General features: G+C 41.2%; 3 protein-coding genes and 2 non-coding genes across 5 annotated transcripts; 4 read left to right on the plus strand and 1 right to left on the minus strand.

The window, feature by feature from the left end:
• Nucleotides 1-30857: 30857 nt before the first annotated feature.
• rpl12 (ribosomal protein L12) lies at nucleotides 30858-35759 on the plus strand. Its single transcript, XM_038270654.1, has 6 exons — nucleotides 30858-31019; nucleotides 32290-32363; nucleotides 32581-32679; nucleotides 33532-33613; nucleotides 33694-33780; nucleotides 35610-35759. The coding sequence occupies exons 1-6, from the start codon at nucleotides 30983-30985 to the stop codon at nucleotides 35726-35728; spliced, it is 498 nt and encodes a 165-aa protein (XP_038126582.1). The 5' UTR covers nucleotides 30858-30982; the 3' UTR covers nucleotides 35729-35759.
• On the plus strand, nucleotides 32398-32524 carry LOC119773613. The gene has a single exon (XR_005279436.1). It is a non-coding gene; the product is annotated as a small nucleolar RNA SNORA65 (small nucleolar RNA).
• Nucleotides 33808-33934, plus strand: LOC119773614. The gene has a single exon (XR_005279437.1). It is a non-coding gene; the product is annotated as a small nucleolar RNA SNORA65 (small nucleolar RNA).
• Nucleotides 35760-40026: 4267 nt separating the features above from the next.
• Nucleotides 40027-46837, minus strand: pole3 (polymerase (DNA directed), epsilon 3 (p17 subunit)). The gene is made up of 4 exons (XM_038270661.1): nucleotides 46737-46837; nucleotides 42954-43039; nucleotides 42752-42870; nucleotides 40027-40484 (listed from the first exon to the last, which is right to left on the minus strand). The coding sequence occupies exons 1-4, from the start codon at nucleotides 46800-46802 to the stop codon at nucleotides 40315-40317; spliced, it is 441 nt and encodes a 146-aa protein (XP_038126589.1). The 5' UTR covers nucleotides 46803-46837; the 3' UTR covers nucleotides 40027-40314.
• A 7035-nt stretch (nucleotides 46838-53872) lies between these two features.
• Nucleotides 53873-60711, plus strand: kmt5b (lysine methyltransferase 5B). Its single transcript, XM_038270660.1, has 10 exons — nucleotides 53873-54283; nucleotides 55910-56160; nucleotides 56244-56391; nucleotides 56480-56645; nucleotides 56733-56842; nucleotides 56943-57109; nucleotides 57198-57217; nucleotides 57288-57424; nucleotides 57658-57857; nucleotides 57936-60711. The coding sequence occupies exons 2-10, from the start codon at nucleotides 55998-56000 to the stop codon at nucleotides 59399-59401; spliced, it is 2577 nt and encodes an 858-aa protein (XP_038126588.1). The 5' UTR covers nucleotides 53873-54283; nucleotides 55910-55997; the 3' UTR covers nucleotides 59402-60711.
• The last annotated feature ends 1639 nt before the right edge of the window (nucleotides 60712-62350 follow it).

The following is a 62350-nucleotide window of genomic DNA, read 5'->3' on the forward strand; positions in this document are numbered from 1 at the left end:
AAAGTCGTAAAATTACGAGAATAAAGTTGTAAAGAATAAAGTCGTAAAAATTGCTAGAATAAACATGTAACATTGCGAATATAATGTCGTAAAATTACAAGAAAAAATTCATAAAAATTACAAGAATAAAGTCGTAACATTATGAGAATAAAGTCGTAAAATTACAAGAATAAATTCATACCAATTACGAGAATAAAGTCGTAAAATTACGAGAATAAAGTCTTAACTTTATGAGAATAAAGTTGTAAAATTACTAAAATAAAGTCTTAACATTATGAGAATAAAGTAAAATTATAAGAATAAATTCATAAAAATTACAAGAATAAAGTCATAACATTACGAGTATAATGTCATAAAATTACGAGAATAAAGTGGTAACATTATGAGAATAAAGTTGTAAAATTACGAGAATAAAGTCGTAAAATTACGAGAATAAAGTTTTAAAAAAATTACGAGGATAAAGTCGTAAAATTACGAGAATAAAGTTGTTAAGAATAAAGTCGTAAAAATTGCTAGAATAAACATGTAACATTGCGAATATAATGTCGTAAAATTACAAGAAAAAATTCATAAAAATTACAAGAATAAAGTCGTAACATTATGAGAATAAAGTCGTAAAATTACAAGAATAAATTCATAACAATTACGAGAATAAAGTCGTAAAATTACGAGAATAAAGTCTTAACTTTATGAGAATAAAGTTGTAAAATTACGAGAATAAAGTCTTAACATTATGAGAATAAAGTAAAATTACAAGAATAAATTCATAAAAATTACAAGAATAAAGTCGTAACATTACGAGCATAATGTCATAAAATTACGAGAATAAAGTGGTAACATTATGAGAATAAAGTTGTAAAATTACGAGAATAAAGTCGTAAAATTACGAGAATAAAGTTTTAAAAAAATTACGAGGATAAAGTCGTAAAATTACGAGAATAAAGTTGTTAAGAATAAAGTCGTAAAAATTGCTAGAATAAACATGTAACATTGCGAATATAATGTCGTAAAATTACAAGAAAAAATTCATAAAAATTACAAGAATAAAGTCGTAACATTATGAGAATAAAGTCGTAAAATTACAAGAATAAATTCATAACAATTACGAGAATAAAGTCGTAAAATTACGAGAATAAAGTCTTAACTTTATGAGAATAAAGTTGTAAAATTACGAGAATAAAGTCTTAACATTATGAGAATAAAGTAAAATTACAAGAATAAATTCATAAAAATTACAAGAATAAAGTCGTAACATTACGAGCATAATGTCATAAAATTACGAGAATAAAGTGGTAACATTATGAGAATAAAGTTGTAAAATTACGAGAATAAAGTCGTAAAATTACGAGAATAAAGTCGTAAAGAATAAAGTCGTAAAAATTGGTAGAATAAACACGTAACATTGCGAATATAATGTCGTAAAATTACAAGAAAAAAATTCATAAAAATTACAAGAATAAAGTTGTAACATTACGACTACAATGTCATAAAATTACGAGAATAAAGTGGTAACATTATGAGAATAAAGCCGGAAAATTACAAGGATACATTTGCAAAAATTACGAGAATAAAGTTGTAAAAATTGCGAGAATAAACATGTAACATTACGAATATAATTCCGTAAAATTATGAGAATAAAGTCTTAAAATTACGAGAATAAAGTCGTAACATTACAAGAATAGAGTTGTGAAAATTCTGAGAATAAAGTTGTAAAATTGCGAGAATAAGAAAAAGTCACAACGAGAATAGTCCTACAATTAGGAGAATAAAGTCATAATACAATACCCTATTTTAGAAAGAAAGCTTGGAGCTCCGCCCAGCAGATGATGGCCGACCAGCTCCACCAATCAGCAACCTGAGTCCACGTTGACATCCTGACCAATTTGATGCTGCTGCTAAAAGATTTCCTGATTTGTCAAACCAGAACCAAAGTATAACTTCACATGATGCTCCACATTCCCCACTTTAGGAAGAAAGTGCTTCTTGTAAGAGTTATCATAAACTACAACTTGTTTTTTGTAAATTTTACTACTTTATTCTCGTAATTTTCCAACTTTATTCTAGTAATTTTATGACTATTCTCGTTGTCAGTTTGTTCCCGTAATGTTACGACTTTATTTTCGTAATTTCAATACTTTATTCTTGTAATGTAGCGACTTTATTCTCGTAATTTTCCGACTTTATTCTCGTGATTTTATGACTATTCTCGTTGTCACTTTATTCTCGTAATGTTACGACTTTATTCTCGTAATGTTACGACTTTATTCTTGAAATAGAAGAAAAAAATCTCTTGCCTCGCCCTAATACTGCGTTGTACTGTACATATCAAACTCTTCTCAGCGATGTAGGAGTTTTAGAAATCATTTCACATAGAGGCTAATTATGATCAAACAATATATAATCATTAACAATAGTTAAGCTCTAGTTAAGCTGTTTTATTGCGATGCCAGTACACAACAAACTTTCATAACCACCTCACTTCAAAAGCGAAATGCAGTAAAACTTTTTTTTTTTTTCTAAAGCTTAAGTCAAGTAAATGTTACTGGGAAAATTGAAGTAGATAGTTCCCACCTCTGCTCAGACATTCAGTGAAAATTCAAGAAAATACAGAATCCAAAGTTTAATTTTTCACATCTGAGTTTAATCCAGAACCCTGCAGCCCTCAAGAGTTCCGTCAAGTTTACAGTTCGATTTTTTATTTGAATCTGAGTGAGTTCTGCAGGAAGGAAATTATTCCGCTTTTAGATATTAGTATTTTCTTCCCGAGCAAGCATGGGTTCTCTCTGAGTTATCCAATGACAGGTTGTGCCTATGTAGGCTAATCATCAAATATGTTTATCTTTCAAATTTCATGATGCATTTCATCCATTTGCATTTGATCATAACTCTCCACAAAACCACAGAGCAACGTCTGCCTGAGTAGTGAAAGCCTGGATGACAAAGTCTGTGCCGCTCAATGTTCAATCACTAAGAGGATTAATAAACCAAAAGACAGAAACCAGAACCTCTGTATGCCCATCTGCAGCGTGCAAAATAAGGCGTGCACCGTGATGTCATGGATGAATCGCATCACTGCTTTACAAGAAGCAGGTGGTTATTTCAGGGCAAATTGAATAAGCAGAACATAAGAAGAAGGGGACATCTGAGCTGTTTCACTACGAGAGCAGCGGAGGAACCACGCCTCCGACTCAGTCCAGTTCCGATTCCAGTTTATCTGTGCTGTCATAAGGGAACAATATGGTACTGAATCCTTCTAATTGAAACATTAAAATTACAGTGGAGCTGCTCTTCTGGACTAAAGGCTTATGATACTGTAGTTACATGAATTGAAAGTTCATAAATCATAATCAACTTTATTGACCAAGTTTGTGGATACAAATCAAAAATTACCATCCAAAATAGAGGCGATGGGTTGTGTTTGCAAACCCAAACTGTTTGGACCACTGAGTAAAATACATGGCCCATGTCATAATAATCAATAATAAAGCTTTATGACAAAGAGCTTCATTCATTTATCTTTAGGCACCAATCAGAAGGAAATGGGGTCTAGAAGAACCCTTTCTATGGATTCTCAGGATCTATATCCCATCATAATTTATCAAACCTCAGCTGAGGTCGATTCCTTTCAAAATGACTTTTAATTAAATTTTTGTTTGGTGATATTTGGATTCCTTAGAGCCCCTGAAGTCTGAGATAGATCTTTGTAAATTATCAACATTAATACTTGCACCTTTAATCAGTCATGTTCCTTTATTTTCTTTTGTCTTTGCCTTGAATCATGATATATAACAGTTTATTTTCTTCCTAACGTGATTTATGGTTGCAGTTCAGCAAAAGCCTGTTAACCCATCATCATCATGTGTGCTGAAATTTAAACCATGCAACACACTGGCCCTCGAGAATATGCGTGGCGGATTTTAACCCCCAGATTCCACATACTCCGTCTCTGCTCCGCTCCGCCCCGCTCACCTACGTCGTGCGTAGTACTTGTCAGTCATGTTAATCAATAAGAACTTTTCCACATCCACCACTACTTCTCCGAACGTCACCGTCCATGTACGTGTTCACTGTCCTTCACCGTCAAAATATGCAGGCGGTCAAGATCCACAATTGCAATCTCACCAAACACGAAAAAGAACGGCGAGAAGATCCAGTTTGTCTAATTAGAATATAGTAATGACAGCTCGGTAACTACTAATTAGAGCAAAACTTGCAAAATTGTACGCGACGGTAGACAATGCCCAGATCGCGTCACAGGGAGGAGGGAAAGGAGGCCTCTGATTGGTCAATTCTACATCCCCTCTACACTATGCATATTTCCTGTTTGGTACCTAATGGCAGAAACTCTGGCGGTAGTGCCGTCCACAATGTCTGGCACACCTCAGACACTATGCCAGACACCATAAAGGACGCTCGTTTATGGCTCTTTTCTGCAGTTTTTGGTTTGCAACCGAAGCCAAATCACGCAGAGCCACGGCAGGTCTTTCAGGAACACTCACGGTGAACTGTATGTCTTCCGGCTTTGGATGAGGGGTTGTAGACGGCGGACAAGCTCGTCAAACTGACAATCAGACGGCCACAATCCTAGCTAATTCGTGATTGTCCCTCTTGTGTTGCGGCGTGGAATAACATATGGCAGACCACGCTTTAAAATTTGCTTAATAAAGCAAAAATATCTGCGTTATTCCTGTGATAAGCTCACTGCGACACACTGCTGTGGGAGGATAACCAGCCCTTAAGAGTGGAGGTCCAGCAGGAAAGTAAACCCCTTTTAAAAGTTTTCTTCCCCATTCACAGTAAAGCACTCTGTGTTGATCGGCTTCCTAAAACCACAGGAAAGGATTAAAGCTTGAGAAAAAAATGTTTATGAAACTAGAAAGTCTATCATTTATTTGAAAACACACGGCCAAATAATTATTCATCTTAAATCAGATTTTCTAACTTAACTTACCTTATGAGACGACACACCTTCTGTCAGGTTCTCAGGCTTGTGTCCAGGTGGGAGGATGAAGACCACCCAACCTGTCTACCTCAGGCTTGTTAACTCCGTGTTGAGACCTGAGGGAGTTCACCCTCTCATGAGATGAGTTATGACGAAAAAATCTCTGATCTCCCAAACTGATTGAATTTCAGGGATTACATGATAATCCTGGGCAGGAAAGAGGCAGATGGAGGGGAAACCTCAGCAGCGGTTCACAGCCTGTTTATCTTCCTGAGAGATAAAGATTTATTGGACCTTATAGATCTACAGCGCAATTATGCTTTTCATGACATCACTCCACAGATTGTTAGAATTTGTGGGTTTGGAATCTGAACTGAAATGCAGACCAGAGATTCAATAATAATAATTGAACTTTATTAATCTCACACAAATTTACCGCTGCATGTAACCCATCCCCTTGGGGAGCAGTGGGCTGCCACTGTGCGGCAGCTGGGGAGCAGTGTGGGGTTAAGGGTCTAGCACAGGGACCCAGAGTGGCAGACCGTGGGAGATAGGGATAGCATGTTGAAAAGTTTGATAATGAAATTAGCAAACATATGGAAGAAGCACAAGTAGAACATAACATGAAGTATGTGAGGATAATAAATGAGCTTCATCATCGACAGAGGAGCAGAGAATGAAAATTACTGCAGGTGAGTTTATGGAGCAGCTGAAGCAGAATGAAAGCAGGGCGCCTTAAGGAAGAACACTAATTCAATGAAATGGGGCAGAACTCGGACAAAATAAACGCCTAATTAAGAAGAAAAATCATGATGCGTTCTGACCAATTATGTTTTGCCCATCAAAAGGTGCCCATCGCTCAGCTCGGATGATTAGAATGTCATGATTTTAGCCAAAGATCTGACCCACATGCAGAAAACCAAACAAAGAGACCAGGGGAAGGTTTAATATGAGTTGGTAGAGAGGAGTCCAGTGCTGCTCTGAACACTGGCAAACCGGGACTGAAAAGTGAAGGGGAAGATTCTGCGGTTAGTTCAGGCTCAGTGGGAAATTTGTGTCTTTGATTTGAAAAAGGGAACAAAGGCAACAGGATTCCCGTTTCCTGAAAAAGGTGTCTTTCTTTGAATCCAGTCGGTGTGGGTTGTTCCAGTAATAGACCTGCTCGTTGGAGGGCGGACAGAGTTTAACCAGGTTGAGGTGTTTACTTGAGGAATGGAGGAGCTGACTGCCACTTAGATTTCCTGTGGTACTTGAACCGTTTCTTGTGGAGATGAATCCCTTGCTCAGTGTGAAGCTCAAACAATCCCTTGGGGAAAAGTAGATCCAAATCTCCAGTTTGAATCCCCAGCTCAGTTTAAAGCTCAGACGATCCTTCCAGGGAGAGAAGGTCCAAACATCCAGTTTGCAGGATGACTTCCTGCCGAGAGGCAAAGACAAAAAACAACAAGGTTAAAACTCAAGTTGACAAAAACTCAGTTTGACTCAGCAAAACTCAGCCTGGCTAGAGTACCCAAAACTGGCAAACACTCTGCCGTCGAAGTAGTGGCAGTCAGCAGCTTAAGAGTCGTCCGGTAATGAGGCAACCATCCGCAGGTGTGTGAGAAGGCCAACGAGAACCAGGCGCCACCTGGTGGTGGAGGAAAACAAACAAAATACACAACCCACACAGACTGGATTCCTAACATCCAATCATGATCTTTTAGACACATTTGAGCAAAAGGGTGGATAATAATCCAAATCTACAAATAACAGAGCATGAAAACAGACTAACAAAAAGGGAAAGAAATAATATTTCAACAACTTTTCTAGGAATGATAAACAGAGAAAACGATGTTAATAGATTAGTGCATAAACAACAAGGTAATGAAGAAAACTCATCCTATGGATCCTGATTAAAGACCCCCCCATCATGTTTTACTTCCTGCTGCCTCTTCATTTCCTGACGCTGCTGAAGGTTACCATGGTTCACAAGGATCTCTCTGACAGAAGAAATTAAACCAAACTCCCAAGGAATCGCTCTTCTCTCTCGCTCGCCTGGGGACCCGTGCGGCGGGGCAACGGATGGTTCACCCTGAACTCAACACAAACATCCCCTTTCCAACACTTGTTAATTAACTCCCGCCTCAATCCCAGCCTTATCAGGTCTCATGTGGCCGGCTTATAAAGGCTGCCCTTGCTGCAGAGAGCTTCTGAATTGTGTTTCATTAATGTGGCGTGTTGGTGTGAGCTGAGCCTCATTAAGCATTCAGGCTTTGTTGTGTTGTCCTCTCACAGTGTCCTGTTTCTCAACTTGGAGTACAAGCATTCAGATGTCGGAAATACTCCCACACGAATCAAATTATACAGCTCAGGTGCTCTGTTACTCTTATTGATTAGCTGCCCTTTCTGCTGCAGGCTCAGCTTGCAGGTTTGTTGATGATGGAGAACATCTTTCCGACAACAGAGCTGCAGCAACGTGGCTAAACAGGACTTTAAGTTCACTCCGATTCAAAGAAGAGCTCAATAAAATCTTGATCCCATATTAGCAGCTTCTCAGCTATTACTGCTGTAACTGAATGGAGGCCTGAGGAGCCAGAAGGACCACAAAGGCAAGGCCTGACCTTTAAGATTTACTGCTTCACCATCTTCAGTTCTTTAAGCTTCTTAATGCTGGACGACTAAACAGAGTGATGACAGATGACTATTACACTTTAGCAGGAGCTAGTATTTATATTTTTATGACAGGGCCAATGGAAGGATTGAGATTATATAAGCTACCCTTATGAGGAAATGCATTATTGTACTTTTTCTGCATTAGCATGTTGGATGTATGCTTTTTATTAGTGTTTGAATAAACTGCAAAGGTGCTCTATTCAATGGAAGAAAAAGTTGTGTGTTAAACAGGGGCGAAGCTAGATGGGGGGCCAGGGGTGGCCATTGCCACCCTTAGCTAATCATTGGCCACCCCTGTGGCCACCCCTACCATTTTTTCCTCTAATACAGACGGTGGCAGCAGAAATAATGGATTATTCAAGTAGAATATTAAAAATATTAAAAATCTTCATATATTAACAATTACTTGACAACAAAAACACTGTGGTTAATTATGCACATCAATATACTAACATTAAAGATGATAAATAAAGAATTCATGCTCTTTTCAGAACTAGATTTTGTCTTATTGTCATGATCTGGCCTGTTTGCTCCTCCTTAATTAGTAATTCCTTTCACCTGTCGTTTTCCCTCCCTGCCTCAATTATCATTTATTCCTCTCACCTGTTTCCCCTGGTTTATATTCAGTTCAGCCTGAGCATTCAGTGCCAGATCATTACTTGTCTTTTTGTTAGTCAGTCCATTCAGTTTTTGCCTGGGTTCATGTCCTGGATCCTGGCAGCCAGTGGAAAGAGGGTTTTTGTGTTTGTCTCGTCTCCTGATCGTCCACTGTTCCTCCTCCGCGGAGTCCTCTGGGTTTTTCCTCTATATGTGGGGAGGTTCGGTTTTTATCAAAGTAAGCCTGGCTCCAAGGTGGAGACCAGTTTAAAGGTCCTGCATCAAGTTCTGGTTCCACGTCCTGTCTCGGCTACCCTCTTCCACTGAGCCTGCCCAGCTGCACCTGATCCTGTCTGCTCCTGACCAGGTGGTCACGCTTTCGGACCCTGTCAGACTCTGCTCCCTCCTGGGAGCTTGTGGATGCCTGGAAGTCTGAATCCTGCCTCCTGTTTCTGTTCCTGCCTGATCTGGATCCTGTTCCGTTCTGTTCCTGTCCGTTCTGGATCCCTGACCAGGATCGGCTTCCAGCATGTCCTCTGGGCACTGCAGCACTTGGGGACATTCTAGGACTGGACTGTTAAACCAGGTAAGTGGCCAACTCAGATAATCATCATCTGTCGGATGATCGTGGTCACTTACCTGTGTTTCTCCTGCAGAGTGTCTGTGATTGGGCGGTGCCCCACTCCCATCCTGCAGTGTCTGCGAGCCACAGCTCTACTTTAGTTTTTGATTTATTTAATAAACCTTTTGAACTTTCCTACTGACTTAGACTTAGACTTAGACTTGACTTTATTAATCCCTTGGGATTACTCCCTTCGGGAAATTGTATTTCCAGTAGTAGGAGAAAAAAAACAAAATTGCACATACAAGAAAATAGAGGATGTTTAGGCACAGTATATACAATAGAAAAATAAAATCAATTAAATAAGATGTAGGAAGATGTATTGGGGGATGAGGATAGACAAATAAATACAGAGGGCTATAGCAAAACAATGACTTAAATTAACAGTTATGTAGTGTATTGCACTTGGATGGTTGAGGAAAGAGAGTGTCCAGATTATAAAAACCACAGCGAGTAACTACAACTCCTTCACTTCTGTTCTCTTAACTCTATTTCCTGTTATAGAGCCTGATGGCATGAGGGACAAAGGAGTTCCTGAGTCTGTTGGTCCTACATTTGGGAAGGAGCAGCCTCCCACTGAACAGGCTCCTTTGGTTGCTGATGACGGTGTGCAGGGGATGACTGACATTGTCAATAATGTCCAGCAGTTTGTCCAGTGTCCTCCTCTCTGCCACCGTCACCAGTGAGTCCAGTTTCATGCCGACCACAGTTTCATGACTGTCTCTCCTTGAATACTGGGTCCTTCTGTCCCCGTTTCCTGACACTTATGGGGTAAAGAGAAAATGATGTGTCTCTGCACGTCATCTAGGAGTCTTCAGTGAAATCATACATAGAATACTATTTTAATACAAACTTAATAAATAATCAATTTATGTAAATATTAGTAACTTCAAATATAAATTTTAAGCAGAATGATTAATGATAAAAGTAGTTAAGTAATGACAATGGAAAAGATGTTCACCCCAGAATTCAAACCTGAGACAATTCTATCCATTTTTATCTAGAAAGCACATATGTTCAAATATATGCATCTGTTTGTGTCACAGTCTTGGTTCTGTTATGTTTTTCTTTTGAGTATTCAGTTATACTTTGCTCCATGTTTTAGTGGTTTAATTATTTTTTTGTTGTCTTCTCTGGTTATTTTTCAGTTTTCAGGTTTTTATTTGTTGCCCTCTGCTGCCCTCTTGTGTTCTCCTCTTTCCCTAGCTCCTTTCCTGTCTGCTCTGTCCACACCTGCTCCCAATCTGCTCGTTAGTCCTCTCTTTGTTTCAGTCTCCCATAAATACACTCGTTATGCAGTTCCTCAGTGCTGGTTCCTCGTCAAACTTTCTCCAACTCTTTCTCTGAGTCTTACTTGTCGTTATTGTTTTCCCCCTGATGTCTCCATGGTTTCTGGTTTGTTTAACTTTGCTTTCATGTTTTGATTTTTGGACTTTTGGATTCCTGCCTCTGTTGTTTGAAAACACTTCCATTAAATCTACAAGAAACTCACCTCTGCCTCCCTGTCTCTGCATTTGGGTCCTCAAACCACATCCAAATTCTGACAGTTTGTTTGGAAAGGCTTTAGGAAAGGATAGTTTGTCTTTATTTAGAAAATGTGGATGTTTTGCTCATTAATTTTCCTGTTGGAACAGTGTCGATTGACCGTGAGGTTCTGGCGCCTTTCAACTTTTGGCCACCCCTCAGTGTACATTGGTTATTGCCTGGCCACCCTTATAAAAATGTTCTGGCTGCGTCACTGGTTTAAAATTGCCAAATCAATGTAAAGAACACAGTTTAAGCAGAACTAGGGCTCCTTTGTGCGTTTAACTTGAAAAGCTCCCCACCATTCATTGAAGATGTGTCACAGGTGGAAGAAATCCATGAAACTCGCTATCTTGCTGCAGTCAGTAAATGTTAGCTACAGAATCAAATTCAGAACTAGTCGATGCCGGCCGAGCAGATAAATAAATAGCTTTCTTTGGACAGAATGAACATCCATTTGGACCTCCTCCATGCTAATCAAAGCAAGCAGGAGAACTGCAGGTTTTCAAAACAGCAGCTTTCATGGCTGCTGAAGTAGATGCAAGAGAAGTAAACTGACTTTAAATGTTTTCACACGTTTTGTCCTTGTTTGGTGTTTCTGACTCCCGTCACCTCCATTTATCTCTGACAGCCTCAGTGGAACAAGCCCTTCCCATCATGCATCTCTCCCCTGAAGATAAGAGCTCTCTATTCGGAAATCTTCTAAGCTTCGCTTTGAGCAAGGCTCTGCTCTGACTTTCTGATGCTGGAGGCTTGAACCGATGGTTCAGGCAGTGAAAGGAAAAACAGTGAGTAGGTAATCATGAGCTGTTTTCGTTTTGTTAGAACATTTCAAGTTGATTGCCCTGAATTTTCAGCATCTGAGGGAAGATTGAGGTGAAGCTATGGATGAATAACTCTTTTATCCACATCAGCCCCTCAAAACCCACTGGGTAGCTGCTGACCCGTTTTAAAGCGTTTAGAACTTCTAACTCAGAATGTATGAAAATTACAACGGTAAAATGTCAAAAAAAAAAAAAAAATACAGAGGTTTCAAAGTTCACACATTTGTTACTTAAGTAGAAGTATAGATACTGCATTTTAAAAACACTCTGGTAAAAGTTGAAGTATCAACTTGACCTCTTTACTCAAGTAAAAGTGAAAAAGTATGAGCTCCAAAAACTACTTAAAGTATAAAAGTATAAAGTAACCTTTAAAAAAAACAGCCAGATGCCACTATATGAAATAAAAGCTCAATTTTTTGACTATTTTGAAAAATTCTTTGAGATAGGGCCAAGGATGAGGGAGGTCTTGTTGGTCTCCGTCTCCCGAAACGCTCTCGCCTGTGTCCGACCTTTGCGTGGGTCTGTCTCCGACCCACATTGTAGCATGGCATAGACAATTCACGTTAGCAGTTTGAAGAACACCTGCTTGCTTCTGATGATTTCCTTTAGCTAACCAATGAGTGTTTGCGTTATATGACTCATCCAATGACACTACTTTTCACTAGATGTGGATGGAGCCAAGGATCTGCATTGGATGGAGCACATGACGGGAATAAAGATTTAGAAACATTAAACCGAAGCCAAGAGTAACAAGTAACGTTTGTTTTAAAAATGTAAGGAATAGAAAGTACAGATACAGATAAAATGTAATTAGTAGAAGTCAGAAGTTGGAAGAAAAATAAGTAATGGAGTAAAGTATATTTGCATAAAAAGTACAGTAAAGAAGTATTTGTACTTTGTCATTTTGACACCTCTGCCAATATAGAAATGTTAGACATCTTTGGAAAGCTTAGATTCTCCACACTTCAACCGCCTAGTTCATTTTTGGGGGGGATTTTTTTTGTTTGTTTTTTAACAGTGTCCTGTCTGGCAATGTGGAAATAAGAATAATTGTCTTGATGCCAAAAAGAGCCCAACAGATTTTACTTTCACAAGTGGAGCAGTACGGCTATCGCCATTGTCATGATCCTGGCACTGGTGGCTGGCCTGATTGCTCATTCCACTCACCTGTTTAACTCTGCCCGGTTTCTCATTACTGCTTATCTGATCTGCCTGTTTTCAGCTCCTATATATGCTGTGTGTTTTCCAGCTACCAGAGCCAGAATATTCAAGCTGTTTTGTGTGAGTAACTCTAGCTTTCTGTTTGTTTTTCTGAGTATCTGATTGTGACCTGTTTCTGCCCTGTGGATCCCGAGTTTTGCTTTGCCCTAGTTTGCTCTTTAATCTGTTCTGTTCTGGACTGATTCCTGGATTCGGCTGGCTCACCAAACTTGGACTGTTTTTCTGACATCGGCTTGGATTCCCCTTCTGCACCTCATCGGCTTTCTGATCTTCTGGTCTGTGAACTTGGTTCTGCTACGACTTCGGGTTTGGACATTTCCTTCAGGACTCTGTTGCCCCTCGGCCACGGCTGGCTTCAGCTCCACTCAGAAACAGGATCCGGTTTATCCGTCCCAGCTGACAAGCAGCCATACTGAGTGTTCAATAAGGTCTAGTTTTGAACTATCCAGATCTGTCTGTTTTTGAATATTGGGTCCAAGGTTTTGAACTCACTACAGCTATAGTGTTACGCTTGATCTATGCATATAAATTGCTTTATTATAATTCATGCATGGAGTATTACAGATTATAGGGACACTGCATTTTAAATAGAACAGAAAAAAGGAGAAAAGACATAAGAAAGAGAAGATTAAAGGGTGATAACGGTAAAAAAAAAAACTTCAGTCTGCTTCATTACCTCCAAAAAGATGTAAAAAGAACAGCACAACCAACAGACATGTTACAAGATATACAATAAAGTAACACCATGATACCATCGCTGAAGTAAAAGTTGTATTAGTACCTAGTTAATTTTATGGACACAGCGAGCACCAAATCACAACTAACACAGATATAGCAGCTTGTCAAAATGTAAACACGACAAAGCAGCCACAACAAGCAAGCATGTCTTTAATACTGCTGTTCAAAAAAGACCTATCATTTTCGAGAATAAAAAAAGCAACTTTGAGTCGTGTTTGAATTGATGCAGCTTAGGCTGTGTTTTACTCACCCAATTTTCATGTATATATTCAGAAACTGAAAGATGTTAGTTTTCAAATAGCTATAACACATGTAAATTGGGCTTACAGTTCCTAAGTTATTTGCTTTTCCCTTTGGGTATGCAAAATAGGCGAGAATTTCCCAAAATGAGGTGGATGTTAATTAAACCATTTGGATTATTTATCTCTTTAATTAGTTCTTTAAAATGTCAATTCTTAAAAATTAGCTCATATGGGAATGAAGCAATCAGCTGGATTCCTGTTTGCTCTCATCTCGCTTAAATGAGCATATTTTTGGTAAAGTTCAGACAAACTTCAGTGGGGATTTCTTCTGCTAAATACACACGTAATAATTTTAGTATTGAGCCTCTTTTTTAGGCAGAGGACTGGTGCAGAGCAGCGTCCATTTCACAAATCCCTGCAAAGGTTTGTTTGCACATCATACCTTCGTAAACAGGACGATAGACGTCGAATAGCAAATGAAAATGTACGTATTATTTTAAAGCTTTTGCAGAAAATCTTAAACAAAAGTTTTCTGTTTGATCCTGGAGTCATAGATGAATTAAATATGAACTGGAGATTGTTCTGATAATTGTATTCAGAACGATGGACAGAGTTATTGGGAGGACTGGGAGGAAATAATCAGATTGAGCTGAAAGGAAGCAAAAGACAAAGAGACAGAAATATCCAAGACTCAGATAAAACGAATGAATGGAATCTGTATGCCGTGCAGATAACAGTAGGAGTGTCAGGAAGATAAAGTAAGACTTTTCAGGGACTAAATGTAAGAATACTTCCTTTCTGACCAACCAAGGTCACCTGTCCTACCTAAGGAACTGTTGAAAATAGGAAACTTTTCATTCTTTCTGACAGTCTGACCCTTCAAAACGTCACCAAACACCTTTATTCCAGCACAAATCAGTGACTCAGACAGAGATCCTGCAGATTCAAATGCTTCAATCACCTCCACAGCGTGTCCTCTGGTCCAGCAAACACCTGATGAGGACCCACTGATTGGAGCAGAGACCCTTCAGAAAGACGCAGCGCCGACTCTTCAGCCCTGCACAAGCATGCATTGTAGAAACTTAAAGGTGACATTCAAACTGTAGACTTTAAGACTCATTTACTCAGCTGTCCCAAATAAAATACAGCATAACTGATTGACTTTAGCAGTCCTTTTGACATGTGGTGAAAAAGTGACTGTACATACAACCCTAATCGCAGCATCCAACGGTCAAACATGTCGGTGGCCGCATTATGTTGTGGCAATCCTTTCCTTCAGCAAGGCCAGTCATCAATACTTAATAATGTATCAGAATGACCTAGTCAAAGTCCTGACCCAAATCTAGCTGAGAATCTTTTGGGAAACTAAGTGGAGTTTATCAGATGCTCTCCATCTAATTTAGAGTTTAAACGTGTTTTGGCTCTTTTTTTTCTGCTGATCTTGATTATTAATAGCCTCTGGAGACTCTACGATAAAGAAAATTTGGAGCCGTTCACCAAACGAACGCCCAATCAGCGTTGGCTTTGAGGCAGGTTGAGGTGTGACGCAACAAGAAGCGCAACAGTTCAGTCTAAAGAACATGGTGGCTTCAGCCGATGAAACTAGCGTTAGCGTGGCTATCGAGCAAGCTTTATCGGAATTACAGAGTATTTCTCAGAGGAAAAGATGTTTTTGCTCTTCTCCCGACTGGTTTCGACAAGAGTAGCCTGGCTTGTGGTTGTGTTTTTGTCGTCGGATATGCGGAGCAAATCCATCTGGCGGAGTCAGGTTAGATTATTATGCAACTTCATTTCAATTCAAAAATATGTTATTAATCCCAAAAGGAAAATTAGATGTGTCAGTAATTCATAAGAATTATTTCGTTCAGTTGTTGTAGGTGCTGATGCTGTAGGCAGGAAGGATTTTCTGTAGAGGTCTGTCTTGCACCAAACCTGGAGAAGGTTCTGACTGAAGACACTCTGTTGTTGTTTAAAATCTCCTGAAGAGGATGCTCACTAATGCCTATCATCCTTTTCACTTTATGCAGAGTCCTTCTCTGGGAAATCATCAGTTCCCAGAACAGAGCCGGCCTTCTTTATCAGCTGGTTGAGCTTCTTTCCCCACCATGGACTGGTCTCCCTGCTGCCCTCTGGGAAGAATCTTTGCAGCATTCGATGCAGATCCAGCAGATTCCGGAACAGCTTCTTTCCCACCGCCATCAGACAGCTGAACTGTGGAAAAATCTCCAAATCATGCCGCAGACTCTGCATCAAACTGATAACAGCAAACCAAAATAATGCATATTTGTACCAGATATTTTAATGCTATGAACTTCCATATCATGGCTTTTTGTGCACAAGTTTTTTTTCTCCCACTGTTTATATTTGATTACTGCTGCACTTTATGGAATGGAAATGTTAATTTACTGTCTGGAGAGCCGTACTAAACGAAATTTAGTTCTGTATACACTTTTTGTATACAAAATGGAATGAAAGTCTTTCATGATGGAGGCAGAGATCAGACTCTCCACAGCAGACTGATAGCAGATCTGCAGCATCTGAAGGACCTAAGCTTCGTCTAGAAGTCCAGTCTGCTCTGTCCCTTCTTGGAGACGGCTTCACAGGTGTGTCTCTAGTCTAGTTTGTTGTCCAGGTGAACACAAAGGGATTTCTACTCCTCCACCACCTCTACCGTTTCTCCCAGGATGTTAAAGGAATAGTACACCCAAAACATGATTAGCCTTCATTTTCTACTCACCGGATGCGCACTTTCATCCGGTTTGGTCTGCCGCGGTTTCCGTAGCATCGTGAACTCGCTTTTAGGAAATCCTATACACTACTGTTTATGCTCTAAAAACATTCTAAATGACTTCGTTTCCAGTAAATTATGGACGCTACCCACTCAGGACACTTGGAATACATTGGACGAGCAGTATGGAGGAATATTGACACGTTTTTTGTGGACTTTTATGGACCTTTCTGCCTCGGGCGCCATAGACCTCCATTATTTGAATGTCAGCAGACAGCAAGAAGCCTCCCAGATCTCCAGATGCATTTGAGATATCAAAAAAGTACTCCAGAGTGTTGTTCAGCATGGGGGGGAGTAGAAAATGAAGGCTAATCATGTTTTGGGTGTACTATTCCTTTAACAGGATTCAACTTGTTCCTGTTTCTTCTGACATTCAGGATCAGTTGATTGTTTCCACACCATGCCAAAAAGCTTGTCAGAGTTCTAGAAATTGTACAAATTCTACATAAATTAAAGAAAATCTCAACAAACTAAAAAGTGTGCAGCTCATCCTGACTTTAGGCTGAGATCTGATCTCTCAGACGTTCTGATGACCCGTCTCATCCCAACTTCCTGCCAGTGCCCCCCCACCCCCACCCCACCCCCCCACCCCCGTTCCAACATAGACAGAGACAAACTAGCAGACGCACTCAGCCTGACGCCTCATCTGTTCAGGTCTGGAGAACTGATTGGATTTCCTCTCCTCCGTCGCCTACTTGACCTTTTTCCAATCAGCAATAACAATTTTCTCTCACTGACGTTCTGCGTCTCGCTCTGAGGGCCCCTCGCCTGGGGACACTGCTCTTTGTGTCTGCTAACAGCTTTCAGTGGAGGAGAACAAATCGTCTTTAAACTCAGCTGTAGTGTGAGTCAAACTGGGTTTGTAGGAACTAAAATCTCTGCTTCATTTACTGCAAAAGAAAGTCCAGATTGAAGCCATTTAACGTCTCATTTTTTGTCAAAAGCTGAATTCCTTCTTTTTTTCTTAGCTCTGAGAACTCCTCTTCGCTCCAGCAGCTTCATTTAACCCCAGAGCAGAAACTCAGAGTCTGAAATCATAAGAAGAAACAAAGAAATAAATCTGGTGGTTTATGAATATCTGGATTTAAAGCAGCGACGAGCTTGTCAGCATCAAAATGCATCATATATTGGATATTAAAAACTAACCTTCTGTATGAATAAACTGAAGGAAATGAGGTGAAGCCCATTCAAATTCACAATTTATTTCTTCTCTTTCATATATTTAGAATTAAAATACACATAAAACTCTCTGATCCCAGTGATGTGTAAAATAATTCCTTGGTCTCTGAGGACAGCAGCTTTCCTTTCTGCTTGGAAAACTGCCACCATGACCCATGAATTTAAGACAGTTGTCTGACAGCTGTATGAAAAAGCAATAAATAAAGCATTTCCAAACAGATCATTAAGCATTTAGATCTATAGATTGTTCTACATCCACAAAGCAAAAGAGGCTTATCCAAAACAGCAAAGATGATCATTTTCATTTAGTTTACCTGAGTAAATTTAATTGACTTTTTTAGACCAAAATAAAAAAACATAATAACGATAATTTCACAGTTCACATTTAGATTTAAGGAAAAGGTTTTGAACATCAATCTGTTTTCTCTTGCAAAGGTTCTCCTGTTCTGAATGGTTCAGAACAGGAGAAATGTCACTCCAGAGAAATGGTCTATGTCTTTTTGTGATTCTCCATTTCCATGGCAGGCAGTCAGGCTACCCTCAGTTCTGCGTTCTCCCTCACCATCATTCAAGCTTTATTCTTGAGATGAATTTATCGTTCTCTCCGATGTTTCTGCTAGGAGGTCCGTTTCCACATCTCCGATCTAAATGTGCAAACAATGGCAATGCACAACTCGCCGTGCAGTACGTGATTCAGGTCAGCGTTCTTAAAGCAGACTCCATCACCATGACCATCAGTGAGTGTATAGTTATACATATATATATATATATATTAGGGATGGAACAGGTTTTTGAAAACCATCCGAACCGTTCGGTTCGACTGTCTCGGTTCGATTTGCGTGTGTTTCGTTCGGTTCATGCGCTGCTCCTTTTTCTCATAGGTGAAGCGTTTACACTCCAGAGCAGAAGGTGGCGGCACTGCGACCAAAGCCAACCACCAGTAGTAAACAAGAAGAAGAAGCGAAGCAGCGTACATGTAGCCGGGTGTAGCAGCGGAAAAAAATCAGTTGTTGTGGAGAATTGTGTGGGTATGGCGAGTGGGAAAGAACAGGCGTTGGAAGACGCACCAGCAGCACTTTATAGGTCTGCTGTATGGGACCACTCTGCATTTAGAGTGACCTACGATGACGGCGGAAAGAAAGTGGTGGATAAAAGTGCAACAGTGTGCAAGCATTGTGCAACACGTTTTGTTTATGCTAACAGCAACATGTCATGCTAAGCCCAAAATCCCTCATACTCCGTCAGCGCTCCGCCCCGCTGCGCTCCAGACCGGCTGCTCAAAGCAAAGCCTACAGCCTCCACTGTGGCTCCCGTCCGCTCCCCTCTGAGTCCCTTGGAGATGTTAGAGAGCATGCGCCAGATTATTAAATTCAAAGCAGAAAAACATACGGAAATGAACCAGGAACATCTGCCATGAGTATGGGCTGGAAGTCCCAAGGTAGTTGAGAATGACCGAGCTAAGATCCTATGGGACTTCAAGATCCAGACTGACAAACAGGTGATGGCTAACCAACCAGACATCGTGTTGATCGACAAACAGCAGAAGAAGGCAGTAGTGATAGATGTGGCAATCCCAAGCGACAGCAACATCAAGAAGAAAGAACACGAGAAGCTTGAGAAATACCAAGGACTGAAGGAGGAGCTAGAAAAGATGTGGAAAGTAAGAGCAGCAGTGGTGCCAGTGGTAATTGGAGCACTGGGGGCTGTGACCCCCAAACTGGGAGAGTGGCTACAGCAGATTCCAGGTAAAACATCAGAGGTCCCTGTCCAGAAGAGCGCAGTCCTAGGAACAGCTAAGATACTGCGCAGAACCCTCAAACTCCCAGGCCTCTGGTAGAGGACCCCAGCTTGAGGATGACACATACCACCCCACGAGGGGTGAGAAAACAGTTTTTTTTCTTTTTTTTTTTATAGAAGAGTTATATGTGTATATATTTATAGTATCTTGTGTGGTTTGTTGTATATATATATATAAAAATGTTTGCATCTGGAGAGTGTAACAAAAGTAATTTCCTTCTGGGATTATTAAAGTATTTCTGATTCTGATTCTGAACAGCAGCCACGCCAGGTAGCGTTGCCACCCTGCTCCGACCCAAACCCGTGAGATTTTCCGAACATAGCGCGCCCAGATAGCATTGTCTATCTGTGACATGTTATCAGTCTGCACATTACCACACAGTGGGGTTGATCGTTGGGTAGAACGGAGAGTCAGAACACCAGCTCCACAGCTGCCTCTTCTCTCCTTCCCACGGCTCACTTCACATACTAAATGGGCTCAAAAACATAACTAATGGGATTTAAATGGTCAAGTTTCTTTCATCTTCCATCATAGGAAAATGTTTTTAAGTGTTTTACAGTGTGCGGTATAGCTGGTTTTAACAATGTATTCAATTCCTAGCTACAGAGCCAACCAACCCTGTGACATCACCGCTTAGAGTACTGCAACATGGCGGCGCCGCCTCTAAACAATTTTAAATAATGCAATATTTTTTCTTTCATGCATTTATATTTTTCACTTTGTTAGATAATTACTGATAAAAATCTAAATCTCTGATGACAACCTGCATTATGGCTTTACAGACATTGTGTCTCTGATTGTTTTAGTGTTAAACCTTAATGAGGAAAAGAGTAACCTTCACTATAAACAGATCCAGGACCCTCCAACTTGCATCTGTCTAGACATGAATGCTTTTTAACCTTCTCCACACTGTAAAAGTTTGCTTTCCGACCTGCTTCCAAGATCTAGCTCCTGTTGGACCTACAAAACGAGGAGAATCCCGCTGATTGGCTAGCCTCGTGAGACCATCCTGATCTCGCGAGCTTTCAAGGTTTCACTCGCTAATCAGTCTGGAGACTCTCCGTTAAAGAAAATTTGGAGCCATTCACCAAACGAACGTCCAATCAGCGTTGGCTTTGAGGCGGGTTGAGGTGTGACGCAACGAGAAGCGCGACAGTTCAGTCTAAAGAACATGGCGGCTTCAGCCGATGAAACTAGCGTTAGCGTGGCTATCGAGCAAGTTTTATCGGAATTACAGAGTATTTCTTCACTGAAAGAAGAGCAAAACACTGCTCTGGAGGCTTTTCTCAGAGGAAAAGATGTTTTTGCTCTTCTCCCGACTGGTTTCAGCAAGAGTTTGATCTATCAATTGGCTCCTCTTCGTCGTCGCTCTGTTAGTACATCATATGCTTCGTTGATCTGATTGGTTTATTTTGCCCGTCTTTCACCAACATAGGCCAATCAGCTAACCAGTATTTTCACCCCTTCCCAAAATTACTTCAACGGAAGGTTTCCAGATGGATATGCGGAGCAAATCCATCTGGCGGAGTCAGGTTACTGATTGGCAGCCTAAGATTTGAGATCCAGCAGAAATGGGCTAAGATTCCTCTGGAAAACTCTACTGGGATTGGGTAAGACGCTGGACTCGATGAAGACCTAATGTTCAAACATCGAATTAGTCCTGTTTTCACTCAATATATTCTTGGTCAATATTTTCAGATCTCCCGCTTGTACCTCAAACATGCACACAGATATTCCTTTCAAAATAAAAGCAAAGAGAGCATCCTCTCCTCATTTAATTCCCTGGAAATACGTTTAATTTTACAAGATTCAGTAAAGTGCTTCTTTAATAATAAATTTATTTAATCTACTTTAACTAACATTGATTGGTTGTAAACTCAATCAAACCTGAAGGCTTTAATGACAGCTGAAAAGGACGTGAGGAGAGGTTTGTCTCCTGAACTCACCTCAGCATCACCAGGATTTCCTCACTCTTCAGTTCTGCATGTAACTTTTAAAGATTTTCTTTGCAATTTCCTGTCTTATGAATAATTTAAATCATCCTTCATTTTTTTCCAGAAACAATTTTGAGATAATATTCATGTGTTAGATATGAAATTGCACAAGATTAATTTCCTTATACAGGATCACACAAAGGAAACTGACTTCTTTTTCGCTTTTCCTTCTGCTTTTCAGCATTCCTTATCCTTTCATATAAGGACACTAAGGCTGCATTTGATTACTTCCTGAAGTTGTAGCTGGGAATGGTGTCTACATCCCATCTAAAAAACAATATCTAATTAATCTGAGCCATGGAAGAGAACAGAAACTTTGAACCGATCTGACTCTATGATCTGTAAACTGCCTTGAAATGTGTGGTGAACTGGTTATTATTTATAACGTTGAAGAAAATAGCATACTCAGATTAAAGAAATGTACATGTTTATTGGTGAGTATAAAAACATAACAAGACTAAAGAAAATGTGCAAATGACACCAAGGATGTAGTCATTGTTGTAGGTTTATTGGTAGCAATCATGGCTCTACTAGGAGCTGCTGGGAGGAAGGATCTGTGAAAAGCCTTAGAGCTCCTAAGCTGCTGCTGAAGAAACTCTCTCGCTCGGCAGCAGCTTCATGCATGGAGTGGCTATCGTTGTCCAACAGGGTGTTTTTATTGCAGAGAACTTCATAGAACAGGGTTTTTCTTCTGAGACAGATCAAAAGTTGCAGCAACAAATCCAAAACCCAAACGACTGCCCATTCCTAACGCTTGGATCCGTTCGTCCAGTTCAATTTCAATTTGGCATAGAAAAACATTGATTTCTAAGCCAAAACAAGGCTTTGCTTTTGGTCCATTCTATAAAGCTCCAAACTAACTAACTAACTAAACACTAGTTCTGACAATTTGAATTGAAAAAGCTTCCTGGATGGGAAACGAAACGTTTTTAACTTTTTCAGAATGATTTTTAACCTGGATACTGAGAGTTTTCCCCAGCAAACCTTGGTTAGGGTGAATAGCAACAACAATCTGATGGACTAGGGATTTTATCACAACATATTTATCTACTGACTGAAAAATTATATGTTTTATTTATGTTTCTGCTCAAATGTTATCAGAATTTATTTAAACGTTTTATCTATTTCAATCAGGGGAGCAAAAAAACAGTGGAGGTTTGTTGTTTAGGACCCATCCCACCAAACCTGGCTTAATTTAACAGGTCCACCCACATATTCTCTTATCCTCCTGGTTAATCTCCAGACAATGCTACTGGATTATGGGAGGCTTTTCATCCTAAAAATCAAGTCTGTTCCTACAAAGCTGCAAAAACAAAGGAGATCACATGCTCCTGATAGTTTAGAGTTTAGATCACTCTCTTATATCTAACTTCTCACAACCTTTTAAATGATCTGTCATCACAGGATAAAAACACAGAAACTGGCCTCCTTCATGCGCCATGTTTTCTGGGCTGCAGCAGTTTGCACAAAGAGAGCTGGCTCCTTCCCTCGAGGTCAGATTCTAAAAATGAGCAGCAGCCGAGTTATTCAGAACCACGCCTGACATCTGTGCCTGCTGTCCGTCAGAACCAGCAGCGCTCTGTTTAGATGCCATCCCACTGAGAGGAGCAGATTAAAAAAACAGGATCAGAGTAGAAATTTCCCTCCATGCATCGCCTGATTTCTCTGCCCATGTGAGCGATGTTCCTTCTAAACAGATAATGCTGAGCTTTTTTGATCTTTTTTTTTTCAATATATCCATCATCTATACCATCAAACAGATTATCAAGAGGAGATGTTGTCTCTAAATGCGAAAGGATTTTAGAAACTACACAAAGTCATCGGTTTAGAGTGGGAGTGAGATTCTGACCATCCTCACACATTTTCATCATGCATATTAAACAGGCCGGCAGCGATGATCTCTGCTTCTCACCCACTTACTCCCTCTTCTGTTCTGTAGCTATTCCTGTAGAGCCGCTCTGACTCAAAAAGTCCTGGAGGACTGCAACAGTAAAAACACAGCTTCAACTCAGACCGTGTGCCGATGACACAGACCTGCTAAACCGACCCACAGCTGATTACCAGCTGCAGGGGGAGGCTCATCCTCTCATACAACCATCAGCATCAGGTGGAAACATCACAAAGTGATGGCCAATCAGCATCCAGTAAACTCAACGTTACATAATCGTACAGTGAAGCAGAACAACCACTGCTTTAAAGGTTGGTTTTCACACACATTGATTTCTGCAGAAGCTGCAGCTCTAACAGGTGGATTTAATTTAATAAAAGATTAAGAATGCAGTTAATATTGTTATAGTGATGCAGCAGATAAAATAAAATAACCCAAAACATTATCTCATATTCCCTGAGAATATGAATAACACAGATAGTCTGCTGTGTTATCCATTGTCTGTAGGTGACTGAGCAATTCCTTCTCCTTATGAGTTTGCAGCTGATTACCCTTTTGCCCTTTAAAAACCGACTATAAAGCGAGAGAGATAATGGTTTCTGTGTCATTTGGCGGCATGAGTGCTGACTGAACCTTTTGAAGGCTTCCTTTGTCCGTTGTTTTTGAATGGGCTGAATTTACGGCTGTTTTCCTGTGAGATGGGTTGGTTATCCTCCCACAGCAGTGTGTCGCAGTGAGCTTGTTGCAGATATTTTTTATATATACCCAATATTGAAGTGTGGTCTGTGCTATGTTATTCCACGACACAACGCAAGAGGGACAGGAACTAGTTGTGGGTCTAGATACGGCAGAGGTGGTGAGGAATTGGAAGAAAGCAAGGCAGGAGTTGGTGCGACAACGGAGAGACATGAGGGCGAAAAAGAGCGGGGATCCAGGTGGTAAAAAAGGGTCCCAGCGTTCTCACGCACTTCGCTCTTCTAGCTGGTCCAACTTCAAGAATCGTTTTCCACAATGGCGGTCATACAAACTAAACAAGCCGGTAAGGTACGAAACAGGAAATATGCACCGTGTAGAGCGAATGTAGATTTAACCAATCAGTGGCCTCCTGTCTGCAGCACTGTCTGCGTTCACCTACAGTTTTGGAGAGGTGATGTAGAGTGTCTGTGGAAGGGGCGGGGCTTATATGCGTTAACTGCGACACACACGCAGACGACCTTGTTTCTGAGTATAAATCAGCCATCAGGGTGTGTTTGATTTCAAAGGCTGCATCCTCTAAGGACGCGGTCTACCTGGACTGGATCCTTCGATGGAAGAGTTCTGGCTATGCATTTAAACAGGTCCCGCCTTCCCCAGCTTTCCCCACCCGTGCCCTTTGTCGCCTAGCAACCGTGAAACTTTAAACACAAAGCAGGAAAAGAATGGATACTGATCCTCTCACTGCTGTTTCTTTTTTCTTTTTATTGTAGCGTGAACAAAGGCTACACTCACGAGTCTAAGTTTTCCTTTTGTGATTCCTTTTTAAATGTTAGTTTCTTGCTTAGCAATCAACCCCCCTCTTTTTTTTCCAGGTTCTCATTGTCTTCTAAAATGCTCTTTTTTGTAAATTAACTTTTTTATTAGTGAATTGTCTTGCGATTTCAAGACTCCTTGTTATGCGGCCTACAAATGCGTTTTTTCTTTTTTTCCCGACTGGTGAAAGAAAAGTGAAATGGCGTGCTCAAAGATGACCCTGCACATTTAGAGGATGTTTGGCTCAACCTGCTGCTGTGAAGCAGGATTCTCCACCATGAACAGAATCAACAATAAATCTGGATCCAGGCTCAAAATGAGCTCCTTGATATGTGCTTTAGAATGGCTTAGTCTCCATTCAAACCCAGGTTTAAAGCCTCGCAGGGCAGCCTAAAGCCCACTGCCAACATTAAGACAGAAAAAAGAAAGGAAATAAATGGTCAGTTCAGGTGTTTTATAAAATATGGGAATCAGGAAATTATCTACATACCAAACTGAAAGATTGTTGTTCTCCACTTAAAAACTGTTTAGATTTCAAAATGGAAATTTTTTTATATACATTTATTTAAAAATTCAATGTATAACATGGATGCATAAAAACTCATTTTATTTCAGTGTTAAATTCTGTTTAAAGTAACAGATTATAATTAAAAATGTTTCCAGACCTTTACTGGTTGTTGATTTTCTTTATTCAGAACTCACTGATTTTTAATTAGTTACCCCTGTTCTAGTTGCTTCCATCCACACCTGCTCCCAGTCAGCTCTTTAGTCCAGTCTTTGTTCAGTCTCCCATATACAGGTGCTGGTCATAAAATTAGAATATCATGAAAAAGTAGATTGATTTCAGTAATTCCATTTAAAAAGTGAAACTTGTATATTATATTCATACATTACATACAAACTCATATACAGCCAGAGGCTGGCTGTTCACAGAGCTCAGTGTCCAAGCACATTAATAGAGAGGCGAAGGGAAGGAAAAGATGTGGTCGAAAAAAGTGTACAAGCAAGAGAAATAACCGCACCCTGGAGAGGATTGTGAAACAAAACCCATTCAAAAATGTGGGGGAGATTCACAAAGAGTGGACTGCAGCTGGAGTGAGTGCTTCAAGAACCACCACACACAGACGTATGAAAGACATGGGTTTCTGCTGTCGCATTCCTTGTGTCAAGCCACTCTTGAACCACAGACAGCATCAGAAGCGTCTTGCCTGGGCTAAAGAGAAACAGGACTGGACTGCTGGTGAGTGGTCCAAAGTCATGTTCTCTGATGAAAGTAAATTTTGCATTTCCTTTGGAAATCAAGGTCCCAGAGTCTGGAGGAAAGAAGAGAGGCACTTCATCCACGTTGCTTGAAGTCCAGTGTAAAGTTTCCACAGTCAGTGATGGTTTGGGGTGCCATGTCATCTGCTGGTGTTGGTCCATTGTGTTTTCTGAGGTCCAGGGTCAACGCAGCCACATACCAGGAAGTTTTAGAGCACTTCATGCTTCCTGCAGCTGACCAACTTTTTGGAGATGCAGATTTCATTTTCCAACAGGACTTGGCACCTGCACACAGTGCCAAAGCTACCAGTACCTGGTTGAAGGACCATGGTATCCCTGTTCTTAATTGGCCAGCAAACTCTCCTGACCTTAACCCCATAGAAAATCTATGGGGTATTGTGAAGAAGAAGATGCAATACACCAGACCCAACAATTCAGAAGAGCTAAAAGCCACTATTAGAGCAACCTGGGCTATCATAACACCTGAGCAGTGCCACAGACTGATCGACTCCATGCCACGCCGCATTGCTGCAGTAATACAGGCCAAAGGAGGCCCAACTAAATACTGAGTGCTGTACATGCTCATACTTTTCATGTTCATACTTTTCAGTTGGCCAACATTTCTATAAATCCTTTGTTTTTATTGGTCTTCAGTAATATTCTAATTTTCTGATATGATGAATTTGAGATTTTCATTTGTTGTCATTTGTAATCATCAAAATTAAACAAAATAAACATCTGAAATATATGAGTTTGTATGTAATGTATGAATATAATATACAAGTTTCACTTTTTAAATGGAATTACTGAAATCAATCTACTTTTTCATGATATTCTAATTTTATGACCAGCACCTGTATACTCTCCCTGTGCAGTTCCTCAGTGCTGGTTCCTCGTCTCTTCATGTATGTTTTCCCTGATGTCTCCTAGATTCTGTTTTTTTTTTTTTTTCGTATTTTTTATTCTGGATTTTTGGTTTTCTGCCACAGTTGCTTTATTAAATCTACAAAACTCACCTCTGCATTTGCATCCTCAAAACCTCAACCCAACCATGACAAGAGCTTTGAACGTAGAAAGCATATGTAGAAAAAATGTGAAAGAAAAAAAGGATTGTTGGAGAAAGGAAGATAATAAGGGGAGTGATGCCAGGAATACCTGTGAATGAAGATTTAGAAAAACTTAAAAAGAGCTTTGAGGATATGGAGGTGAATCAGATAAAAAGATTATTGAAAACGATGAATTGGGAAAGAGTTGAAAGTTTATCAGTAATTATAGAATTTAGAGAAAATATACTTCCAGAGAGGATTAAGAAAGGATTCAGTAGCTTTCAAGTTAGGCCCTATATCGCTCCCCCCACTCAGGTGTTAGAAATGTCAAAGGTACGGGCATGTAATGTAGAGGTGATCATAAATATGGGGAATGTGGAGAAAATGTTCAAGATAAATGTTGTAATCGTATGGGGCAACATAGATTGAGTTTTGGGGGGTGTGAAGTAAGAAAGAAAGCCACTGAAGTGGAAAAAATGAAGACGAGCAACAATACCAGTGATGCTGAAGCTGTAAAAAGGATGGAAGGACAGACTGAAAGGAGTTCAGACCCAAATGCAGAAAACCAAACAAAGACCAGGGAAAAGGTTTAACGGGTTTTATTGAAGAGGTTAAACAGAGGGAGAAGTGATGCTCTGAACACTGTTCGACCGGAACTAAAAAGTGAGGGGAAGACACAGCGGTTAGTTCAGGCTCAGTGGGGAATTTGACTCGTGAACTTGGAGAAGAGGATCAGGTTGTCGACTCACGTTTCCAGAGAAGTTGTTGAATCCTTGACTCCTGTCTATGTGCCGTGGTTCCAGTGTTTGTCTGATTCGGTGGAGGGCGGAACAGGTTTACCCAGAATGCGGTTGAAAATTGGTGAACGGAGAAACTGACTGCCACTCAGATTTCCTGCGGTACTTGAACGGGTCGTAGTGTAGAATAATCCCTTTCTCAGTGAGAAGCTCAAACGATCTCTTGGGGAAAGTGGATCCAAACCTCCTGTTTGAACCCCAGCTCAGTTTGAAGCTCAGTTTATCCTTCCAGGGAGAGAAGGTCCGAGAGATCCAGTTAGCAGGACAACTTCCTGCCAAGAGGCAAAGACAAAAACAAAGTTAAACTCAGGTTGACAAAAAAGCTCAGCTTGACTCAGCAAAAAACTCAGCTTGGCTAGAGTACCCGAAACTGGCAAACACTCTGGCATCGAAGTAGTGGCAGTCAGCAGCTTAAGAACACTCCGTTTAACGAGGAAACCATCAGCTGGTGTGTGAGGAGGCGGACCAGAACCAGGCGCCTCCTGCTGGTGGAAGGGAGACAAACACAGAAACACAAACACAAAAACGGAAGTCCTGACAGGATACATTTTTTGGAATTAAATATATTTTATGGGAACATATAAACAAAGGACTGGGAGGAGATGGGAAGTCAGGGACATCAGGAGAGAAAACACTTTGATTATTTTAAAGTAAAACGCACAGAGTTTAATAGCTAATAGGCAAGAATTTAAAGGGTTCATAAAAAATCTTAGGATAAAAACAGACATATGTATACAGGAAACCTGCCTTAAACCTAATTTAGACTTTGTTATTAAAGAATATACTGATCTACGTAGAGATAGAAATGAGATTCAAGGAGGAGGTTGTATGATATTTCTAAAAACTGGAATTCTGTTAGCAAAAGGAGTTCAATTAGAGTATATAGATGTGGAAGTTTGGTATAAGAAGCAAAATATTAAAGTGATATTTTTTTATTGTCCTGGTAAAGGAATCCAGTTTGAAACATTGAATGAAATTGATAATTAATTTAAAGGCAGAGTGTTTGATGTGGTGAGTTTAACGCACATACCTCATTTACTAAAAATGCTATAGTTATTGAAGAATTAATGGAGAATAAAAGTCTTGTATGTCTGAATGATGGAAGGGTACAAGAGTTAATACAAAAACAGGGAAACAGAGAATCGGTAATAGATCTTACAATATTTTCAAATTCGTTTGCAGGTGTAATTTAATGGCAAATAATTAACAAAATAACAATAGAAAGTGACCATTATCCCATAGTAACAGAAATAAACTTGGATATTGAAAAGTATGATATGGTGGGTTTAAAGAAATGTTGTTTTAATAGTGCTTATTGGGAAAAGTTTAGATTTATAAGTGAGCAGGAATTGGGAAAAATGAATTTGATCATGGAAGTTGATCATTTAAATTTCTATGTTTGTGATTCTATTTTACAGGCTGCTAATGAATCCATAAAGAAGAGAGAAGCCTGACATCTCATATATATTATAAAATATATGAGATGTCAGGCTCTTGTGAGAAAAACTATAAAGAATACAAAAAAGGAGAAACAGAGATTAATAAAATACGGTCAATGATAAGAAGGATGAATATGGTTACCCTGTCATGAGTGATGAATAGCAGCTAAGGATGAAGATAAGGTAGAAATTATTGCAAAGACTTTTATTAAAATATAAAAGCTCAGATAATATTACTCTGGAAGGAAAAAGGGGGAGAGAAATGAAAATATTAGAAAATATGCAGATATTAGATCAGATAGAATAGCACTTAGGAATATATATATACAGGGTTAATTAGATCAGTGATAGATTATGGAAGCTTTGTTTATAATTCAGCAGCAAGAACAAATCCACAAAATCGTATTCAGTACCGTGAATTGAAACTATGTAGAGGAGCAATTATAACTACTACAACGGCTGCATTATTGGTAGAAATTGGAGAAATGCCACTTGCATTTAGAAGAGAGCAATTAACATTAAATTGTTGGGCTAATTTAAAAGGTCATAGAAAGGATAATCCAACTCTTCAGGTAATAAAACCCTGTTGGGAAAAAGAAGCAAAATACTTAGTTTTGGTTGGACTGTGCAGGAAAAAATAACAGAATTCAAAATAGATCAGATAGTATAAGCCAAAGAGTTCCATTATCAGTTATACAACCTTGATTCCAGATGTTTGAGGAGATTTTACTTTATTGAAAAGAAGAAAAGATAAGGAATTCATATTATACTCATATAGCACAGGAATATTTTAATAAATACTATAGCAATTTGTAAATGAATACAGATGCCTCTTAAAATATAACAAATCAAATAGGAGTAGTTTTTATAGTACCAGAATTCAATGTTAAAATTTGGATAAAAATAAATGATGGACGTTTAGTTTATAGAGAAGAAATTATTGTAATATTATTAACTATATTATTACCTAACGGGTTGAAGAAGGAAAGTCATTAAGATCAGTTATTTGTTCAAATTCTAGTTCATCCTTAAATAGTTGTCAGTATAATCACTCAGAAAGCAGGCCGGATATTTTAATAAATATTCAACAAACACTATATAGAATAAATATGATGGGATTAGTAATAGATTTTGTATGGATGCCAGCACATTATGGAGGTAAAGGAAATGAGCAGGTAGATAAGGCAGCAAAAGAAGCTGTTCGAAATTTATCAGTGGATTTGATTATAAATTGTATTAATTCTGAAGTTAAAAAGTTAGTTAAACAGAGAATGAAGGATAAATGGCTAAATGAATGGGAGAAAGGGGAAAAAATGACGTTGGTTTTATAAAATTCAAAAGAAAACTGGAGAAATGAGAAGAGCAGGAAGAACTAGAAGAGAAGAAACATTTATTATTTTTATGGGCATACTGGTCTAAACAATGCTCTGTTTATCTTGGGGAAACATAGGAATTGTAAATGTGAATAATGTGGAGTAGATAAACATTTAATTTTGTACCATTATAAATATGAGGAGGAGAGACAGCAATTATTTCAAAATTTAAGTAAAGTAAAAGCTAAATTAGATTACCTTGAATTATTTAGAAGCTTTTCAGAAAGTAACATTTACAGGATAATATTTCGATATCTAAAAATAACACATTTGTATAATAAAATGTAATTTCTGAGAGTCATTCTGGTCCACACTCCGTACCAGTAGATGGCGGAAATGCATCCATTGTTGTAAAAAAAAAACAATTAAAGAATAAGAAGAAAGTCTCGCGGTATTTGCTGAAGCTATATATACCGCCACATCCTCCGCTCCCTCTTTCTTTTCCCCTGTAGCGGTGACGGTGCAACAGTAATCGGTCGTCCCGAAGCCGGGCTCATCCGACACCCTCACCAATCAAGCTGAACTGAGCTCAACCTTCACAGCAGCAACATGCCGCCCAAATTCGACCCCAACGAGATAAAAATCGGTATGTTTTATGGTAGTAAGCGCTGAAGTGGCCTCTGAGCCGAAATGGAGCCGCTGTTAGCCGGCTCCCCCTGCGCCTGGCGGCCCGCGGGCCGAGCGTTGACAACGGTAAAGATTTGACCCCCGAGTCGGACTGAAACACCCAGAGGATGATTGTGTGTCTTACTAGTGTTGTCGAGTGTGTTATGGTGCACGTGAAGCACTCCTCAGTTAGACTGCAGAAGGTGGTGGTGCTCCACGTGCAGACGTGCAAGATGGCTAAAGCTACGGTTAGCTATCTAAAGCTAATGTTAGCTAGCTGTTCGCTCCCCTGAGAGCTGAACCGCATGGTGATTTACAAAGTATTTATAAATCTGTTGAAGTATTTTCTCACGTTGATTAGTATTATCCTTTAACTTATTTCACTGTTAGCAATTAGCCATGATCAGTTTTTGAGTTTTAATGCTTTACTTGAACACTTATTTTATTTTAATCATAGTGTTATGAATTGTTTTTTCTTTAAAACTTTTGGAGGGATAAAGTTTTATACATATAAAAGCTGAATAATATGCTGTAAATACATCACATCTGTTTTAGATTACATGATGTCCAATTGGATTTAATAACTGCTACTGTGGTTTAATCTCTGAGTTAGAATCTTCCTTTAAACTGTTGATGTAGACACAGTTCAAAAATCTGGAAATAGGCATATATATATACAAATTGGTGTTAATCCTGTTATAGTAGCAATTACCAAACTTCTATCTTTATTGTAAATCTATTTGTTTTTTTAGGTGTAGAGTTGTAGATTTAACAGACTGTAGTTTTTAGCTGTTATACTTGGATTACTAAAATGTTTTTTTCTCAGCTCCTAGCTTAGGAGGATTGATGGTGGGGGAACAAAGATTCCAGCATCTTTTATCCCATTAAATGATACTGAGATATTAATAGGTTCGGCATTCAGACCTGGTCCAAATGACCAGAACCAGGAAGTTCTGCAGATAAAAGGCTACTTAGATGGAATGGGTTCAATGTTCCACATTGGCTGGTGCTGAGAAACATTGATGAATGGGGTTGCCATAGTAACTGCTTCCTTTATGTTTGGCATGAGCTGTGGTGGTTCATTGAGATCTTGTGATTTATTTTATGGAAAATTGTCAGAATCAAATTGTTCTTAAATTTAGCAGACACTTTTATCCAAAGTGACTTGTAAAGTAGAGTTTTAGCCACCGGAGTTCTGTTGCAGATTATCCTCAGTCTGTCGAATATCTGACTTGTTTTCTTGTCTTTAGTGTACATGAGGTGCACAGGAGGAGAAGTTGGAGCTACATCTGCTCTGGCTCCCAAGATTGGACCTCTTGGTCTGGTGAGTATCAGAGCTTTTCCCCCCGTAACAGCCTCCTGCCACTATGCCGGTCCATCACTGTGGCCGAGTATATTCCAGTGGAGGCTAAGAGCAACCCGGCTTTAGGAAACAGGGCTGTCCAAACCATTGGACCGCCCTGTGCCGAAAAGTCCGGAACACTGACCCGGATCGTCCTGGTTTGTCCTAACTCTGGTCTGCCTTTTCTTCTAATCTTTAGTCTCCAAAGAAAGTTGGTGATGACATCGCAAAGGCTACCGGTGACTGGAAAGGTCTGAGGATCACCGTGAAGCTGACCATCCAGAACAGACAGGCCGCTGTGAGTGGGGGGGAGTGTCTGTTAGCAGAGCTGCTCCAAAGTGAAACTACGGCTCAGAACCAGGCTGTCCATGCAGTAATTGGCAGAATGATACTGAATTCAGTTAAACCAATCAGGATCAACCCAGTTTGCAGATGACTCGTTATGTACTGCGATGCACTAATTGATAAATCCTTAATCAAAATGTATTTATATTGCACTGTATGACAACACCAGGGAGACCAAAATGCTTCACAGGAAGATGAAAACGCTGCAAAACAAAAATCATAAACAAAACGAGGAGTCTTAAAAAAAATTTGGACATAAAAAGGTGGAGATCAGTGAGAATCTGCAGACTGAGGGGCAGGTTCCACATTTTAGGTGCGGTAACCGCAAAGGAACAATCGCCCCATTGTTTATACCTGGACCTAGGAACGTCCAGAACCATTTGATCAACAGACCAGAGAGCTCTGCTGGGGCGATGTACCGTCAGCCTCATTCATGGTTCTGTTGGATTCAAATCTGCTGCCTTTAAACAGTTTTAGTCTGGATCGGCTTAGAGATGCTCCGACTATAGATGGATATTTAGTTATTGCACTGGGTGTTAAATATAAACAGGTTATTGCCCAGGGTATTGAATATTAATTGCACATTAAACATTGCAGAAGTTATTGATGTAGTTTTGCATTGTAGAGTCTGGTGGCAGTCTTTTGAAATCTGTCACCATCTCTTTGGTCTTACTGGTGTTACTGGATGCCTCTGCATACAGCTTCATTGATGCGGAGCATCAGCTTGGTTCAGGCTTTAAGATCAGGGATTTCTCACAGATGGGCGTCTGGTTCTGGAAGTTCTGACGGTCTGCTTTCTCCACAGATCGAGGTGGTTCCATCTGCTTCTGCCCTGATCATCAAAGCTCTGAAGGAGCCTCCTCGTGACAGGAAGAAGGTCAAGAACAGTGAGTGCTGCTTCTGCTGTTAAACAGGCTAACCAACCAGCAGCGGCAGCCATATTGTAACTATGTAATTGTTCTTCCAGTCAAACACAGCGGCAGTGTGACCTTCGACGAGATCGTCGGCATTGCGCGTGCCATGAGGCACCGTTCCATTGCCAGAGAGCTCTCAGGTGAGACTGCGTCTCCCCACTCAGCCTCCCGCCACTGTACCGGTCTGTCCCCGTGACCGAGTTTAGTCCAGTGGAGGCTCAGAGCGACCCGGCTTTAGGAAACAGGGCGGCCCGCGCCGATGGACCGTTCTGTGCCGAAAAGTCCGGAACAAATACAGGTGCTGGTCATAAAATTAGAATATCATGAAAAAGTAGATTGATTTCAGTAATTCCATTTAAAAAGTGAAACTTGTATATTATATTCATACATTACATACAAACTCATATATTTCAGATGTTTATTTTGTTTAATTTTGATGATTACAAATGACAACAAATGAAAATCTCAAATTCATCATATCAGAAAATTAGAATATTGTGAAAAGGTTAAAAATTGATGGCCCCTGGTGCCACACTCTAATCAGCTAATTAACTCAAACCACCTGCAAAAGCCTTTAAATGGTCTTTCAGTCTAGTTCTATAGGCTACACAATCATGGGGAAGACTGCTGACTTGACAGTTGTCCAAAAGACGACCATCGACACCTTGCACAAGGAGGGCAAGACACAAAAGGTCATCGCTAAAGAGGCTGGCTGTTCACAGAGCTCAGTGTCCAAGCACATTAATAGAGAGGCGAAGGGAAGGAAAAGATGTGGTCGAAAAAAGTGTACAAGCAAGAGAGATAACCGCACCCTGGAGAGGATTGTGAAACAAAACCCCTTCAAAAATGTGGGGGAGATTCACAAAGAGTGGACTGCAGCTGGAGTGAGTGCTTCAAGAACCACCACACACAGACGTATGAAAGACATGGGTTTCTGCTGTCGCATTCCTTGTGTCAAGCCACTCTTGAACCACAGACAGCGTCAGAAGCCTCTTGCCTGGGCTAAAGAGAAACAGGACTGGACTGCTGGTGAGTGGTCCAAAGTCATGTTCTCTGATGAAAGTAAATTTTGCATTTCCTTTGGAAATCAAGGTCCTAGAGTCTGGAGGAAAAGAAGAGAGGCACTTCATCCACGTTGCTTGAAGTCCAGTGTAAAGTTTCCACAGTCAGTGATGGTTTGGGGTGCCATGTCATCTGCTGGTGTTGGTCCATTGTGTTTTCTGAGGTCCAGGGTCAACGCAGCCACATACCAGGAAGTTTTAGAGCACTTCATGCTTCCTGCAGCTGACCAACTTTTTGGAGATGCAGATTTAATTTTCCAACAGGACTTGGCACCTGCACACAGTGCCAAAGCTACCAGTACCTGGTTGAAGGACCATGGTATCCCTGTTCTTAATTGGCCAGCAAACTCTCCTGACCTTAACCCCATAGAAAATCTATGGGGTATTGTGAAGAAGATGCAATACACCAGACCCAACAATTCAGAAGAGCTAAAAGCCACTATTAGAGCAACCTGGGCTATCATAACACCTGAGCAGTGCCACAGACTGATCGACTCCATGCCACGCCGCATTGCTGCAGTAATACAGGCCAAAGGAGGCCCAACTAAATACTGAGTGCTGTACATGCTCATACTTTTCATGTTCATACTTTTCAGTTGGCCAACATTTCTATAAATCCTTTGTTTTTATTGGTCTTCAGTAATATTCTAATTTTCTGATATGATGAATTTGAGATTTTCATTTGTTGTCATTTGTAATCATCAAAATTAAACAAAATAAACATCTGAAATATATGAGTTTGTATGTAATGTATGAATATAATATACAAGTTTCACTTTTTAAATGGAATTACTGAAATCAATCTACTTTTTCATGATATTCTAATTTTATGACCAGCACCTGTATAAACCTAGAGTCCTGATCCGGTTTGAAAGTTTTCTAATTGATCTGGTTCCGTTTTTGCTCAGGAACAATCAAAGAGATCCTGGGAACTGCCCAGTCCGTCGGATGCACCATCGACGGTCGTGCTCCTCATGATGTCATTGACGACATCAACAGTGGGAAAGTGGAGTGTCCATCAGAGTGAAAAAGATGTGGCAATAAAATGTTTAAAGTAATAGGCATGTGTCTTTGTGGTTCTGTTGAATTGTGAAAAAATGACGGCGGTCGAATTCTGCTGGATTGTTTCGGAAGGTTCTGGTCCAGCCTGCTGCAGAATGATGGACCAGTTTGGGTTCCAGAGGATGATTTTAGAGGGATTAATAAAAGGTTAGATGTGATGCAGGAGTGTCAAAAGTAGTTCCAGAAAGGGCTGTGTGGCTGCAGGTTCTCTTTCCAAACAATAGCACACCAGACTATTCATATGTTAAAACTGGAGTCTGGTGTGCTATTGTCTGGAAACCTGCAGCCACAAAGCTCTTTCTGGAACCACTGACACCTGTTCATTAGTGGTTTGAGGATGAGATTAAAGGTATAGTGGATGATTTTTTGCTAATTTGAAGACTACAAACAATTGCACATGTGCCACCCTGTACCTGATCCAGGGAGGGAACGCCAAAGTGTGTGAGATCATGCGCGAACCAGAGAGGAGCATCAGCGATTTAGCATAAAGAGAACTGGTGATGATGAGCAGAAGACAAAGGCCAAGGTGAGGCGGGTTCAGTGATCCTGCCTTGGCTGACTCTGGTAAAGAGTTTTCCTGATGGTTTCAGGTGAGGCAACGAGTGCTTCTAAGAGAATGCTTAGAACTGCCTGGGGAGTGGATCAGCAGAGCTACACGGTATATTGCACAGAAACCGTACAGTTTCTGTTACGCTGAACACATTTTTTATTCAGCTCTACTGGAATAAAGCAACTTGAAGGATGGCTTTATTGCTCTCAGCTGCTATGAATTTAACTCTACTCCAAATAGGTCCACTCAGATGCTGAGTTTCGAATTCACTGGCTGCATCCTCCAAGGATGCACATCGGTTTTGGCTGCAAATTCTTATACTGAAATATTTAAGCAAATTGTGCAAAAATTAAATCGGATTTATAGTCCCGTAACTGCAGATAAATTGGAATCAGTCCTTAAATTACAGCCAAACCCATTCACACAAGGCCTTTAAATAAATCAAACATTGCCCACCACACATCCCAAACTATTTTAATTTCAGACAGCTATTCACATACTTGTATTATATTAAATTGAACTTCCAATATTCGGCGCCAAGTACCCTTTACCTCCAAGGATGGAGCAGCAAGCTTGTTTGTTCTCGCAATGACTCCTGGGATACCCAAGGCTACAAAGGATACCCTGGACCCCTCCTTTACGTCAGGAAAAGGGCGCATTTGCAGGCTGCATAACAAGGAGTCTTGAAATCCTAACAGACCTGGGTCCAGCGCTATGACGTAATCTACGAATCTGGCCTTTAGAGGAAGCAGCTCCTGAATTGAATTCAGAGTTTAGCACGTGCACAAGTATGAAAGGCCATTAACAGTGTAGCATCGATTTGACGGATCTCCATGGCAACTGGAAATAGATTTTAATGAAGAAATAAAATAGGAGAATGTCTTAAAGGACAAACAATGCTACAGCTACAACCCAGAAGTTTATACGAAAGCATTAAAAGCACTTGTAGATCCACTTGTAGATCACTAAAATAAGATTCTTCCTGATCCAAATCACACTCTTAGACTGAACTGTAATAATTTAAAAATAAAATTTTTTTGCAGCAGAAACAGTGTCAAAGTAAAAAAAAATTATACAAGAATTATGTTTTATATATCTGGAAATGTATACAGAATACAGATTTTAATAGGCCGTTCTGACATCAGCTTGACTGAATATGAATCTCTGAAAAGAAACATTTCATAGTTAAAATAATACAAATCCTGACCAGTAATATTAGGAATATGGAGATATCAAATTAATTTCTAGCCATCCAGAATGTTTATTCTAGATGTGGAGAATGTTATTTTGTTTAAAATGGTCATTTAGACAAAGAAACATGTAAACGTGTTTTTTTCAGATGTCAGGAATACATATTCAGTAAAACTAGTACATATCAAAAAGGCTTATCAGAGCCTGATGTGACCGCAGTATTACGGGATTATTTCTTGAACGGTAGTAGACATACTACCATTGTTTTGGCAGCAGGTAAAGTCGAAAAACGTTCTAATACATGGAACCCGTACATCATCTCATGGGTTCCTCCTCATGTTGATTCTGTCTTCCATCACACAGAAAATAGTGTTTGCAGCCATTTTGGATGTTATCATCCCAATAAATGGTCATTATCAGTGGCTATCAGTCCCATAGAATGGCTTCAGATTGTGCCAGTAGGCTCAGTAGGTTTTTAGCACAGTAAATCCTAACCCTAAAGTAATTCCTTTCCCCCCATGGAATTAATCTATTTATGTGTAATCTGAAAATAATTTCAGTAGTTCTTCGTGTACTGTAAAACTAAATAAAATTATCTTCATTTCACACATAATAAACCAAAAACAACTCATCTCATATCCTGTGAACTGAGTTGTAGAATCCTCTCCCTATAAATATTTATCTGTAAAAAAGGGAAAATCATTCTTTATTAAGATCCTGATCAAACAGAGATGTAATGTTTGTTTTTAAAAACCTTATGAGTCTAACAGACCTAGTGAATATATAAATATTTTTGAACGCACAAAACTACAACAAAAATCAGAATAAATCATGAAATAGTGTAACTGGCTGTAAGGAGAATGGAGACAGAGGACACTGAGTTTATTGAAAAACACCTGCTGCTGACCAGGTATGTTCCTATGGTGACTGAAAAAAAAGAGGTTGAATAAACTCTTTGTGAAATGGACCCCAGCTGCTTTCCTGGTTTAAAGATCAATATTTTCAGGTTTTCTATACTCTGAACTATGACAATCAAATCTCTTACCCCATTTCCACTACCCTTGAAAAACCGATCTATGCCGAGACCGGATCAGTTAACCAGGCCGAGGTCGGTTCTGACGACCGTTTACACGTCACGCTATCTCGACTCCTCGCCTCCTAGTGACGATCTGCGGTATTACTGCCAGTATTGAAGGAGGAAATCAAGCAGTTGGTGTCGGTAATTAGGGATGCATGATATAATCGGCCCCCTATCGGTATCGGCCTTAAAACTGAATATCGGCCACCCCACCGATATTTAATCAGCTTCTGAGTTTCTAAAGTCTAAAAAAAAAAAATACTTCTTCCTCAAAAACTTCTTTTTTACAGACTTAAAAACTTCTAAAGACGAGGGAGAAAATAATGATACATTAAAATATCACAATATCTTCATATGCTGATATATTGCCATTTAAAAACACCATATCAATCTCTTTTACTAATGAAATATTGCTATATGTCATCGTTATGCTACGAAATCCTGCAGAAATTCACGAAATTTTGCCATATTTTTATATGTTGATATATTGACGCGGTATCGATCTATTTTACTAACAAAATCTCACAAGAATTTGCAAAATATCACGAGAGTTTGTAACAGAACGATGAAATTTCACGAGATTTTGAAAGTAAAATAGATCGATACCGCGTTTTTAAAAATCAATTTGATATCAGCATATGAAAATATATTTGAGTATATTATTTTTCAAAGTGTCAGAAATGGATAATAAAACTGCTATTTTCCATTTTTTTTTATTTTTGTCCAGCTTTAACATCAGTATCGATATCGGTTTTCGGCTAAATGAGTTGTAAAATATCGGCATATCGGCCAAAATCCCAATATCGTGCATCCCTAGCGGCACCAAAGGTTGTTTGCCAACCGCCATAAAACACAAGAAGAAGAAGACGAAGAAGGAGGGAATCAAGCAAATCAAAATGGCGGCGCCCTTCACATTCAGAAAGTTATGCTTATTATTGCTGTACTTCGGTGTTATTTAAAATGTTGCGTGGAGAAGATTTCGATTGTTGTTTATAGTTGAAGAAGTTGTTGTTCTTCTTCTTGTTTCCGGAGGGGCATTACCGCCAACTACTGGAATGGAGTGTGAATCGCGATGTGCAGCCAGACGGAGATGATGCATTCTGCTCATGCGCTCGTTATCAGAGAACCGAGCCAGGGAAAACCGAGCCGAGCCCACCTCTGGAACTGGTCTGCAGTTAGCTCGGTCCGGTTGGGTCTAGCTCGGTCCGGTTCAGTTTGCTTTCCATTTACACACGATAAGTTATCTCAGTTACTGAGCTCGGACCGGTCTCAGCACGGTTTTTCAGGGGTAGTGTAAATGGGGTATTTATTGCTGGTCATTGATCTTGGCTTATTTGACAAACAAGGTCTTTACTTCCATCAACTTCTGCAGATTCTAACAGCAGAACCTTCTGGATGCATTGTGTTCAACTGGAGCTGCACCTCGAAATCTTAAAAACCCGGCTTTATTTTTATACAAAACACTTTATTGAAAGATTTCAGCATTTATATCTAAAAAAAAGTACAAACGGATCAAAAATATCAGCTGTTCTGACCTGCATGGAGAACCTCCATCCATTTAATATTAAATGTGTTTTTTTTTTTTATGAAGCAGAACCAAAGTTAAACTGCAGACAAAATCTGAATAAATTGAAGTGAAGAAGCTCCAGTCCAGGTTCTGGAGATGTTAAAGGTTCCTCATCATGTTAGAAGAGAGAGGGGGGGGTGAGAGCACAGCTGTGCTCCTGCTTCCTCAGTTCTCCACCTCCTCCTCGTCAGCTTCCTCCTCAGGCTCCTCCATGCGCTGCTCCTCCTCCTCCTCATCCTCTCTGCTCTTGTCGTTCTCAGAGTCGTTCTTCTTCTCCTTGTCTTTGCGCTTCTGCTCGCTCACCTCCTTCTTTCCCTTCTGGTCCTTCTTGTACACTGAGGAAGACAAACCAACAGGGTCAGAAGGTTCTGATGGCATCAGAACACAAGCCATTTCATTGATTGTATCTTAAAATAAGTAAACATTTCTTAAATTAAGTGCATTTACACTTAATTTGAGTAGGTAAATAAGATGATCTGCCAATGGAATGAGTATTTTTGATGGGCCTTTCAGACAGGCTGCGACGACCGCACTGCTGCGCTGTGAAACCCATTCTTTTCAATGGCTTGCGCCGCGCCAGGGCGGTTTATCGCTGCGTCGAGCAAAGCGCAAGCACAGCGCGGCTCGCGCGCAGGCCAGGTCAAAGTTGAACTATGTTGAACTTTGACCGCGGCGCGCCGTGACGAATGCACGCGTGGCCAATAGAAACCATCGGCTGGAAAGACCAGGAAGCAAAATGGAGGAAAAGCTTATACTGTGTGTGTCTGAATTCCCCGAACTATATGACACAAATTTGCAATTTCTTTCACAAGCGGGAACTCCCCAAGCTGCTCTCTGGACCTGAGTGTTTCGTGCACCCACAGCCTCTTCTTTCTTGCTGCTCTTTTTCTTCGAACTAGCAGGGCTAGTGCTAGCGCTTGCTTCTTAGCACGGGTCAGATACATATTTGCTGCTGACCAAAAGCTGGAACAACAAACAAATGACCAGACCCGGCAACCCAGCCGGCGCAGCGCAGCGCAAATGCGCTGAACCAGCGCATTTGCCAGCGCAGCGCAAATCGCTTCCTATCTGAAAGGCCCTTTACTATTTAAGGGGTCATAGAATGCAAAACCGAGTTTCCATTGTCATAGATGTTTAACGTTAGTTCAGTTGGTGAAATTAACGTACATAGAAGTTCAAACTCCATCAATGCCTCCCTTCTCTGCAAATCTCTCAATTCTAAACGTCCGCCATAAAACAGCCGAATGACCGAGTTGACGTCACTTCGGGGATGTTGCCTTATTTGGTTCTGGCCTGTATTATTGTCACGCCCTTGCTGACTGGACCAGACCAAACCCGCCTGGTTTGATCACTCCATCCCCGCTGGCTGCCTGCCCCCGTCAGCCAGGGTTCCCGGAGCTGACGGCTCGGTTCTGCTTCCCTGTAGTCGACCAAAATTCCCCCCCGGACATTTTTTTATTTATGAAAATTAGGACATGTCCCGGAAAAGGTGGACGTCTGGTCCCCCTACCATACCAACAATCTGATGCTTCAGTGAGTGAGTGCTTGTTGCTATGATGCGTCTTTGCTCAGCAGCTCTGCTCGTTGTAAACCAACCAATCAGAGCACAGCTCATCTAAATATTCATGATCATTCCATAAAAGGAAGAAAACCTGTCATTTCATTCTAGGGCTTTTAACCAGGCTGCATTAGGGCTCATAGAACAGCTAATATAACATTTTCAGCGCAACCAATGTTACACACTCTATTAGAGACCTGAAGGACCAAATACCCTATAGAGTAATTCTATCACCCCTTTAAAATAAGATATTTAGATAAAATGCACGTGAAATAAGACAATGCAATTGTGTTTTCTTTTAAATGTAAATTGTCTCTTTTACCTCTTCAATCCAAGGACAAATGCACTTATTTTAAGAAAAAAATTACTTATCTAGATTTAGATTTTTTCCAGTGCAGTTCTGTTTATTTTATTCCCACTGAATAAACTTTCCAACCAGCTGTTGATTAGATCAGATCTCAGATTATTAGGGCTCAGTCTGTGGCCACATCTCCAAGAACAGGAGGAATGGGACTCTGCCCACCTTTCCAGTTCCCTGGCGGTGTGGCCACACTGAGCCGTGGTGAATCGCGTCGTCTGCGTTCCATTGAGGAGGGCTTCTTACTCGCTCTGAGCAGCTGTGTGGTGTGGAGGCTGCAGCGACTCAGACTGGAGGAACGTGTACTTGGTGGTGGGTTTTAAACAGGAAACGACTCGATGTTCTTCTGCATTTTGCACATTTATTTGAACCTTTTCATATTAATGCCCTTTGTCACCATTATTTCTAAACTAGTTTCCTTTTCTCCTACACTGTTTACATCCTGATCACTCCTGCACGCTATAAATGTTCATGTTCGTCTCACTGTTTCACTGTAGTAAGCTGTATGCAATGGGATTCCGTTTTCTATACACTCTGAATCAGGCCCAACCGACACTGCAGACGGTTTTGTAATCTAAGGCCACCTTTAAATAGTCTGGATCAGAAAGATGGGACCTTGATCTTCTTCATGCAGAGCCATCAGGTGACCAGGAAGCAGAATGACTGCAGCTTCAGAAGGTCCTTACCTTCCAGAGCTTCTCTGAGTGGCTCCAGGAATCTCTCAAACTCCATCTCCTCCATGGCTGCTAGCACGTCTCCTGCATTCAAAGTTTTCCTTTTGGCCTTCAAGGCAAAGTTATTAGCGCTGAAACCAGGGGAGAAACTTTTAGTTTGAACTTTGTGGGTTAGAAAGTGAATCCTGTCAATAACTGGATTTTGGCGACTCACCAGGAGGTGGCATACAACACAAACACGCTGGCCGCCTGGGAAATGGCTCGCCGGGCCTCTTTGGACACGTTCACCCCATCTGGGAGCTGTTAGAAACAAACGGTGCGGAGGAGTTATCTCCAAGCTGCAGACTCCAAATACACACGTCTTATCAGGAAACACGAGCCGCACAACAAGAGCTCTTTTTCTGCCAATCACAGACATGCAGCATTTGTCAGCCATGAACATAACCCTCCAATAACTGTTCCTGGTTCCTCTCTGGTCCATCAAGAGGATGTCTAAAGATTATTTCCCACCCGCTAACAATTAGCATTTTGCTCCCTTTCCACTTGCATAAAAAGCTGGTCTAATCCCTCGCTGGCAGCTGCATGGCCTCTGTCCCCCCCGCCACTGCGTGTCTGGTGACATCATCAAGCTAGGTTAGCGTTGATGGTGTCACCAGTGCAACAGAAATCAGGAAATAAAACAATGGAGAGCAACATGGAAGGAAGCCAGGGCATAGAAAGTATGCTTTATTGTTCCGCTCTATTATCTGTCTGAATCCCTCTCACCACGGCTGCTCCATGTTTATCGAATGTAAACGTTTGTTTTTGTTCGTTAAATCATAAGCGACTGACGCAGTGTGTTGATGTCATTACGTTGCATTTAATGGTGTCACATAATTTAGAGGGCCATGGTGTTCCCACACCATGCCGATCGGAGCCCAGGCTAATTTAACGCCTGTTCAGTGTTTAACTAACCCTATGTTCACATGGCAGCCTGAAGTGACCCAAATCTGATTTTTTTGCCCACATGCGACCTGTATCTGACCTTTTAATGGCAGTCTGAACAACACAGATCCAATTTTTTCCAATGCGACCCAGGCCACTTGGCTCTGCGGTCCTGAATCCGATAGGAATCTGATCTTTTCAAATGCGACCTGTGTCTGAACGGCCAGGTCGCATTCATCCGACCTGGACGCCATTAATACTCGACAAAGGTCACTATTATGCGTCTTGCTATGAAGAAGCGGCAAGAAAAACAACAACCATGGCAGATGATGATGCGGAGAGCAGTATTTATGTTCAACCATCTTAAAAAGATTGTGTTTTTATGGTTGGGAAAAGATTGCTATATGCGCTCCGGCACTACCATCCATGTTTACTTCCGTAAACACACGCTGGCCTGTGACGTCATCGCGTCCTCTACTGCGCATGCGGGACACTTGCGTTGTATAACTGCAGTTCACACAGTAGATCACATATATTTGGAAATGTGAACGGCAACGCAAAAAAATAGGATTTCACAAAAAAAAAAAAAAAAACGGAATTCAGCATCAAGGCCTGCAGTGAACGTAGCCTTAGTTTCTCTTCCAGACAAGCTATGGGCTTAGCTTTCAATGTGGCTAACTTGATGTGCACTCTTTCGTCCCTTTGACATGAAAACTAACTCAGAGCTCGTCTAATTAACTGTTTTTATCCCAGACAGAATCACCAGCTTACCTTTCATAACATAGAAAGAGGTTATACATCAGTACTCCTATGTTCCCTTTGTTCCTCTTTGAACCCCAGTCGGCCTCAGCAGATGGCCGCTCACACCGAGCCTGGTTCTGCTGGAGGTTTCTTCTTGTTCAAAGGGAGTTTTTCCTCTCCACTATCACTACCAGCATGCTTAGGGTGAGAGATTGCTGAAGAGTCAATGAGTCGATGCAATCAGCTGGTTTTCCTTAAGTACAATTAAACCAATATGATTGTATGATCCGATTAAACTGTCTCTGTGATGTTACTTGAGATGACCGACGTTGTGAATTTGCGCTGTAGAAATAAACTGAATTGAATTAATAAATTAAGTTAAATTAACTGATGTCATATGCCTTCACTTTTAAATAGTTGTAAACGTATGTAATCGGAAGCAATATATGAAAAAAGGCGACATGCAGAGTTGGAAGCTAACCTTGCAGGTGTATCCTAAATCGAACAGCTGATATAAGCAGATGGCCTATTAACCTTTTACAACTTTTAAAAAATATAAGTGTTGTAAGGCAGTGGCCCCAAGCATTTTTTTTGCACCATCCGTAGCTGTAGTTCTCTGCAGTCACGCTGGTAAAGTTAAACATGTCTTAAAAATAAGACACAGGTGCACGAATACAGCCTACTAACGACTCACAATAGCAGCGGATCAGTGGGAGCCCTGAGGAGCTTTGTTGCAAGGAGACGATTAGGTTTGAAGTTTTAATACGACACGTGAGTCACGTGATGTCATGGTATAGATCACGTGACTCGTCTGATGTCATGCTATACATCTCCCAAATCGTGTGATGTCAGGTTATACATTTTGTGACTCGTGTGATGTCAGGGTATACATATCATGACTCGTGTGATGTCGTGGTATACATCTTGTGACTCGTGTGATGTCGTGTTATACATGACGCGACTCGTGTGACGTCGTGGTATACATGACGTGACTCGTGTGACGTCGTGGTATACATGACGTGACTCGTGTGATGTCGGGGTATACATGACGTGACTCGTGTGATGTCGGGGTATACATGACGCGACTCGTGTGACGTCGTGGTATACATGACGTGACTCGTATGATTTCGTGTTATACATGACGTGACTGGTGTGATGTCGGGGTATACATGACGCGACTCGTGTGACGTCGTGGTATACATGACGTGACTCGTGTGATGTCGTGGTATACATAATGTGACTCGTGTGATGTCGAGGTATACATAACGTGACTCGTATGATTTCGTGTTATACATGACGTGACTGGTGTGATGTCGGGGTATACATGACGCGACTCGTGTGACGTCGTGGTATACATGACGTGACTCGTGTGATGTCGGGGTATACATGACGCGACTCGTGTGACGTCGTGGTATACATGACGTGACTCGTATGATTTCGTGTTATACATGACGTGACTGGTGTGATGTCGGGGTATACATGACGCGACTCGTGTGACGTCGTGGTATACATGACGTGACTCGTGTGATGTCGTGGTATACATAATGTGACTCGTGTGATGTCGAGGTATACATAACGTGACTCGTGTGATGTCGTGGTATACATGACTTGACTCTTGTTATGTCGTGGTATACATAATGTGACTCCTGTGATGTTGTGGTATACATCGGGACTTGTGTGATGTCGAGGTATACATAACGTGACTCGTGTGATGTCAGGGCTGACATACGTCACCAGTGAGTCATGGACAGATGTAATGGAGTGAATTTGGTCATTTTTGAAAATAAAACACCATTTAGTCTTGTGAAATAAATCAGTCGGAAACATTGGAACCTGTCTATTCTTTCTGCGTGGCCCCGGTACCAAAAGAACCACTAACAGGCCGGGGCAGGGATCACTGTTTTAAAGGATCCGATCGGTTATTGTTCCTTGCTAGTACGTATCAACACAAGACATTATGTGTTCTATAGAGGGACCAAAACAGGAGACAACTTTACAGGGACACTGGCCCCTATTGCCCCCCTCTAGATCTGCCAATGCATGCAGACCAGGCTTGGAGTTCATTTTGACTGGATTTCCATTGAGGTCAATAGATGAACCACGACCTCCCCTTTAGGTTCACTGTCTGTTTGTGACTGAGAGGCTCATCCTTCTTTCAGACCACCTGACCTCTCTGTCAGACACCTGAAGTCCTAAAGGAGAACTGCTAAATCTGACCCCAGACGGCTTGTTTTCCAGGGCAAAGTGGGGAAATCAGCCCCTCAGGCCGGGTGAGGTGGAGGGTAAGGCCGTTTCTCACCCCCCTCCCTCCATGTGCTCCTCTCCAACTCACCGCCTCCTTGATGATGCGGGTGATCACCGCGTTGGGAAGGTTCAGGTCCTCTGGCCGCTCCGCCATGTCTTCCGCTCGTGTCTCCTACCTCCTCTTGTCCCTTAATTACCGGCGCGCGCGCGCGGTAGCCGCTTCCGTCACCGGGAGCTGCGTCCGAATCAACCAGAACCAGCCGCGCGGCTTCACACACGTTTGTTTTTGGACGTTTCCCGCGAATAGTCCAGCACCACGAGCCCGCCTACGTCAAGATTTAACTTCGACCGCTGACGCGCGCGTGACGTACTTCCGCAGATTATAAAAAAAACAATAAATGCATAAACCCCATAACAAAATACATAAATTAAAAACAAAATGAAGAAAAACACGACAAATTCAGATATGTAAGATTAAAATCATTTTTATTTTACACAATTAAATCAGCTTTTTAGAACATTAAATATTGACTATAATATATTTGAGAAAGTTAAAAGTATTTTAGCATAAATTCGAATACGTTAAAATTAGCTTAAAAAACCTGATTTGATATCAAGGAAATTGCAATGGTCTGAAAAATACATTTATTTTGTTTTATTCTTTTCAAACGCTATAGTGAGGGACTAAAAAAAACACACTATCCTTTTTAGTACAAATGCAGTAATGTGTTTTTAAAATCCAATTTTATAATTAAATACAAAATAGACCTAAATAATATAGACTTAAATAAAGGGAAATAATAACAATTTAAAATCGAGCTACTGGGGACCTAATAAAAAATCTACTAAAATATAACAGTGAATTAAAGTTAACCAAATGTCCATGAACTAGAAAAAAAAAACTTTATTCAACTAAATAAGAGTTGAACATTTTTCATCAAATTCATTTAATTACATACAAAGAAACCCCTATAAATCAAACATGCTTGGTGTGAGGAATTGCTGAAGAGTCAATTACTCGATGCGATCAACTGGTTTTCCTTAGATAGAAAACTTTAGAAAATTTTGAACTAATCTGGCTGGATGATCTGGTTGAATTGGATCTATAAAGTGACCTGAGATGACATGATGTGAATTGGAGCTATAGAAATAAACAGAATTGAAACTGAATTAAAATTGTCTTCATATAACCAAGATAGATAGATAGATAGATAGATAGATAGATAGATAGATAGATAGATAGATAGATAGATAGATAGATAGATAGATAGATAGATAGATAGATAGATAGATAGATAGATAGATAGATAGATAGATAGATAGATAGATAGATATAGTATTAAATCCTTTATTTGAAGCTTCTTTTCTTAGTAAGGATAAGTTGTAGGTGAGTTGTAAAAAGGGGGCGGATGAAGCTTTTTAAGGAAGGATTGAAGGATTTTAAATGATTGTCTTTCAGGAAGGCTGTGCAGCATGAAAGTGTTGTCTCTGTTAAAACATAGGAAGCAAGCTGCTGGTTTCATTTCACTAATTGACATTTTTTTTCTGGACTGACTGAGACTGAGCTGCAGGCTGTTGTCACTGGGGTTGAACTGGAGTTAGGGGGGCTGTCTTTGTAAACTGGGGCCATAATTAGACTCAAAAGAATGTCATTAAACCAGCCCAGCTTCTAAAATTGACCTGAATAAAATGGGATGGTTTTAACTGGGAACATCTGATGCCAACTTAACGACTAATTAATAAACTAATCTAAAATGTTTAGGATTTCAGTTGATTTAAACAGGTATAGATCTAATTAGCTGATCCCTTTAGCCTCCTGGAAATATCCTCTGACCATATAAAAACTATAAGTTATGCAATGATTACCTTTTACCTAACTCCATTTAAAAAGTTTCAATAATTGTAATTTCTTTGTTGCTGCCAATAGGCTGAGCTGGAAGGAAGCCTTGTTTCCTGAACAACCTTGTTCTGGTTGAACTGGATGAAACTTTTTTCTTTCCATCCCTGTTCAGATTTAAATTTCAGTATTACCAGGTTCTCATATAATCCTAGTTAATTTTTATATTAAGTTCTGATGTAACATTAAATATAGCAAATGTTTCTAAATCAAATTAAATATAACATTTCCGGTTTGACCTGAATGTGAGTGAGCCAGAGGCAATTCTAATAAAGTGGAAATAATGGTTTTATTTTATTCAATAAATTTAAATTAATAGAATCCAAAATACATAAAAATAAAATCAATACTTGAAAATAATTCATATATATATATATATATATATATATATATATTTATAAATTTGTTAACCCTGCGATGGACTGATGACCCGTCCAGGGTGTACCCTGGCTGTAGGGACCAGCCCAACGACCCAGAGAAGATGCAGAATTTTATGTAAATCTATTTATTGTCCCACAATGGGTAAATTCACTCTGTGCATTTAACCCATTCCCTTGGGGAGGGGTGGGCTTCCACTGTGCAGCACCCGGCGAGCAGTGTGGGGTTAAGGGTCTTGCTCAGGGACCCAGAGTGCAGGCTGTGGGGATCAAACCGGGTACTTGCAGCTTTCTCAGAGCACAAGCACACTGCTCTAACCCTCTAGGCCAGGGGTCACCAACGCGGTGACTGCGGGCACCAATGGGGCCTCAAGGACTTCTGAAACCAGAAGAACTCACTCAGTAGGTTAAGTTTATTTATTTTTATTCTGTTGCTCTTCTTTTTACTCATTTATATATTATTTCATCATATTAACTATTTCATCATATTTCAGTGGTTTCAAAATGACAATATTAAAAAGAAAATTAGAAATGAATAAAATAATAAAATAAGAGTAAAAATGAGTTTTTATGGGTGAACACTGATCCCTCCAGTTCATAGGTCAGTATTGTAGCCCTTCCTATGACTCGGTAGCCATGAAGTAGCCCTCAGCCTTAAAAAGGTTGGTGACCCCTGCTCTAGGCCAACACTGGGCCAGAAGATGGATTATTTTGGAATTCACCTGCTGAGATGAAAAGGAGGCACCAGGGATGCAAAGCAGGAGCAACACAAAGAGAGAGGAGCAGGAGGTCTCTTCTATCAATCTTTACAGCATGTTAGAAGAACTCCAAGCCCTAACATGGGCCCAGCCAGAATAATGGCAAAGCAGCATGATGTGTTTTACTGAAATATGGCTTCTTTCTGCCAGGCCATACAAGCAGACAGAGATATAAGTTAGTAGCACAGGAGCACCACAGGGGGCGGTACTATCTCCACTCCTTTTTCTATGTTCACCTCTGACTTCCAAGACCAGACAGAGTCCTGTCATCTGCAGAAATACTGGGATGACTCTGCAGTCATTGTGTGCGTCAAAGATGGACCAGAAGCTGGTTAACATTTTTGTGGAATGATGTAGAAACAATCGTCTGATCCTGAATTTCAACAAAACAAGGAGACGATTGTAGATTTCAGAAGAAACGGGAACAAGTTGAATCCTGTTAACATCCTGGGTCAAGTAGTTGAGGTGGTGAAGGAGTAGGTGTTCACCTGGACAACAAACCGGACTAGAGACACACCTGTGAAGCCGTCTCCAAGAAGGGACAGAGCAGACTGGACATCTAGAGGAAGCTTAGGTCCTTCAGATGCTGCAGATCTGCTATCAGTCTGCTGAGGAGAGTCTGATCTCTTCCACCATCATCTGCTGAGGTAACAGCATCAGAGCTCATGACTGAAAGAAGCTCAACCAGAGAAGGCCGATCTGTTCTAGTAACTCCTCTAAAATCTCTGGAGATGATTTCACAGAGAAGGAAGAAGATGATGGATAACAGTGAGTGTCTTCTCCAGATTTGGTGCAAGACAGGGCTCTACAGGAGAAGCATTCTGCCTAATACAGATAAATCTAAGTAAAATAAAACACTGTGCATGGGTTAGGCTTTAGGAGTGTTATCACTGACCCTACATCCCAGCAGCTGTTAAGTCTTTAGAATCATCACTGCTCCAAATAAACAGAAAAAGTTTTTTCCTGCTGTTGTTTATGTAGAATTAAACATGCATATTTTGTGTTTCATTCTTTTTACTGCCAACCCAATATTGAACAGTCTCTTGGTCTTACTTTCTGTGTTTATATTTTTACCTTTGAATGTATCTGCGTGTTTGCTGTTTTACTTTGCTCATATCTGCCAAATAAGGGTTAGAATTTATCAAAACTTAGGATAAAGAAGTAGAAATTAAAATAAATGGTTAAAGAAATACACAGACATATAAATTCAATTCAATTCAGTTTATTTCTATAGCGCCAATTCACAACACGTCATCTCAAGGCACTTTACAGTTCAACCAGATCATTCAGTCAGATTGATTCAAAGTTTTCTATCTAAGGAAAACCAGTTGATTGCATCGACTCTTCAGCAATCCCTCACACTAAGCATGCTTGTAGCGACAGTGGAGAGGAAAAACTCCCTTTTAACAGGAAGAAACCTCCAGCAGAACCAGGCTCAGTGTGAGCGGCCATCTGCTGAGGCTGACTGGGGTTCAAGGAGACAGAAGCAGATATACAGAAAGCAGCTGTAAAAGGCGGCCCACACAGAGGATGAAGAGAGCACATCCAGCCAGTCACAGTCAGAGAAACAGGACTACACTGAAAAACGGACCGATCTCCAACATCTATAAACAAAGATGTTGATGGAAGCAACACAGCTGATATTTCTTTCCAGGATGGAGTCACAGCCAAACAGGAACAGGCCAGATGAAGCTACTATGAGAAAAGGCAGAGAGAGCAGAACGTTAGAGATTGAACTAACAGATTCTGCAGAGTGGAAGAAAAGAGAGAATGAGGCAGAATGGTGAAAAAGGGTCCCTACGTCCTCCAACAGACTAAGCCTATAGCAGCATAACTATAGAGATAGCTCAGGATAACCTGAGCCACTCTAAGCTTTATCAAAAAGGAAAGTTTTATATTTGTGTTTGATAATGACCAGGCGTCTATTGCTCACACCCTTTTGTTAAAGACTCTTTTCATGGGTCTAATCACACAGGTTTCAAACAGGTGTGTCACACAGACTCTCTTTTATGCTTTCACATAAAGTCATGATCGCCCACTAGTGGACCTACACATAGCAGAATGCAGAATGATGAAAAATGGGGTCCCTATGTCCTCCAGCAGTCGAAGCCTACAGCAGCATAAATATAGAGGTGGCTCAGGTCTAACTATAAGCTTTATCAAAAAGGAAAGTTTTAAGCCTAGCCTTAAAAGTAGACATGATGTCTGTCTCACGGACAACACCCAAATACAAATACAGGGCTGTCAACTCTCACCCATTGGGAGAGAGACTCACCCCTCTCAGTGTTTTTAAACACACTCACTCCATATTTCCAATTTCTCACACAATGACAGACATTAAAACTCAACTATGTTTCACTCATTTTAGAATCAGAATTATGGTATAAAAATACCATGGTGATCAAAATCCAGTCCGCGTTTTTAATACAACCTTAGTGCTAACACGCAAGGACCATGTTTTGCTCACAAGTTAAATAATTATTGCTCAGTCTAGTTGAATAATCTCCCGCTGGCATTTAGGAGTAATTAAACCAAAACAAATATTTTAATTCTTAACGCTTTCCAGGTTTGCCTCTCAAACCCATAGGAGCTCCAGAAAAAGAACCATTGCATTTTATTTTTCAAAACATCAGCCACCAAAGAAATGACCAAGCACATACAGAGAGGATGCGCAGAAGAACTAATTTATCCTAGATTCATAGAGGAGAAACCACAGGAATGTTCTTCTTTTATTATTACTTAACTTATTAATTTCTCTTTATTTTGGTCCATTGAATATGTTGAAAAACTTAATTTCCATCACACTTTCCAAACTCAAACATCCAGAGAAGTGCTTTTCGCTCTCATGGTGAGATTTTATAAAATCTAAGCCTCCTAGAATGTCTGAATTGTTTAGCCGTTTTGATAGCCAGATTGATTGTAACTAATAACATAATGACTGAAGCTTTTTAATCCTTAGCTTATTAACAAATATTCATACACAGTGAAGTTTGAATAGGTTTCGAATTGCTCTGGTTCGTGTATTAGTTCCCTATTGTTTAATTTACCTGAACTGCAGAGAATAAATAATAAGCAAAGTTGTAAAAATTCTTAATTTAAAGTAAATTTAAGATGCAAGTATTTTAGTTCTGCTTTACTTCAATTCTCTAAAAATCACCAGAATGTAGAAAATAATGTATATTGTGAGAAAAATATTCCACATAACTACAGACCACTTACTGTTAATCAGTAACATTTACTGTGCTATAAATATTCCACATTCTGACACTTTGTTTCAGTTAAATCCTCTGAAAACCTCCAACCTATAGCTTCACCTATCCTCATCTAACCCTGTCCAAACTATTTTAAAATCTCACCATAAGATTTGGTAAAAAAAAAAAAAAAAAAGGAAAAGAAAAAAAAAGTTGGCAGCCCTGCAAATACTACGGAAGAGGATTAGGAAAAAAGTTAGCTGATTTTTTAATTTTATTTCAGTTTAGTATGGGAAAAAAGTCAGAATTCTGACTGTAATCTAAGAATTAATCTCATAATTCTGACTTTTTTCTCAGAATTCTGAGATTAAAGTCAGAATTCTGACTTTTTTCTCAGAATTCGGACTTTAATCTCAGAATTCTGACTTTAATCTCAGGATTCTGACTCTATTTATTGTCAGAATTCAGTCAGAATTCTGAGATTAAAGTCAGAATTCTGAGATTAAAGTCCGAATTCAGAGAAAAAGTCAGAATTCTGACTTTTTTCCCCATGTTAAACTAAAATAAAAATTAAAAATCAGTTAACTTTTTTTTTTAGTGGCCCTAATCCTCTTTAATAATTCAAGTGAAATAAAAAAAATATTCCAAATTAAACCCCAGAAAGAGCAATAATGCTTATAAACTAACCCGCGGCGCTTTTAAAGTCGGATTAGAAAGAATTAAAACACTCTTGGACCGAGCTTGTTGTGTTCTGGTCTGGTTCTGCTGTGATCAGAACCTTCTCACCACCTCTGGAGCGTAAAGATGTTTGTTTATGCTGCACTACTTTAGGGTGTGCATCCGACTAAGAGAGAAAAAAAACACATTATAAATGTATTTCATTTCCTTTTGCGTGACTGATAAGAAGAAAGGAAGTCCCCGGTGTCCACTCCCCGTGTCACTGTGGAAAATTCACGCACTGTTTCGTATTGGCGTGGATCACTCAGGACTGCTGGTACATTTTAGGGATCTATTTTCTGTCAGGGTTGTGATGCGGCACCCTCTCGCCCGTGCCAGGCCGCCATCTTGAATTTTAATGTTAATTTTCGAAGAAAAAAACAACAATAATGTGTTTGCTGTGATATTTTTATCCCGGGTGTCGTGGCGGATCTGGATGAGGACTGTTGTTTCGTTTTGGCATTTTCTTTTCTCTACCAATACTATTGTGAGTATTTCCGCGTGTCGTGGACATTTAAACGCGTGGAAAGCTCTCTGCTAGCAGGTACCGTGAGGAATAATCGTTCCGGGACTCTCGCTGCCTCTTGCTTCCGCTGGAGGCTCGCTCACCTCGGCTGAAGGCTGCCTTTAACCCTCTGGAAGGAAGAGTATTAGCCAATGGAGCTAAGGCTAACGGAGCATCCGGAGCTAAAACAGTGAGTCGGTGTCCTGGAACTGTGGATCGGGACACAGCTCGGGCTTAGCTGGGTACCGAGGACCCAGAAGAGTCCAGATTCTAGATCGGATCAAACATTTATTAATTTTATTGGGTTTAAAATGAGAACTACGTCGATGAGGTTGGATTAGCATCCTGCTGAGGCTGCAGCTAGCAGGCTGGGGGACGTGTTCTTTTACGGATCTTTAAATCGGTTTATTTGGACCCTGGGTGTGTTTGGTGAGTCGGGATGCTCAGCCGGGAATTATGGGATAGTTTCTGGGACCACAGCTCCTTTGATGTGCATTAATGCCGAGCCGGCCAGAGAGCCCTGGAAGTATACCTCTGGCAGTGGTTCTCACGGTTGCTGGTTCGAAACCGGCCCTGCATGTCAACAGAGTCGGCCTCGGCCGTCGGTGTGGCCTTCCGGGTTCCCACAGCCTCATTATCCTGATCGGAATGCTGTTTGTTTTGTGCTAACGTTAGCCGCGAATGCTAACAACACGGAGGCTACAGAGTTTACAATAGCAATTAAGTAACTGTTTTGCCGCGTTGGTGCTTCAGAAACTCAAACTCTGAGTAATTCGACCATATAAACTTTAACAAAGCGGCATTTAAATAATGCTTTACAGTAAAGAGGTCTATTCACCTGACAGCTGCTGCAGTCCTTTAGGTTACCATGTGGGGGCGCTGTAAGAGCCCCTAAAACAATCATGCATCATAACTGGCATGATTAAAAACAAAGTTTTCCCTGACATGAGCCATCACTGTGTTAAAACGAATAAGCAATTCCAGTTATACTTTAATTATTACTTTAATTGTTATTATTACTTTAATGTCATGAACAAACCAAACCATGTTTAAGAAGAGCAGCCATTGGGCGCACAAATGTTGTTTCCCAAGATCCTCATATATCTAAATTATTTAAATCCAGTGCTAATTGTACAGCATATTTGTACCCTGAATGAAAATTTGGTGCCTATAAATAAATACAAGCATTAGTAAATTAATTGTAGGCGGTGATATAGGCTATTTCAGATTAGATCACTTCACCACAGATGTTTTGTTAGCTGAAAGCTAACCCTTAAATGGCAGACCTGGTGAGAGGGCTGGTCCATGTTGTTCTGATCAATCCAATCTGATGAAACCCTTCAGAAAGTTGCCAATCATCTGCTAGCCAAACATGGTGCTTCTTTTTTCCTCTACCTTACAGTTTCCTGGTGTTGATGTCAGAAAATCATAGTAAATGTTCAGTTTCCCCATAGGGCTCATTTAACAGAGCAGCTTAATGCAAATTCTAGGTATTGGTGCAGCTAAAAGGCTGCAGCAGTTAGGGTTACCACTAGGGGGAGCAGCTGGGCCAGCTCAGATCTAACCACTGAGTTGCTTCTCTGAATGGGACTGTTTTCAGGGTGTCAGGAATTGGGACCAAATCCAGAATCCAAGTGGAACCACTTGATCAGTTTCCCTTATAAGGACAAATGATCTTTTTCAGCTTATAAAGAAAAATATGTTCTGTTTAGAAAAGCAGTAGAATATGTTTCTTCCTTAATAGATGTCACAAATATTAGCAGATGATCCTCGATTCAAATTGTGGGGTTTTTCACTTTTGTTTTCTGTTCTCCAGATTTCTCACTACAGAGGCCACCTTCCCCACTCAAAAGCACCCCTTAATCTGAGTGACTAAATGAAACTGGAGCAGGGGGCTTGTGGGCATGAAGTGGCTGGGCGAATCCAAGAACATGGTATTAAATGGCAGGCGACATGGGAACAAGTTGACCAGCGAGCAACAAGTGAGCCAGACTCGCTCCCAGCATCCGCCGCGGACGTCGCTGCGCTACGGCAAGGGCCACCCGAAAAACCGCAGATGTAGCCGCCGTGAGTTCAGAGCAGAGCCGCAGCCAATTGGTAAATTGTGGTGGAGTTAGGAAGCTGACGCGGGATGTTTGTGGTTCTTCCAGGGTGTAACAGTGCCAGTCTGGAGGCCGAGCGTCGCTATGTCCCGTCCTCAGGGATGACCGCCAAGGAGCTGTGTGAGAATGACGACCTGACCACCAGCCTCATCCTAGACCCCTATCTGGGTTTTCAGACTCACAAAATGAACACAAGGTGGGCTGGACCTTCACCGCAGTGGAACATGTTTGCTGTAGCGTAATGTCATTGGTCATCGACGGCTTTTTTTTATGTTACCATACAGGTTTCGGCCCATCAAAGGAAGGCAGGAGGAATTGAAGGAAATCATCGAGCGCTTCAAAAAACACGATAACTTGGAGAAGGCTTACAAAGCTCTGACCACAGGAGACTGGTGCCGGAACCTTTTCCTCCACAAGTCCAAGGCTCAGGAGAAGCTCTTCAGGCAGCATGTAAACACTCCATGCAGCGCGTCTCTGGTTTTCTCTCCGCTGACGGAGGCGTCTGCCCCACCAGCTCTAACCCTTTGTCTCCTGCAGGTGTTTGTCTATCTACGGATCTTCACGGCGGACAGCGGCTTTGAGATTCTTCCATGTAATCGTTATTCATCTGAGCAGAATGGAGCCAAAATCGTGGCCACCAAAGAATGGTGAGTTCCTCCTGATCTGCAGGTCTTCTGTCGACTGGCCGTTCGGGGCGCCGTCCTCTGTGGATGAATCTCACCTCCCTGGCTGTTCTGGGTTTCACAGGAAAAGAAACGATAAGATCGAGTTCTTGGTGGGCTGCATCGCCGAGCTGTCGGAGAGCGAGGAGAACATGCTGCTCCGGCACGGAGAGAACGACTTCAGCGTGATGTACTCGACGCGAAAGAACTGCGCTCAGCTGTGGCTGGGCCCGGCTGCGTTCATCAATCACGGTACGCATCGTTACCTGCAGCCCCGTTCTAAACTAACATCCTATAATCTCACTAAAAACGGCCTCTAATTTCCCTTTTCTTTTCTCAGACTGCCGGCCGAACTGCAAGGTAGGCTGCTGGAAGCTCTCTGCTACATCTAAAGGTTTAAAAGGGTTTTAACGGCTTGTTTTGTGTTCAGTTTGTGTCGACAGGACGAGACACGGCCTGTGTGAAAGTCCTGAGGGACATTGAACCAGGAGAGGAAATCTCTTGTTACTATGGAGATGGATTCTTTGGGGAAAACAATGAGTTTTGTGAATGTTATACATGTGAAAGGTGAGCATCACAAATGTTAGCATTTTAGAGGCACTCGTGTGCGACTCCAGTCTCAGCATCTCCTCTCTACTCCAACACACCTGACGTCTTGGTTAAACACTCATTTCATCTTCTTTAACCTCACTGGTTGCAAAAAAACAGAAAGGGGGGAAAAAAGTCAGGAACCTGACTGGAAATAAACTCCTATTCTGAGCCAGGAAGAAGGAAAGTGACAGTGTGTTTGTTTCCTGCAGACGAGGAACCGGGGCTTTTAAGTCCAAAGCTGGACTGCCGGTGGAAGTTCCGGTCTTCAACAGTAAGTATGGGCTGCGGGAAACGGACAAGCGGCTCAACAGGCTGAAAAAGCTCGGAGAAGGAAATCGGAGCTCAGACAGTCACTCTGTGGGCTCACAAACCGACGTCGACTCTCAGGAAATGCCAAATACACATCAATGTAAGAGCTGAGGATTGTCCTTAGTCTTTTTCTCACTAGAGGTCACTGTGGGTCACACGTCTGTTTTTTTTCCAACAGCTGCCAGAAACAGAACGTCGTCATCTTCATCATCAGGCCTGAAATATAAAAACAGGACTCAAAGCAGGCAGACTGGGTCCCGAGCCCTTCCTACCTCATGCTCCAAACCGGCTCCGGGAACCAATCACAGGGTACCAAAGAGACTAAGATCCCAGTCCAAGCCTTCTCCCAGTAAGGTCCAGCTGCGGAGCCGTAGGAGGGGCTCGGCCGCCCGCGGAGAGGCTGCTCATCTGGGACTCAGGGACTCCAAGGTGGCGCCGTGCAAAAGCGTCACTGTGAAGAAGGAGAAGGACGGCCCGGAGCCGGCGCCGCTCGGCCAGAGGGGCTGCCTGACCCGGCACGCTGCCAAGGAGAATGGCAGTCTTCCGGCGCTGCAGAGCGGCACCGGCAGTCAGTGCTCCATGTACAGAACTCGCAGGTCCACTCGGACCCTCATTAAGACCCCGGAGCCGACTGCAGGGGCCAAGCTGGAGCCCAGCGCTATGGATGGGTTGAGCCCTGTCCCCGGGGGTGTGGTCATCAAAACGGAGCCTGCAGACATGGACGAGTACCTCCAGCACGGAGCGGGCAGCCAGCAGCCGGTTTTGAGCGGCGGCTACGCCAGGAGGGGCTCATGTTCGAGCCGCAAGCGTCCGGCGCGGCTGCGGACCGAGCGGACCATTAAATGCGAAGGCTCCGACTGTGAGCCGTTTTCTCCCGGAGCTGCGGGACATGCTGCTAACTTCTCGGACGGCGGGAACCTGCTGCTGAGTTTCGCCGACAGACACAGGGACTACAACGGCGTCGCCAACGGCAGCAAGTCCCTTCGCAGGGACAAGAGCAAGAGCGGCTGCCGCTCACAGGACAAGGTGAAGAAGAAGCGTCGGATCACGCGGTACGACGCTCAGCTGATTCTGGAGAACAGCTCTGGAATCCCCAAACTGACGCTCCGCCGGCGGAGGGACAGCAGCAGCAGCAAGACCAACGACCCCGCCGACCACGTGGGCTCCTCCACCGTCAGTCCCGCCTCCTCCAGCAAAATCAGCATCAAATTCAGCAAAGAGCACGACAAGGACAAAGGAGGCTCTTACATCGCCAAGCTGAACAACGGCTTCGGTCCTGTCGTCCACGGCAACGCCACCAAGCTGAAGATCCAGCTGAGGAAGGAGGAAGACGCCCGGAGGGTCCACCACACCAACGGGGATATGGTCCAGGGCCTGGAGAGCCGGATCGGCGCCCACCGCACCCAGAAGAGCCTGGCAGAACCTTCGTCGGATGAGGATGAGGAAGAGGAGGAGGAGGATGAGGATGATGATGACGATGACGACGACGACGACGATGATGACTACTTCCACAACGAGTTTGAGGACGACTTCATTCCACTTCCTCCAGCCAAGCGGCTCCGACTCATTGTGGGGAAAGACTCCATAGACATCGATATCTCCTCCAGGAGGAGAGAGGATCAGTCTCTGAGGCTGAACGCCTGAAACTTCCCGAAAGGAAGTGACCTAAAACTCAATCATGATAGATCAGAATAAAGTTGCTGTCAACCCGAAGCAAAACTCTGCTCCTCACTGAACTTCCAGTCTGTCGTTGGACCGGAACCAGAACCAGGACCTGCTCCGTTCAGTCCGACCGTCTGGGATGAAAGCAAAGACCTGCTTTCTTTTAAGGGAACGCACTTGTTCTAGTTTATCATGGACGTGTAGAAAGTGTACAGTTTGGTGACAGCGCCCTCTGTCTGCCCGGCAGGTTTTAGTCTCTTAGTGTCTGTGTGAAGCCGTCTATCCAGAGGCATTAGAGCATCAGCTCACCCTTCTGCTGCCATGTTCTCATCAGCGGCGTGGCGAAGCAGATAAGTCGTTTAAAACGAGGCCATTAGGTTCAGATCATGTAGAAGAAGTTTTAAGGAGCCGCTTCTGTTTTTAGGACCATCCAGATAGATTCCTGTTCCCTGCAGGTAAAATGTAAATCCTTTTTAAAGACCGATCAGTGAACAAGCAGAGCTGCTTCCTTCTCCATGATGAGAACGTGGCTCAGCAGAACTGGGTCGCCACAGGAGCTGGTGTTTGAATCTGAAGCTAATGTACAGAACGACCTCTTCCTGTCCCCCAGCTGACTCATCTCTCCCAGACTCCATTCACCCAGCTCAAAGCAAATGAAGTGGCGTTCACTGACACTACGGTCTGTGTAGAGTTATGTTCTCTCTTCTTCTGTGGTGCTACTTAGTTTTCCGGAGCTGCAGGAGGACTGTGGCTTAAGTCTTCGGGGGAGCTGAAGCAACCCATTTACAGGAAGTTGTCTTCAGTTCTTCAGACGGCTGATCAAAGCTTTCTCTGACATCATCTCGCCGTCTCCTCCCTGCTGAGAGGCAGAGCAAGCTGATTGGTCAGCAGAGCGAACCACCCTCCTCCTCCGTCAGCGTTTTCCTCCTAGTGGGACGAGCTGGGAATGTCGACCCGTTTCTGTGTAACTGTTCACATCACCAGCAGCTAATCGGCACCCCGCCCCCTCCTCCCTCGGCCAATCGGACGTCTCCCTTCCACACCCACTGTAAACTATTCCAGGTATCAGTGTGTCCGTGTCCAATAGACCGCCGTCACAACTTCCAGTGAATTCAAACGTGTGAATAGCTGAGACCTTTTATTTAGCGTGCTGCGTGGGTAGTGGGAAACTTGTAAAGAGAAAGATGGACAGTGAATATATTGTCCAATATGTAAATCATGTGAACACATCTTGTACTTATTTAACAGTTTTGAATACTTGAAAACTATATAAAATTTCTTTGTGAATCCTGTTTCTGAGCCTGTTTCTGTTCCAGTGGATGAATTTCTAGCCGTCGCTGGTTGAGCTCAGCTTTCAGATTATCAAAGAAAGGTTGAGTAATAACCCAAGGATTAAAGGGAAACTATCAGTGATGGGTTAATGAGGTATATTGAAGCATTTCCACACATTACTAAACTGTATTGATGCTGTCTTAGAATACTGACACCTGCTGGACCTTCAATGACACTACAGGCAGCTTATTTGACAGACTGAGCTGAATTGATTTGATGACCTGGTACAGGTGTGGGCAATTTCAGGGCCGAAACCCTGCAAGTTTTAGGCTACGTTCACACTGCAGGCCTTGATGCTCAATTCCTATTTTTTCCCCAATTATATGCGACTTGTATGCGATCTCCTGTGTGAACTGCAATCATTGAACTCAAGTGTCCTTCATGTGCAGTAGATGATGCAATTACATCACAAGCAAGCGTGCTGTGTTCACAGAAGTAAACATGGATGGTAGAGCTGGAGAACATCTAGCGATCTTTCTCAATCTTTTCAAGATGGTTAAATATAAATACTGCTCTCCATATTATCGTCCACCATTGTTGTTTTCTTGCCACTTCTGTGTAGCAAGAGGCAGAATAGTGACCTTTGACGGGTATTAATGGTGTTCAGGTCGGTTGAATGCGACCTTTGAAAAGATCAGATTCATATCGGATTCAGGACCACAGAGCCAAGTGGTCTGGGTCACATTTGAAAAAATCTGATCTGTGTTGTTCAGACTGACATGGAAAGATAAGATCCAGGTTGCATAAGGGCCAAAAAAAATTCAGATTTGGGTCGATTCATGCTGCTGTGTGAACATAGCCTTAGATGCACCTTTGGTTAAACACACCTGAATCAAGTAGCTAGATGATTGACAGGACTGGGGGAACTGACTGCATACTGAATATACTGAGTATGCAGCCTTTTGATTCAGGTGTGTTGGACAAAGGGTGGAACTAAATTTGTAGGAACTGGAATTGCCCACCCCTGACCTAGAATGATATAAGAAGAATGATATAAAGGTTATATTATTCCATATCTATGTTTAAATATAATATATTTTTAGATGCAGCCAAAAAAATAATGTAAATATATATGATAACGTGATGTGAATGAGAATGCTTGTGAACTAGGTTTCTAAATCATAATTTTAAAGCAATAAGTAGAGTGAAATCTACGGAAGAGGATTAGGGCCACTGAGGGGGAAAAAAAAGTTAACTGTTTTTTAAATTTTATTTCAGTTTAATATGGGGAAAAAGGTCAGAATTCTGACTTTAATCTCAGAATTCTGACAGGTAACAAACATGTTAGCATCAAGACATAGCCATGCCTGTTTTACAGACTAGCTCTCTTGTTTTAATGACCTTCTGCTCCTCCATTAATGAGGGGACCCCTCAGGCACATAAAAAGTTGCCTACTTCCTTAAATTTCCACCCAATGTGTCACTGGCCACCTCAAACAACTCACATCTTTGTCAGTGAAGCTGAGTACTCCCACATCTCTTCCTTCATGGTGCCCATCTACATTAAGATCCACAATTCTGAGAAAAAAGTCAAAATTCTGAAATTAAAGTCAAAATTCTGAGATTAAAGTCAGAATTCTGAGATTAAAGTATCAATTCT

This window comes from Cyprinodon tularosa, unplaced genomic scaffold (genome assembly GCF_016077235.1).
Source record: "Cyprinodon tularosa strain WSP-4 unplaced genomic scaffold, ASM1607723v1 ctg770, whole genome shotgun sequence".
In the NCBI taxonomy this organism is placed as follows: Eukaryota; Metazoa; Chordata; class Actinopteri; order Cyprinodontiformes; family Cyprinodontidae; genus Cyprinodon; species Cyprinodon tularosa.

Bases quoted from the DNA above. Each gene is read 5' to 3' on its own strand.
- pole3 (XM_038270661.1), bottom strand. From the start codon at position 46,802: ATGGCGGAGCGGCCAGAGGACCTGAACCTTCCCAACGCGGTGATCACC. The intron at 43,040-46,736 runs GTGAGTTGGAGA...TGTTTCTAACAG, and splicing joins CCCGCATCATCAAGGAGGCG to CTCCCAGATGGGGTGAACGT. The intron at 40,485-42,751 runs GTAAGGACCTTC...TGTCTTCCTCAG, and splicing joins ACTCAGAGAAGCTCTGGAAG to TGTACAAGAAGGACCAGAAG.
- rpl12 (XM_038270654.1), top strand. From the start codon at position 30,983: ATGCCGCCCAAATTCGACCCCAACGAGATAAAAATCG. The intron at 32,364-32,580 runs GTGAGTATCAGA...TCTAATCTTTAG, and splicing joins AGATTGGACCTCTTGGTCTG to TCTCCAAAGAAAGTTGGTGA. The intron at 33,781-35,609 runs GTGAGACTGCGT...GTTTTTGCTCAG, and splicing joins CATTGCCAGAGAGCTCTCAG to GAACAATCAAAGAGATCCTG.
- kmt5b (XM_038270660.1), top strand. From the start codon at position 55,998: ATGAAGTGGCTGGGCGAATCCAAGAACATGGTATTAAATGGCAGGCGA. The intron at 56,646-56,732 runs GTAAACACTCCA...TGTCTCCTGCAG, and splicing joins AGAAGCTCTTCAGGCAGCAT to GTGTTTGTCTATCTACGGAT. The intron at 57,425-57,657 runs GTGAGCATCACA...TGTTTCCTGCAG, and splicing joins GAATGTTATACATGTGAAAG to ACGAGGAACCGGGGCTTTTA.